General features: G+C 36.0%; 1 protein-coding gene and 1 long non-coding RNA gene across 2 annotated transcripts; one reads left to right on the top strand and one right to left on the bottom strand.

The window, feature by feature from the left end:
- The first annotated feature begins 27,776 nt into the window (after positions 1-27,776).
- On the top strand, positions 27,777-28,917 carry LOC126728280 (ervatamin-B-like). The gene is made up of 2 exons (XM_050434132.1): positions 27,777-28,215; positions 28,319-28,917. The coding sequence occupies exons 1-2, from the start codon at positions 27,777-27,779 to the stop codon at positions 28,915-28,917; spliced, it is 1,038 nt and encodes a 345-aa protein (XP_050290089.1).
- Positions 28,918-53,753: 24,836 nt separating this feature from the next.
- LOC126726165 (uncharacterized) lies at positions 53,754-58,430 on the bottom strand. The gene is made up of 4 exons (XR_007655740.1): positions 58,245-58,430; positions 57,117-57,224; positions 56,438-56,591; positions 53,754-55,492 (listed from the first exon to the last, which is right to left on the bottom strand). It is a non-coding gene; the product is annotated as an uncharacterized LOC126726165 (long non-coding RNA).
- Between the last annotated feature and the right edge of the window lie 13,659 nt (positions 58,431-72,089).

Below are 72,089 nucleotides of genomic sequence, written 5' to 3'. Positions count from 1 at the left end.
ATTGACATATACCCTAAAAGTTAGAGACTATATATATAATTTACCCGTTTTATTAATTTAACTAGAACTTAAAAAAGGGAAAACCATACTTGTTGTTTTTTTTTTTTTTTTTTTTTTTTTTTTTTTTTTTAAATTTAAATAAAGTAAAAGGAAATAGAAAAAAATTCTTCAAACTTCTTATTCATTTTTTAATTTTATTTTATAAACCTATACATTTTTTAATTGGATGTGAATTTTGAAAATTAGATTGCATTTTCTTATTGTATCTTTTATGATTGCAAAATTTCAAGAAAATTAAAAATTAATAGCTATGTCATCAATTAAATGTTTAAATTTTAATTTTTTGTAGTATTAAATTATGTATAAAAAATACATTTATGGATCGAATAGTAATTAACATCTGATTTGAGCGAATTTGACATGCATGTTTAATATATAAAGAACATACAAATCAATGATCAGATTTTCAAAACATATGGCCATGTTAATGTTTTAGTGGGAGTTTGAAGGGTTTCAAACTTTATTCTAAAATAAACCAGGTGTGTGCATGCCTAAACATGTGTATGCATGTTCATAAGGATATGTACACATGCACGAAACATGCACGCTCATCCTTGCCCAAAAACGCACAATTAAAGAGCAAACAAAACAACAACCAAAATTGAAATTAACCTAACCTAACATGCTCCTAACTATAAAAAAAGCAATAAACCCTAACTATAAAACATGATTGAAACGTAAAGGAAAACAAGAAAAGGTGAAGGCCACATACCTCACACAAATAGCTCTTTGAGCTTGATTTTGACTGCACTCCTTTGTCAATCTAAAAGACAAAAATCCTTTTTCTTATATGTTTTATTTGCTTTAAATATATATATATATATATATTTATTTATTTATTTATTTTGTTATAATTGTTTCCTTTTTCATCATATGCCATAAATCCAAAATACTCAAAAGGTTTTATTTTCTTACTTTCTTTGTATCAAGCCCTAATGCACTCTCTCTCTTCTCTCTCACCCACTCTCTAATTCTGATTTGAATCTCATAATTAGAGAACTAAAAGATTTAGAGATAAGCAAAGAAAACCTCTCAACTCATAACGGCTAAATACTTTTCTAAAAACTCAAAGTCAATACTCAATTGTCTATTACTATTCAATTCCATTTGGAAATTAGTTGACTATTCAAATATAAGGAAATCATCTTGACAAGTTTTAAACCAATTAATTTTATCATCTTAGACTTAAAAGTTAAAACAAGTGAAAATACAATCTACAATCCCTGCATGAACTCTGTAAAAGTGTCAACCATACTGGGCTATGGATTCAAACCATGAAACTCAATACATAATATTCAAAATAAGGGGCTGTCATTCTATCTTTAAAAAAAAAAAATAAAATCCTCCTCACTCTCAACTATCTACCTATCCAAAAAAAAAGAAAAAAAAGAAGAAGAAAGAATAAGGGCTGGTGGATCAATAGCAGTGCATGCTCAGGAATGCTTAACCTTCAATTGAACAGCAGCCCTTTCAAGCCAAAAATCCAAAGTGCACCATGCCCTAAGCAGACCTTTCCATGCAGCGAAGTATGTACGTGCACCACACACAAGAGTAACGTACTCAATTTTATACATTCACCTTTTAACTTTCTTGCTCAACATTTTCAATATTATTTCATCATGTTGATTGACCATATTGCTTTGGATTCATCATACGCACATTACTAATGTCCCTTTGAGACGAGTCAAATTATAGTGCTGATTGCGCAGCTCACTTTATATATTATTAAATGAATGGTAGCTGCAATAAATTGAGTCTATCAATGAAAGCTGAAAAAAATTACATTTTTCATTAACATAATAGCTCCAAGGAAATTTCTAAACCTTCAGCAATGGCTTCATTGATTCCTTTAAAAATTAAATAAAAAAGATTACATGGTTAAAAGTTAAAACATCATTATTTTAGCTTTGTATGCAGAACAGTCAACATGAGATTTGCAATCACCTGATTTGGTTTCATCTAGATCTTGAACAAGATTCTCTACAATTTCTACCTCACAATCACCTACTTCAATGTAATTTTCACCAACTTTATTAAGAACATCCATCTTTTGCTGCACTGACTTCAAAATAATTTTTATGCAAGTTATCTTCACAAAAAATTTCAACTTGTGATAGAAAAACCTGATTTTCCTCAATCTCTTCAACATTTTCTTTAGAAATCGACATCATCTTGTCAAGCCTCAAACCTTTTTCTTTTCTTGACACATGAATTTGGATGTGATAATTTTTTATTATGTGGTTGGCTTTTCATGTTTTGAACATATTCCTCTTCATATGAATATACAAATCTATAATTAACACTTGTATAATCTAGTATATTACAAACAAGGATGGAGCCAGGATTCTGATTAAGGGGGAGTGAAGTATGAATAATAATAATTTTAAAATCCATACTAACATCCATTTAGTATTGACAAACTATTAGCAAATGAAAAGATACAAAATAATTATTTTTTGATGCATTACAATGTATGATGCACTAAAAATATTCATTACCTCATCATATGTCTAATTATTTACCAAGTAAATAAGAATTTAAGAATGTGGCCAATATGCATTATGCACTAATTATAAATTTAGTACTCTTCAATTTATAAAATTATTAATTTTCCATTTATAAATTTATTATTTCTAAATAATTATTTATTTTTGTACACTTTTATCTTATCATGCAATTAATTATTCAACTAAAGTAAAAGACAAAATTCACACCCCTCTTGCCCACATGACACCTACCGTTCATTTATTGCTCTCATTGTTACCACTAATTTAACCAATTATATGCTCCAAAAATCCAAATATTTACCTTTTTTATTATTTTTTTATTTTAATTTTATTCTTTGGATCAAGAGTTCTAAGGGCCCATTTGATACGTGTGTTTAAATAACAGTTTTTAGTTTTTTTTGAAAATACGTGTGAGTGAAAAAGTGTGTGAAAATACGTGTAATATTGTTTAAAAACTGAAAATATTTGTTTAAACAAGTCTACCATATAGCCCCTAAAGTTTTGTAGTTCTTCTACATAGTTCTACACTCTTCTAAGTTCTACCATTAAGTTGAGCTAATGCTTTACTGTCTATTAATATAAGTTATAAACTGTTAGGCTTTGAGTTTGTAATGTTGGCAAACCATGACAAAACATAACAAAAACTAAGTCTCATTAGTTTAGAATGGTCTACATTGAATCCCAAGACAAAAAACACAAGTTCGGGATAAAAACAAATGAGTTACAAGCTGTTTGGTTAGATTGATACTCGATTGATGCTAGTGATTTTCTATTAATCGAAAATCGCATATCAGCAAAATCAGCAAACGTCTAAGGCCATAACTTATCCGTTTGAAGCCCAAATTGCGAGCCGTTTTTTCCAATATTTAAAGGACATTATAAGCTAACCCTAGGTGGGGTTTTGAGAGTTTTTTAGAGAAATTAGAGTGCATCTTGTACCTCTTTTGTAGATATAGGGTTTTGTACCCAAAAGCTCTCTTATTTCTTCTACCGATGTTATTACTTGAAAAATCTCAAGATCCGGTATTGTAGAAGTTGCTGCCTTCTCTAGTCATCAAAGGTGCTGATGATCTAAACCTTCAAGGGTGGTCTTGGAGTCACAAACAGGAGAGTTTGTGTTGCTAAACCTTTGAGTGGGATCTTAAAGTCACAAACGTGGGTGCTTGTGTTTTGCAAAGGTCAAAGAAAGAAGGAGTCTGTGATCTTGGAACTTGCACGTGGTCATGTCAGTAAGTTTCTACTGGTGTGTAGCAATAGGATGTTAGTGGTCTAATTCGCTATTGTAAAACTTCGATTCTTTCTAGTGGATTTGCTTTTTACCTTGAGGATAGCTAGGTTAAATCCTCCCCAGGTTTTTTACCGGTTTGGTTTTCCTGGTTTATCATATCGTTGTGTTTTTTATTTTCTTCTGCTATACATTAATATGATTACATGATTGTGTTAACCTAGATCTGAAATTTGAACTAAATAATCACTTGGCTAATTTACTAGGTTAATTCAGTTGTGTTTTAAGGGGTCTAAAAACGTTCATAAACAACTAATAAAAGAATTCAAAAAGAAATTGAGCTCATAGAGACAGTAGTACAGCACCACTGGGTAGCCATGTATCAAAGAGTTAAAAATGGTCTTATAGAGAGAATCATAGTTAGAGAGGTACCTCTGCCCAGATTTGACAGAGAGAAATACCATGTCAATGCCGTGTTGCTTTGCTCAAATCTGGTGGATAGTGTCATCTTGCCTTTGCATAGTTTCACTACTCTGCCTCACACAGTCACGCTTCAGTCCTTTGGAGTCAAAACTCATAAGCCGCTAGCGTCTCTGATATCCCTCTTTCTCAATTAGATTTTTTTTTTTTTTTTTTGACGCGTGAAATTAGGCTGGTTTTGTTTAAATTTTATGGGCTGGGTCTAAAATTAGTTGATTGGACAAAAATTTCTTGAGCTTTTATTGGTGATTTTGTGGTTGGACTAATTTTTTTTGAGCTTGCTAATTTGTTTTCTTCGATTTTAGATTAGTTAAATTTTTATGGGCATTTTCTTTTTGCTTAAGTGGGACAGTGATGGGCAGAGCCAAAGCATGGCTCTGCCCCTAATCACAACAATTATTAGGAAACCATAATCAATCAAAACTTTTTCATTCTTTGCTGAGAGCAAATTGGATGCTTACCTCAATGATTTCTATCAATTTGAATGGCTTCCTTCCATTCCTTTGCTTTCCCCCTTCAATTTATTAAATGCTATCTGTACTTTTTCTTCATCATAAATCTTCCAAAAATTAAAGGTGTAAATGGACTTTTAGTCCCTACATTTTGGTTTTTTTTTTTTTTTTTTTTTTTGTTTTTGTGTCCATTTTGGTCCCTACATTTTAATTTTACCACTTTTAGTCCCTAAATCAATTAACGTGTGTTATTTTCATCATTTCCGTCAGTCAACCAACGGAAATATCTGATGTGGCTGATGGAGGAATTAAAATATTATAAAAAATGCCACATCAACATCTAATTTTTTTAAAAAATAATTTATCAATTTTAACTAAAAAAAAAAAGAATTAAAAACAATAAAATACATAAATTTAGATATAATTCATTTTGAACAAGAACACACAAGAACATGATCATAGATTTAAACATCAACCCAGGAACATTAGAGCTCAAACCCAGAACCAAACACAAACTCAAATTTAAAAACACAAAGAATACAATAACAAACTAAATTAACCCCACGAACCCCAACCCAGATCAAATCCACAAAAATTCTAAGCTAAAAACTTCCAAATCAACCTTAGAGAAAGGAAAAGAGTGAGGGTGAGGTAGAGAGAGGTTTGAGAACCAACGACTCTAAACCCAAAAGCTCGGTTGCTCTAGCAAATCCAGAAACTCAAAAACTCCAAGAAGCCCAAAAACTCGATTTCTCTAGATTCGGATTCTCCAGGTGAGTTTGTGGGTTTCTCCAACCATTTTCACATCTCACCCTCCCTCTCTCTCTCTCTGCTTTCAACTCTCACACTCTCTCACACACAGAGAAAGCCTAGCCTTTGACTTTGGAGGTTGGCTTGCTCTTCTTCGATCTTCGATTTCCTTTCTCTCCATCTTTGTTTTACGTTATCTAAGGTGAGTTTGCTCTGATCCGAAGTGTTATTTTTGTTTTCACTCTTGTTAGATTTGGTTTTGTTTATGGATTACGACTGTTCAATCTAATTTTGACCTTGATTGGTTTATGTACGATTTGATTTTTGCATGTTGAAGTTTGGTGTTTCTTAGATTGTGTGAATAGATCGGTTTGTTTGCTGAAATTGAGTTAGATTGCTGTGGATTTGTTACTGATCTAGGGTTTTAGTGTAGTTTTTTGAAGCTTTTTGTGCTTGTTGACTTGAGATCTAAGAGTATGGAAAGCTTGCGATTCCATTTATGGTTGAAAGTGAAATGTAGCCTCTTGTATGGATCGACTATTTCTCCGATCGATGCATTTTGTTGAGTCTGTAGTCGATTTTGGTAGTGTTGCTTGGTTTGATTGTCTAATCTGGTTTTTACTGGTCTAGAATTTTTGTGGATTTGATCTGGGTTGGGGTTCATGGGGTTGATTTAGTTTGTTATTGTGTTCTTTGTGTTTTTAAATTTGAGTTTGTGTTTGGTTTTGGGTTTGTGCTCTAATGTTCTTGGGTTGATGTTTAAATCTGTGATCATGTTCTTGTGTGTTCTTGTTCAAAATGAATTAGATCTAAATTTATGTATTTTATTGTTTTTAATTCTTTTTTTATTTAGTTAAAATTGATAAATTATTAAAAAAAAATTAAATGCTGATGTGGCATTTTTTATAATATTTTAATTCCTCTATCAACCGCGTCAGATATTTCCATCGGTTGATTGACGGAAAGGACGAAAATAACATGCGTTAATTAGTTTAGGAACTAAAAGTGGTAAAATTAAAATGTAATGACCAAAATGGAAAAAATCCAAAATGTAGGGACTAAAAGTGCATTTACGCCAAAATTAAAATATTCTTCCCATTCAAAAACCAAATTAATAAATTTCAACTTACTCATCATTCCATCTGTTAGGGTCATATTTTCTATGTAATTGGCTAATCTTTTGACAAAATACATTTTACTTGTAATTGGGTAGATCTAAGTTGGGTTTAATGTATCAAGAAGTATGTTGTTCAAACATATCAAGTGGTATTATTAAAGACATGAAGGTTGATCTAAGAAACAAGTGAAGAAAAATTGTTTCATTAAGGGTCCGTTTGGATTGAACTTATTGTTGCTGAAACTAAAAACTGAAAACACTATAGCAAAATAATTTTTAAATGTGTGAAAAGTACCGTAGGACCCATTTTTAATATTTTTAATGCGTGAACAGTGCTACTACAGTACGTGAACAATACTGCTACAGTGTATGAACAGTGATTTTTGTCTCTGCACAGTAAATTTACTGTTCATGCGCTGGAAAAAAAAAAAGAAAAGGGACGGAAACGTGAAATGAAAACGTGAACGTTGGTTTCAGCTGAAACCAAACGCTCACTAAGTCTCAACACAAGCTCGATAGATGCTGTAATTGAAGATTAATGGAGAAGCTCGACATAAGCTTGATTTATCGAGAACTATGATTTCAGAACTTTCAGATTTGAAATTCAACCCATGATGACTTGGATGATTAGGGCTTCTCTTCTTACAACCCTAGCCATATATAAGGCTTATTTTAAAAGTCTATATACATGGATATAGAGACCTAGAACTCATATACTCTATGTGAAGCAACTGTGTTTGTGCTTTGTAGGGTTTTGTAATTAAGTGCTTCATAGGGTTTTGTAATTAAGTGCTTCCTGATCTTCATAGTTTATGAAGTGAAAAACTTTGTAGCTAACAACAATTATTCAAGTTGCTAGAGTTAATCATGTTAGAAAAATACATGTTTGTATCGCATACAAGACATACGCAGTGGAAAATTAACAGATCTACTTCATTCGCAATTGATAATATGCACTATGTAAATTTCAAAATATAAGAACAAGAGAGTGTACCTTAGTGCGGTGAAATTCAAAACCAAAGATTAGAAGTACTTGAGAACACTTTTAATCTTCACTCCAATTCCACTTGATGCCCAAGATGTGTGGTCTCTCAATCAGTTTATATGTATGTGTTCGAAGGAGAATAAGAAAATGTCCAACACTCATATACAAACCATTTCATTCTCCTATAAAATTCTGTATGTTTCTTTCCTTATAACTGATTATTTAATTGGGTTAGCTTTTTGGGTCATTCCAATTGGCATTGAGTATGTGGCTTGGATTGGGACAAAAAAGGAACAAATAAGACTCTAGCTTCAATGGGTCTTGGGCTTTTCTGTCAACTCTTGACAAGTTTAAAGTTATCATTAATTATATTTAATACTACTATATAAATATGATTGCACTTTAGGCTTTATTAATAAATTATATCCCAAGACTTTATTGTACGTGCAACCCCTTCATGAAATATTCGTAGTAATACAAAGTTATGAATGTAGATTGCCACTTTGAAGATTACTATATCTTAATCCTCGAGTATCCGATTTAATCCTTTAAGTTATTCATCATATATTTATGAAATCCAATTTCATAAATATATACTTTAGTAACTCCTTACTAAAGTAATTAGGCCTAACATTCTGAATAACCAAACACATTAAACTTATCTTAAGGGAATATTTTATATCTCCATTAAGAGATTATGAATTCCATCTTGAGAATATGTTCCATCTTAAAATATATCAACATATTAACTAGAAGGCTCCACTTCCATAATCAAGATAAAACATCTTAATTGATATGTTATAGTCTTCGTAGATGAAATGCCCAATTTCATCACCGATTGCGAACTAAAATTTTGAGTTTACAAAGAACTTGTGATTTATATCTTCTGTGACTAAATCACATACTATGCATCTTATGGGCTATATGATAATGTCTAAATATTCATGTTACCATTATTTTAGATAATAATAAAACAACTTTATTAATTACAACATTAAGTCATACATAATATCATACAACATGATTTAAGGGCATTAATTCTAACAATCTTCCACTTGCCCTAAAGACTATTATGCACTAATCTAACTTCCATTCCCTCTAAATGTGACTCAAAAGTCCTTTGGGACAAAGCTTTAGTAAAGGGATCTGCTAGATTATTTGTACTTTCAATCTTTGCTACTACTACATCTCCTCGAGCAACGATGTCTTGAATGATGTGGTACTTTCTTTCAATGTGCTATTCTTTCTTATGATTTCTTGGATCTTTGGATTGTGCAACTACTCCACTATTATTGTAAAACAATGTGATAGGAACTTGCTCCATTCTCACAATACCAAGATCAAAAAGGAATTTCTTAAGCCAAACAGCTTCCTTTGCCGCTTCACAAGTAGCACCATATTCAGCCTCCATGGTGGAGTTGGTAATACAAGATTGCTTAACACTCTTCCAACTTATAGCTCCACCTCCCAAGGTGAATACACAACTTGAAGTGGACTTTCTGAAATCAAGATCTGATTGAAAATCTGAATCTGCATAACCAATAGGTATCAAATCCCCACACTAGTAATCAAGAATATAATTTCTCGTTCTCCGTAGATACTTGAGAATATGCTTTACAGCTTGCCAATGTTTTGGTTCTGGATTTGATTGATATCGGTTGACCATACCAACTGAATAATAGATATCTGGTCTAGTACAAAGCATGACATACATGAGACTTCTCATTGCAGAAGCATAAGGAACTTGTCTCATCATATTTTCTTCCTCAAGAGTCTTAGGCCTTTGGTCATCAGACAGAGGAACTCCATGTTTGAAAGGTAGCAATCCTTTCTTGGAGTTTTGCATGCTAAACCGTTCTAGAATCTTATCTATATATCCAGATTGTGACAAACTTAACATTCTATTCTTGCGATCTCGCTAAAGCTTGATCCCTAGAATGAAGTTAGCTTCGCCCAAGTCCTTCATATCAAATTGGCTTGACAACCAAACTTTTACTGGTGACATTACCCTTACATCATTTTCAATGAGTAGAATATCATCAACATAAAGCACTAGGAACATTACTACTTTATCTCGATGTCTTTTGTATACACATGGTTCATCAAGATTTTGTTCAAAACCAAATGACTTGATTGCTTGATCAAATTTGATGTTCCATGACCTAGATGTTTGCTTAAGTCCATAAATGGATCTTTTCAACTTGCATACCATATGCTCATGGTTCTTTGCTATGAAACCTTTTGGTTGCATCATGTAGATTTCTTTTTCAAGGTTGCCATTAAGAAATGTCTTGACATCCATTTTCCAAATCTCATAATCATAATGAGCAGCAATGGATAAAATAATTCTAATAGATTTAAGCATTGTTATAGGCGAAAATGTTTCTTCATAATCAATACCTTCTTTTTATGTATACCCTTTCACCACTAGCCTTGCTTTAAAGGTTTTAACCTTTCCATCTATCACTCTCTTCCTCTTGTGAACCCGTTTGCAACCAACAGGTTTAATGCCGATAGGCGCCTTTACAAGATCCCAAACTTGATTGGAAAACATTGAATCTAATTCAGATTTCATAGCTTTCACCTAATGATGTGCATCTATATCATTCATTGCCTCTTCATAAGTGTAAGGATCAGATTTAGCCTTTTCTGGGATAGCTTCATAAGTTTCTCCTAGACCTATAAATCTTATAGGTGGCCTTACATTCCTCCCACTACGTCGAGGCACCTATGTACTAGTCATCTCATAAGTAATATCTTATGGTGTATCTGATACAACCACATTATCCCTAGTTTCATCCATTGGTTGTTCAATTACAAGTTCATTCATTTTAGCCAAAACAACTTTACTTCTAGGAGTATAGTCATTTTCCAAAAATTTGACATTTGTACTAACAAACACTTTATTATCTTTATGACTATAGAATAAACCTCTAACAGTTCCTTTTGGATACCCTTCAAAGAAAACCACTTCTATTTTAGATTGTAACTTGTCAAACTTTCCTTTTAACACATGTGCTAGACAACCCCAAATACAGAGATGTCTTATATTAGGCTTACACCCAATCCATAACTCTATAGTTGTTTTAATAACTGACTTCGAAGGTACTAAATTCAGAAGATACATTGCAGTATTTAAGGCATATCTCCAAAAAGAAATTGGTAGAGTCGAATAACTCATCATGGATCTAACCATATCCAAAAGAGTCATATTCCTTCTTTCTACTACACCATTTTGTTATGGAGTTCTGCAGTCAATTAGGATATAATCCTAATTTCAGTTAAGTAATCCTGGAAATCCCCAAGAAGGTATTCGCCACCTCGATCAGATCGAATGACCTTTATGCGTTTACCTAATTGATTCTCAACTTCAGCCTTAAACTCTTTGAACTTTTCGAAGGTTTTGGACTTTTGTTTCATTAGGTACACATAACCAAATCTAGAGTAATCATCAGTGAAAATAATGAAATACTCATAGCCACCTCTTGCTTGAGTTGACATAGGACCACATACATCTGAATGTACTAGTTCTAGCAAATCTTGGGCTCTTCTACCTTTTGCACAAAAAGGTCTTTTGGTCGTTTTGCCCTTCAAACAAGATTCACAAATTGGAAATCCATCAAAGTCCAATGACTCTAGGAGTCCATCTTGGACCAGTCTTTGAATCCTGTTTGAATTAATATGACCTAAACATAAATGCCAAAGATATACATCACAAGTAGAAGGAAACTTTCTCTTTATTGATTTCACATGTGAATTGTTATCTAATTCAAAATTATATAATTCATGCTTATCGGGAGTTAAAATATATAGACCATCAACAATATTGCTAGAACAGGTAAACACTTTATCTTTCTTTATTACAACATTGTCTTTCAAGATAACACAATATCCATGTTTACCTAACTAAGTTGTAGAAATTAAATTCCTACGTATATTAGGTATATATAGACAGTCTTCCAATATTAAAACCCTATAATCAAAGCATAAATTAAACACTCCCACAGTTACAACTAGAATTCTGCTTCCATCAGCCAAAGTAAGAAACAGTTTCCCTTCATTCAACTTTTTGGTCTCTTGGAACCCCTGCAAAGAATTGCAGATATGATTAGTACAACCTAAATCCACACACCAGGAATCCGTGGGATTTTGTACTAAACATATTTCAAGAAGGAATGAACTTTTCATACCCTTATTCTTGGTAGCTCTAAATATTGGACAATTCCTCTTCCAATGACCTTTCTCGTCATAATGGAAACACTTTCCTTTGGCGTACTCCTTTTTCTTTCCCTTGTTGGCAACTCCTAAGACAATTTGTTTACCATCTTGCTTGGTGAAGTCCTTCTTCTTCTTCTTCTTTTTATCCTTGCCTTTCGACTTAGGTTGAGAAGTAGAAGCTTCAGCCGTATTAGCATCAACACTGGATGTACCAAGAATGCCTTCTGTTACGACCAATTCATTCGTTAATTTAGACAATTAATAAATCTTTTTGTTCATATTAATCCTTTGACAAAACACACTTTACTTGTAATTGGGTAGAACTAGGATGTGTTTAATACTTCTAGAAACAAGGTTTCAAAATCAAGTGTTAAAACCATGCAAGTCTGTCTAAGAAACAAGTGAAGAAGTGTTGGATTTTAAAGCTTGAAAATTAGTATCTATCGAGGTTTAAAAGGCTGCTAAAGCTTGATACTCGACAACTTCTCGACAAATAAGCTATCTATCGAAGTTTATGAAAATCAGTTTTTTAGAACTGATTTCATTTCAATCCGTGAATACATGTTTGGACTTTTTTTTCTCACAACCATAAACATATATAAGGATTGTTTTAAGGGCCGTCAAAGGTTGTGCAAGTGTGAAGCAAAGTTCATTTTTCTCTTGAAGAAGCTGCTGTGTTTGTATACCGTAGAGTTTTGTAACCAAGGAGCTTTGTGATCTTTATCGTGTGATGCATTGAAGAACTTTGCAGCTAACATCTTTCTCAAGTTGGTTCGTAAGCCGCGTAATGGGATCTGCGCATCGAATTGGTTAGTCACGTACTAGGAGCCGTGCATTACAAGAGAACAAGTCCAATTGGGTATTAGGGTAAGGGTTCAACTGTAGGTTGGTATAAGGTACTGGGATTCCTTTCTTTACTTGTAACCGCTTGTTGTGATAATAGTGAATTTTCGGAAGTGGTGACCTTAAAATCACTCGGTGGAGTTTTTGCTATGTAGGTTTTCCCCATTTGTAAACAAATTATCGTGTCAATTTAATTTCTGCTGCATTTAGTTATTTGGTGATTTCTTTGTACTACCACGCTTATTGCATGCAAATTGAATTAATTAATTAACTTGACTAATGAATTGGTTAATTTATCATAAAGGGTCAATACATTCTTGGCCTATCAACAATGATTTGAGTGTTATGATGAATTCTCAAAGTTTCAAGTTCATTTGATTCTTAATATGTGATGTTGCGTGTTTGCCCATTTGAACAATGGAAATTGGGATGAAGAGGCGCCATTATTTTGCTATCCTAAACACATTTCCCTTTTCTCATCCCTTTGAGCCTTCAAAGTTATTTTCTTTCAAAGTAACCCTTGTCAAGGATTACCCCCTACACTAGGGGCAAGAAGTGGAATAATATGGCAAAAGTAGAAAAAAAAAAAAGTTAAGTGAAGTGAATCAAAATTGAACCCAAAAAAAAAAAAAAAAAAAAAAAAAGTGAAAAAGTAAAGGGAAGAGAATGCAAAAAAAAAAAAGAAAAAAAGAAAAAAAAAAAGAAGTGAAAGTGATGGAAGAGTAATCCTTGACCAAGTTGCAACCCTCAAGGAAGTAAGTTTAAGCCTTTGTTATCCATTTTTTTGTAAGCCAAGAACCTAAATCTTCATTATAAGCCAAGTAAAAGTCCTCTATGATCAATTGAAGTTGTTCATGTGAACTACATTAGGATTGATCCCTTTTGGGTACGTAGGCGACCTTGTGAGGTGCAGTCATATCACATCATATAAATTGTGCTACTTATGTATTGAAAATTTGAATCAACAAGATTTTTTGAGGATAAGTCATAGCACTTGTTCATTACATCCCATTTGTTTGTTTCTTGTAAAAGTGAAAGAGCCCGCTAGGTTGAAAACCCGCAAAGGTGGTCTAGGCAAAACTTAGGGCCTTAAAAACAAGAGAGAGAAAAAAAAAAGGAAAGGAAAAGAAAAGAAAGTGAATCAGTCAAACTAGTGGCAAGGTGGACCCCACAAGGTGGATGCATCCTAATGTTTGAACATTTCAAAAGTTATCCATAATAAATCAAGGGTTCGGTTCCCATTTTTTATCATGCCTTTTAGGATGGTCCTGTTTCGTGTCTTCTTTTCTTAGAGTCTGTTTAACCTTATGATCTGTGTCCTTGTTATCTTTGTTATCCTTTGTTTGGTGCATTTATCGCTTCCTTAGAAGTTGTCGTGTTTGTCCTTGTCTTTGGTGTCTTCATATTTGTTTGCAATCCTTGCAATTGGTTTTTGATCTTTGCTTCTTTTTTTATTTTTTTAATTTTTTTTATGTCATGTGTGTTTGTTTGCTTGTTTGTATCCTTGTTCCATCTTGGGCCTTAGGCCCATCTCATACTCTGTTTGGGCCTTAGGCCTTTCCTTGCTTTGTCTTGGGCCTTAGGCTCATCCTCATTTTGTCTTGGGTCTTAGGCCCATCTTGTTTAACTTTTTTTGTGTTTGCATGCTTTGTTATGTTTGTGTGCCTACCACGTTATCTTTTGTGATCACATGTTTGTTTGATTTTTTATGTGAGTCTTGTGTGTTTGTTTTTTCTTTTCTTATGTGAGTCGTGTGTGTTTATGTTTTGCATTCTTGCATGTTTGCATGAATCTTGTGTGTTTTTTTCTTCTTAACTTTTGTATGATTGTATGTTTGTGTGAGCCATGTACTACTATTTGTGTCTTTGGTATAAATGCTCATTTTTGAGTGGTCTATTTGTGTTTGTGCATAAATTGCTCGGTTGAGTGGTCCCTTTGGCATAAATTTTTGATTCTTGAGTGGCTTGTTTGTGTTTGGACGTAAATTTCTTGGTCAAGTGGTCCCCTTGGCATAAATTTCTCATTCTTGAGTGGCCTGGTTTGTACTTAAATTGCTTAGTTGAGTTGACCCCTTTGGCGTAAATTTCTCATTCTTGAGTGGTCTATTTGTGTTTGGACGTAAATTTCTCGCTTATAGTGGTCCTCCCAACTTTAGGTAGAGTCCTTAAAACTCGAAGTTAGAGTCTTTAAAACTCGAAAACATCCCAAATTTTCTTATGGTACATTTCTTGTTTGCATGATTGCTTGCATGTATGTGTGTCATGAAGGTAGAGTGAAAACATCTCAGTTTTTTATTTTTATTTTTTATGTTTTTTTTTCACCCTTCTTGTTGGAAGTACACTAATCACATTTTTTGAGCACGCCCCCATGTTTGCATGTTTATGTGTATATGTGTGGACTCAAAGTTTATTAACTTGCAAAATATTGTTTCTTCAGGCTTTAACTATACTTGCAGTGCAAGCAAAGTTAAAATAAGGGCATCTATAGACACTGCATTTTGTACGCATTAATAAATTTTGGTCCTCGACCCCAATGATGTGCTTGACATATGTCAACCAAGGGTAATTAAAGAGTTCACAATAATTTGGAAGTAATCACAACTCAAAAGTGCTTAAATTGCTATCGATACTAAAAAATGACCTTTGATTACTGTTTTAATCATAACTTTTTATACACACAAAATTTTTGAGTGATGTTTATTTCATTGGAAATTAAAGATCCTGGGATCAATTTGAACACAAATTTTGCTTAATTTGGATTTATATCGAGTAAGTTATGACCATTTGAAGTTGAGCTAATTGAGTAGTCTGATATTTTGGGTTTTAAAACTTCATTTTAAGGGCCCAAATTATGCTATGAAGTGAGCCGGCCCTTTGACCCTGGGAATGTCCAAAGACCATTAAAAAACCCAGAAAACCCTAATTTTAACTTATAAATACTCATCTTATGTCTCCAATCAAAACCCTAGTCAATGAGAGTGATTTTTTTGCCTCCATCTTCTCTAAAACCCTATTTTCTCTTTTCAAAACCTAATTGCAGGACCTTAGCACATTTTTTACAAATTAAAAACCTATCTTTAGTTAGTTTTAAGGCAGAAATTATTTTACTAAATTGATTTCTCAAAACCTTTTTCAAAATCTTTTGTTTTTAAATTGTGATTACTAATTATTGTTGTGTTCTTTTAATTATTCTTGTCCTCAATCTAATCTTTGCGTTGTTGGCACTGAGGGGTCGGTTATACAATCTCAAATTTGTGATTCTAAAGCAAGGTGAGCCTTTTTCCCATGATTGCTCACTTTGCTACATAGGATTCACATGGTTCTTAATTTGTTTTATTTGTTATACATGCTTAGAAATGTGTTTTGCTTTGTTTGATTTTTTTTTTTTTTTTTTTTTTTTTTTTTGTTGTGTCTTACCATGCTTTGAATGAATGGTTGAATTGGATATTAGAAGCATGTTAGGTTTTGTTTGATTGTTGTTTTGTTGCTGCTTTAAAATAATGTTTCTAGGTGTGTATGTGTGCACATGCTTTATGTATGCGTACGCATACTCTAGGCATGTGCACGCACACTTGACATATGCGCAGGCATACTTGTACCTAGAAACGCAGATTTAGGGTTCTTGTTATTTTGTGTGTTTTGATTAGTTTTAATCCTCTGTTTAGGTCTTGTTGAATCTAGCTTTCACATGTTTAGATCTAGGGTTAGTAGAATAACATGTTTCACGTGCTTGAATTGATAGATTGGTGATTAGGGTTTATGCTTTGATGAATCACATGAACATTCATAAGAATTTGAACATGCATTGATGCATAAGTGCTGAGGTGTTATGGTGAAACGAGGTAACCGAAATAAGTCATGCATAATTACATGAGCATGCATTTAACTTGGTTGATGAATATGATGCACTTTCTTGATTGATGAACATGATGAATATGCTTGATTAATGCCTTGTTGATGTTATTGTTTTGTGATGTGCTTGCTGCCCTTAGATATATATTGTGATGTGATCTTTAATATGTTGTGTCTTATTTCCTTAAGTGAATAATGCATGTTTAGGTTAAGGATTAGTGCTTTCTTAATAAAATCTTTAATTAAATATGGCTTAGCAACACATAATGAAGGCCAGCCCACAAGCCGGACGATCTTGGGTGCTTAACACCTTCTCAAGCCATACCCAAACTTCGGACCCATAATCTAGTATGCCAACCCATGCATGTAAGTGATTAGCCCAAAAGACCCAATATGGTTCCTGAACCTAATCTAGGTGGCGACTCTACTTTTCTCCGCCATGGTTCATTCGGCCGAGGCATACTCTCCTTTGCGCCCACAAGAAGCTTGATAGATGCTCGATACCTCTTGATACAAGCTTTTTCTATTGAAGTTTTTTGGGTTTTTCTCGATAACTCTCGATACATATCCCGATCCATTGAGTCATTTTTTCTGAATTCTCTATTTGCTCGATAGAAACTCAAAACCTCTCTCGATACATCGAAGTTGTTAGCCGTCGATACCTTCTTGATCTATCAAGATTTTGTTCTTGACACCTTTCAACACCTTCTTGATCGATCGAGATGTCTGGATCCATATATATTTGAAGGCTAACCTGGTTTCATTTTCACTTAAACATCTAGATATCTCTTCATGTTCTCTCGATCCAGACCCTCTCTTTTTAACAAAATCCTTCTTCCATTCAAGATTTTGGCCTCTTCCAACCTTAAATCCTTTGGTAAGTGGTCCCAATCTCTTCTTTTCCTCATCTCTCATGCATTTCATGCACTTAGACCTAGGTTTTCATTATTTTGGGAAATTTGGGGTTTTTGAGTTTTTGTGAAAATTTTTTAAGTTGGGTTTTTTTGAGATGATATCACATAATCATGCATTGCATTTTCTAGCATTATAATCATGTGTTCAAGCATTCTAGGATTGTGTGACTGATTATATATTGTGAGTATTGTTGTTTGGATTGGGTTTTTGCCCATGATGTTTTTTATTTTTTGCATGTCACATGCTCATGCATTACCATGCCTTGTTCCTTTCTTCTTTATCTTTCATGAGTATTGTTTCCTGTTGTGCCATCTATTTGCTCTCTTCTTTAGCTTCTGGCCATGGCACCCAAGAAATTCGCTCCTTCGAAGAACCCGATATCTTGTCATGGTTCGTCATCTTCATCTTCTCTTCTTGCTAGAGATGGGTTCTATGATTTAAAATTCCAAAAGGATTTTGATGAGAACTTTTGGGATTGGGTGATTCATTTGGAATGCCAAGTTACCTTGTTTGATTTTTCAGACGCTCCTCTTCCTAGTGTGTTTAGCTCTTGGGGTTGGGAATCTCTGCAAGAAACCTTTAAGGTGTCCCAGCATGTTTATACAAGAGTTCTACTTCAACATACACGCTATTGATACCTTTATTCCTTAGTTTACTATGGTATTCAGAGGAACACGTATCATAGTTACTCCGGAGCTCATTTCTGAGGTACTACGTGTCCCTAGGGTAGCTCATTCGAATTATCCTAGTCATCCTCATCTCCATTCCATCTCTCGAGATGAGTTGGCCTCACGATTCTACGAGAAAGTCATGGTGTGGGTGATCTTCTTAACTTCATCGCACAACTTTGCTAAGGATCCAAGGATCCTTAACATGGTGATGACCTTTGTTCCTCACTCCATAGTCTCATTATAACACCATTACTGAGCCTCGTGCTCATTTTCTTTTCTGTCTCTTGGAAGGTCTCTCTATAGACTTTCCTTCACACATGATACTATCTATGATAGATATCTATCAAGACAATGCTACACGTGATAAGCTAATCTGCCTTTCAACTATCACAGGCAGTCTCACACACATGCATGTTCCTATTCCTTATGCTCATCTCTTTTCTATCATGGGTGCTATCAGTCAGGGATCTATACGGAGAAGCGATGCACAACTGGCCTCCAAGGCTAAGTGGCCTCGTGAGGAGTCTACTCCCGTCCAATAGGAGGAGGCTGACATTCGAGCTTCTGAGGATGCTACTTATGCCTCTTGACCCTTTTCTTCATCTGCTTTATCTTCTTCTTCTAGAGTAGAGGCATCTCTCATTGCCATCTTGGATCAGCTCCAGCTCATGCGTGCAGATTTTGATAGTCATCTTGACCATCTCTCTGATGAGATGTGTCAGATGAACACTAGGATTGGTCGTATCGCTTGCCAATAGTCCCGTCTTGGTGGCTTTGCTCCTTCTCCCTCGCCTGATCCTTTTGAGGAGTCTTCTAATAGTGGAAATGATGAGAGTGATGATGCTTCTGGCTTTACTCATGATGATGAGATTACTGTTTTTCCATGATTCACCCTTTGTCACTCGTGACAAAAAGGGGGAGTAGTTTTGGTTATAAGAGAGTAGTCATGTTGTTAGGGGGAGAGCTAGACTAGTGATTGGGGGAGAGTGCTTTTGAGATATTTAGTGAGGTTTTTGTTGTATAGTTTTTTCATTACATGTACCTTGGTCTTGTAACCATTTTACATACATTGTACTTCTTTTAATATATATGATGATGATGTATGTGTTTCACCTTTATCTCACACGTGTTGTTTCTTTTCTCTCTTTATACACATATTTCTTAGTTTATATAACTTGTCTATATTTCACACTTTATACTTTGATGGATCTTGTTTAAGTGTTTTAGCTAAAGACAAGTTGCAAGTCTTTCATAACATGATCTTTCTTCTTGCAAAATTTTTCAAGAGTTCAAAGTAGTAGTTAGACTTATGTACTTTTCGTGTAATAGCTATGGAGATTGTTGTTTCATACGTCTCTCTCATAATTATGCTTGTCGTTTTGTCACAGATTGCTAAAGGGAGAGATTGTTAGGGTCATATTTTCTATGTAATTGGCTAATTTTTTGACAAAACACACTTTACTTGTAATTAGGTAGATCTAAGTTAGGTTTAATGTATCAAGAAGTATGCTATTCAAACATATCAAGTGATATCATTAAAGATATGAAGGTTGATCAAAGAAACAAGTAAAGAAAAACTGTTTCATTAAGTCTCAACACAAGCTCGACGGATGCTGCTATCAAAGATTAATGGAAAAGCTCGATCTATCAAGAACTATAATTTCAGAACTTTCAAATCTAAAATTTGGCCCATGATGACTTGGATGATTAGGGTTTCTCTTCTTACAATCCTAGTTATATATTAAGCTTATTTTAAAAGTTTATATACATGGAAACAGAAACCTAGAACTCATTTACTTTGTGTGAAGCAACTACGTTTATGCATCGTAGGGTTTTGTAACCAAGTGTTTCTTGATCTTCATTGTTTATGAAGTGAAGAACTTTGCAGTCAATAACAATCATTCAAGTTGCTAGAGTTAGTCATGTACTAGAATCTGTGCAATTGTGCAACAAAGGAAAGAAGGCTATTACAATATCAAGTTCAATTGGGTATTAAAGTGAAGGTTCAACTTTAGGTTGGTATTTTGGGATAGGCCAGGGTAGTGGTAAGATTCCTTATACTTATAACTGTTTGATTATTGATTAGTGGATTCTTGGCAGTGGTGACCTTAAATTCACCCAGTGGGGCTTTTGCCTTGCAAGAGGTTTTGCCCATTTGTCAATAAATCAACATATTAATTTAATTTCTGTTGCATTTAGTTTATTTGTTGATTTGTTGGTGTCTTTATGATTTGCATATAATTTGACCTAATTAATCAACTTGAATAATTGAATTAATTAACCAGGTTCAATCTATTTTAACCCAATAACATCAAAGAATAGAATGTTTTTGTACTTAAGAATGTGTCTTTGAGTATATATAGAATGACCTTTTATATATATATATATATATAAAGTCATAAATGTATATACCATCAACGTATTAATTTTTACTATTAGCTTTTTATTAATACTATTTTAATACATAATTTTTCTGCTAATATCAACTTTAATATTTAGAAATTATGGAGAATTTATATTAATTGCTTTTAATTATTGAAGTGAGATTTACGCTTAACTTTGTTTTCAAATATTTTTATGGATTCTTTCTAAATATTGAATTAATATTTTTTTTATCATATATATACACACACAAACATATATAGCATGATTTCTACTTTCAATTATATAATTATCATTCATTTAGATATTATTTTTTAATAATTTTTTTTCTATTTCTTTATTCATTTCATCAGTTTGCTTTCCTTATTTTTTTTATACTAGCCCATGTATATATATGGATACACTTAAAGATATACAATAAAATGCATAATATAGTTTCTATATATATAATTTAATACTATTGATAGTCATTTTTATATTTTGTTAACTCTTTAAAAAATTTTGTAAGGATATTATTAGGTATAAAATGTAAATTGTCCATTTTTTATTTTTTAATTATTGTGAAGTACTTTTTTTTTTTATGATTCATTTATTCTAAACTCTTTAATTTTTATACTTAATAACTCACTTGAATGAACATTTGATTTTAAAATTAAGAAATAAAACTCTTTAAGAATAAATAATTTAGGACACATGGCGCAAAATTAGAACTCTAATTTGGAATTCTAATTTGAGTTTTTCTCAGGTTCATTTATTATTATCACTAGTATGTAACCCATGCAAACGCATGGATGCATTTAAAATTAAACACAATTTTTATTATAAAAATATAAATAATTAGTCCAATTATTTTTTTTAAAAAAAAGCATGTAACACATGCATTAATGTATACATATATTTAAATTTAAGATTAAACATAATTTTTATCATAAAAATATAGATAATTAGTAAAATTATTTTTTTTAAAAGTAAACGTACTTAGTCTCATATTAAAATTCTTACCTAAATTTAATAATACTTATGATCACTTTTTTTCTAATTTTTAATAAGATAGAACATGTTGTAATTTTTGTTGTGTGATGATTTTTATTGAGTATATGTGATTTTTTTTTTATATTTTATTTTATTTCATAGTTCATTAATATTAGATTCTTAATATTTTGCATTCATTAACTTACTTGACACAAAGATTAAAAAACTTAAGTAGACACATGACACAAACTTAAGTGAATAATTATAGTGTGGTACCCACATAAATTTAGACACAATTTTTATTATAAAAATATAAATAATTAGTCAAATTATTTTTAAAAAATAGCATGTAACATGCATATGTATGGATACATTTAAATTAAACACAATTTTTATCATAAAAAATATAGTTAATTAGTGAAATTATATATATTTTTAAAAAGTAAATGTAATTAGTCACATATTATAATTCTTACCAAAATTTAATACTACTTGTAAGGACTCAAAATTTGTAACGACCCCAAAATGATGTTGGGTTCGCACGTTAAGGGCCCAAACAATATAATTTGTAGAGCGTGGGCTTAAAAGGCTAGGCCTTGGTCACCGGACGGTGGTTAATCATAGTACTCATACAGAGATGAACCATGTTTGCTCGAGAAGTCTTTCTCCTCGGCATGGCCTGGGAGGCTCTAGTTCTTGGCCTTTTTTCCCAACCCCTTTTCCTGGATTCCTTCTTCTCTTTTTATATTAGCTTTTACTCTTCCTCCAACGTTCACGTGTAGGTTCAACTTTCCAAGGCTGATACTTGTCCCATCAACCCATACCCAAAGTGGTTGGAGGTGGTTGTAAAAGCTAAAAAGCATTGCTTTGTCTGGTGCAGAGTATTTAATTGCAGTAATGGCAGCCTTTCCTTTGTCCTTTGTTGCCATATTGTCCAGGGGTCCTTTCTCCATCAACGTGGATGTGTTCGGTTTTTCCCAAAACTGTTCCTATACCGTTCTTGCCCTTTCTTTTAGGAGTGCCTTGGGGATGCCGAGGACAGAATCATCATCAGTTATGTCTCAAGGCTATTTGGACTTTCATTGTATGTCCTCGGCTATATCCCTCCTCGGCTCGGGTCTTGGGCCTTAATGTAAAGTGGGCCAGGGTCACAAATTCTCTGGCCCCACAATAGCCCCTCAAAATCCTGCTGTTCGACCTCTTGGTCGGGGAGGAGGGTTTTGGTGATGTCGAGCCTATATCATGGCTTGCCCAGCTTTGTCCTTCATTAATATCGGTGTCTTTTCGTTTACCTGGGAAACGCTCCTGGTCATGAGACATTCCCTTAGTTTTACTCACGTCGCGCCTATGCCGTTTCAGTGTACGAGGCGTGTTTTTAATAAGTTCCTTTTACGAGGCAACGCCCATCCAGTGGTTGTAGACGGTGTTGGGAGTTGAGTGGGAATTATCTCGTTTGTAGCTTTTCTTAGAAATCTGTACAGATTAAATGCCACCAGACTTGCCTTCTGTATAAGAAGCAAGGTAGGAGGTCACTTCCTTTACGTACAGACCCATCAGTGTTTTCAAATTCCCAAACCCCCCAACTGCACTCAAAGTTTTCATTATCAGTGCAATTTAAGCCTTAGAGAGTGATATGTTTGAAGCAAAAGTGGGGGTGAAAGGACCACACCCTCTCCAGAAGCACTGGTTCTCTCCGAGACTCAAGATGGCGCGGTCAGGGCAAGGGAGACGGAGACTTAAGACAGCTCTCCCCTTTCACAAGGCGGGGGAGAAGCCTCCTCCTCCTTCAGCCAAAATTTGAAGCAGGTGTTGGTCGCGTCAGATTTTTGGTGCGACAGCAATGGGGTTTCTCATTGTCGGTACCATCCGCTCTCTCTCGAGCGCTGCTAATATGACACCCGCGTGTTAGGAGTCAGAGTTGATGCGAGGATTGGGCATTCTCGCTTCCTCCTTTCCTCCTTCTCTGGTGCCTCCTTTTGCCTCCGCTTCTTCTTCTCTTCCATCACTAGGGACATCCTGGTGTTTCTGCTTCTTCTTCTGTCTCTTCTCCCCTTTTGTCAAAAGGGCCATCCTGACACGCCTAGTCGCCACAAGAGCAGAATTTTGAAGGATTTATCGTTCCCTTGTATCTTTTTCCTTTTTTGCTTTTTCTTTTGCCTTTGTAGTTAGCTTCTGGTATAGGCTTGCTAAAGCCCCTCATTGTACGCTGTACTATTTCTTGGTATTAATAAAAGATGACTTTATCTTATTCTATGTATTCTTTCTTTTCTGCAATAGTTATACTGTGAATGAATGTGCTATATTTTTTTTTTCTAAACGATATTTAAGGCCGAACCCCCTGTTAACAAAAAGCTATTATTTTGAACTTACTGAGACTAACAGGCACAATAATGCCGACCTAAAAAAGGTTATACATATAAGACTAACCGAGATAACAGCTGAACGTTCTGTATTGTGTATGAGGTGATCATCCGAGGATGGGTAACCCAAAATGAACTATCCGAGATGGTCGCTATGTACTAGGATGCTTTACCACGTTCCTGACAACATTCATGGCCTTAACCATTTTTGGCATCTAGTCCGAGGACCGAGGTATGACTGTACCGGGCCTAAATACTCGTTTATATTAGTTTCCTTAGGGCTGGGGATCCAAGAACAGGATAGGATTTCCATTCTGTCTAAGACTTAATCCATTTCCTAATGACTAATCTCCCCATAGGTTTGAGTCCGAGGACCATGCAATATCTTGGTTCTGTCCAAAACTTAGAATTTTCTTTAAGTAGTTGGTTTTCCCATAGGTTTGAGTTCGAGGACCATGCAATACCTTGATTCTGTCCAAAACCTAGAATTTTCTTTAAGTAGTTGGTTTCCCCATAGGTTTGAGTCTGAGGACCATGCAATACCTTGGTTTTGTCCAAAACCTAGAATTTTCTTTAAGTAGTTGGTTTTCCCATAGGTTTGAGTCCGAGGACCATGCAATACCTTGGTTCTGTCCAAAACCTAGAATTTTCTTTAAGTAGTTGATTTCCCCATAGGTTTGAGTCCGAGGACCATGCAATACCTTGGTTCTGTCCAAAACTTAGAATTTTCTTTAAGTAGTTGGTTTCCCCATAGGTTTGAGTCCGAGGACCATGCAATACCTTGGTTCTGTCCAAAACTTAGAATTTTCCTTAAGTAGTTGGTTTCCCCATTGGTTTGAGTCCAAGGACCATGCAATACCTTGGTTCTATCCAAAACTTAGAATTTTCCTTAAGTTTAGGGGGATTAGCCCCTCGGCCAAGGTGTGGGACGTCGATCTGACGTTGGAAGCCCCTAGAACCGTCCGCGCTACTAACGCTTCGAAGCGTAGCCCCTTCTGGAAATTTATGTTAGGGCACAACAATGGGCTGCTGGAAGCGATGGAGGGACTTTCTCGATCCACCGCCTGTGCCAATGCACAAGTCTTTCTCACAGACGGCGCCAATTGTAAGGACTCAAAATTTGTAACGACCCCAAAATGATGTTGGATTTGCACGTTAAGGACCCAAACAATATAATTTGTAGAGCGTGGGCTTGAAAGGCTAGGCCTTGGTCACCGGACGGTGGATAATCATGGTACTCATACAGAGATGAACCATGTTTGCTCGAGAAGTCTTTCTCCTCGGCATGGCCTAGGAGACTCTGGTTTTTGGCCTTTTTTCCCAGCCCCTTTTCCTGGATTGCTTATTTCTCTTTTTATATTAACCTTTACTCTTCCTCTAACGTCCACGTGTAGGTTCAGCTTTCCAGGGCTGAGACTTATCCCATCAGCCCATACCCAAAGTGGTTGGGGGTGGTTGTAAAAGCTGAAAAGTATTGCTCTGTCTGGCGTAGAGTATTTAATTGCAGTAATGACAGCCTTTCCTTTGTCATTTGTCGCCATATTGTCCAGGGGTCCTTTCTCCATCAACGTGGATGTGTTTGGTTTTTCCCAAAACTGTTCCCATATCGTTCTTGCCCTTTCTTTTAGGAGTGCCTTGGGGATGCCGAGGACAGAATCATCCTCGGCTATGTCTCAAGGCTATTTGGACTTTCATTGTATGTCCTCGGCTATATCCCTTCTCGGCTTGGGCCTTGGGCCCTAATGTAAAGTGGGCCAGGGTCACAAATTCTTTGGCCCCACACTACTTATGATAATTTTTTTTTTCTAATTTTTAATAAGATAGATTGTGTAATAATTTTTATTGAGTATATGTGATTAGTTTTTTTATTTTAAATTTTATAGTTTATTAATATTAGATTCTTAGTATTTTGTACTCATTAACTCATTTCGCACAAAGATTAAAAAACTTAAGTGGACATATGACACAAACTTGAGTGAAAAATTAATTATAGTGTGGTTCCCACATAAATTTAGATATATGACACAAAATTAAGAACTATAATTTGAAATTTTAATTTGAATTACTTTCCATTTCGCCTATTATATATATATATATATATATATATATATATATATAGATTACTTCTCTCATCACAATTTACAAACGCAATTTTTTTAATAATGATGTCCTAAAGGGGAAAGAGATTTTAATTATGGTTTACTTTTTGGACTACTAAGGATTGATATTATTTTGTCTGATTATTGTTGTTTGTTTCTATCGGGACATGAAATTGAAACTATGTTAATACCGTTCAAACCAAAACAACATAGTTTTAATGATATACTTTATAATATATAATTATTCCAAACAAAAATATAAAAATAGGAAATAAAAAGTGGGTGGGGACACTAGCGATACGGATCCAAGCGCTAATAAGGCTTCGAACTAAAATCAGGTACAAACGATTATGTAACTCTAGTAATTTTATATCTGGCTTCTCATAAAAATTGTGTAACATTCAATTATTGTTTCTCAATAAAATCTATTATCCTATAATATTTTGACCAAAACAATCTTTTGAATAAATATAAATACATAAATTTTTTTATGAACTTTTCTTCTCTTTTCTTTTTTATTCACATTTATTTTTTCTATCCTAAAATCGGTATTATTGGAGAAGAGTCACAATTTTTCCGCTTACACATTTGTTTTTTTTGTTTGTTTTTTTGCTTTTTTTTTTTTGTTTTTTTTGTTTTTTTTTGTTTTTCTTCTTTTTACTTCATCTGTCCCAATTGTTTGACTTATCTTCTATTTTGGGATGTCCCAAAATTAAGTCTAGTTTGAAAAGTCGAACCCCATTATTTAGTAACATTCTCATTATACCCCTTTACCAATAATCATATTAATATTTGATTTGAAGATAAAGATTAGGTTTGGTTGAGTTTGGCAGCTACATAATTTAGATTGAAGATGAATTTGTAATCTACACCCAATAGAGTTTGTAATGTAGGATAGTACACCAATAGAGTTTGTAATCTACAATAACTTTGAAAATTGCATGGTAGAAAGGTTTTTTATTTTATTTTTTTATTTTTTTTATGCATAGGTGTTTAAATATTTTATGAGGGTAATTTAGAAAATTTCTAACTTATTTTTAAAGAGATAAGACATTTACGCTTCTCTGTTTTGTTTCAATATAAAATATTTTCCGTAAAATATTTTCCCATTTTCAAGTGTTTGATTGCATATAAAATATAGTCAATGTTGTAAATTCTTTTCGTTTGACTAAAACCCCGTGCGTAAAAACTTGTAAAATATTTTACCAAAAAAACAAGTGTAAAACATTTTACAAAAATCTCATAGCCTCACACCCGACTCTCTCCCCCTTTCTCATACTTTACTTGTCCTCTCTCACACTTGCCCAAACCAGCGACAACACCCACCGGCATTCTAGTCTTCGCCTCCACTTTGCCAGCATCCATTCGTTGCTCTTTACCTCCATTCTGGTGGCACCACCATCAGATCTCAGCCTGTTTCGTTGTTGGAGAAGTCGCTGTAAGAGGCCCGAGGTGAGCCTTATTACCGCCACTTCATTGCTCATTGCTCAAATCTGGCTTCAAATCTAGAAATGCTGCCGCTAAGATCTCTGATTTGGAATCAATGAGAGTGGACATTTTGCTAACATTGCTTGCACCAAAGATCTTGTGAACAATGGCAAACTTGTGGGGGTCATCAGATGGAAAGTAGGAGCAAAAATGCAGTCTTTGGCCCATTGGCACCTCAGTAACCATTAAAAAATTGATGGAAAATGCAAGAAAAATTGGGGAAACTTTTTTTGGAACGGTCTGCATTGTTCAATGTTTGAAAAGTTTGAATTTAGCTCTAGTGTTTTTAATGCATACATTTTTTAAACTTCAATTAGTTTTTGTCTAATCAGCTCTATGAGTGCACGAATGTTTGTCTGTTTGGATGCACAGATACTAGAACCCTTTCTGGTTTGTAAAAAATGGAATTGATACAGCGAAAAAAACTTATCATAGTCATGTTTTTCATTCTAGAGACTTTCATATCTCGAGCCATGTCCCGAAATTTCCCTAAAGCCCCCCTTTATGAGAGATATGAGCAATGGATGGCTCAGCATGGACGCAACTATATAGACAGTATAGAGCAAGAAAAGCATTTCAATATATTTAAGGACAACATAGAATATATAGATAAATCTAATAATGAAGGGAATCGCACTTTTAAGCTAGGTGTCAATAAATTTGCGGACTTAACAACTGAAGAATTTCTTGCCTCTTATACTGGATACAAGATTTCCAACCAACCAAGTTCTCTCAATGCAACAAGGTTTAGGTACGAAGCCCTTACCGAAGAAGTTCCAGCGACTATGGATTGGAGAGAGAGAGGAGCTGTTACCAACGTAAATGACCAAGGATCGTGTGGTAAGAGGATTACAGTACCCAACACTCATAAGTTTAGCTTCAGTTCCCGTACTAACTGTTATCATAAAAATATTTTACTTATGGTTGATTCTTATGCACGCAGGAGCTTGTTGGGCCTTTTCAGCAGTGGCAGCAATAGAAGGGGCCATCCAAATCAAAACTGGCAACTTGATCTCTTTATCTGAGCAACAACTAGTGGACTGTTCCAATGAGTTAGATGGTAATGGTGGCTGCCAGGGTGGTTATATGGATAATGCCTTTAGATATGTAGAACGAAATGGAGGAATAGCCACTGAAGAAAATTACCCATATCGGGAATCGGATGGAACTTGTGACCAGCAAAAGGCATCTATTATTGGAGCTAAGATTATTAGCTTAGTAATGGTAACTCGCAATAATGAGGAGGCAATACTTCAAGCAGTGGCCTCCCAGCCAGTTTCAATTGGCATTTTGGCTAGTCTTGACTTTCAATTTTATGAAAGCGGAGTTTTAACGGGAGAGTGCGAGTCGACCAGTTTAAGCCATGCTGTTACTGCAATTGGTTATGGAACGAGTGATGATGGTATCAAGTACTGGTTAATGAAGAATTCATGGGGCGCCGATTGGGGTCATGAGGATGGCTATATAAGGATTCAAAGAGACTCCGGTGCTCCAGAAGTTCTTTGTGGCCTTGCCAAGTTGCCTTCCTATGTAGCTGTTTAGGTTTGGTACTCCAATGGTGACAAATCAAGTCACCTATAAATTAATAGTACTTGGTCTCTCTTTCACTATATATATATATATATATATATATATATATATATGTTATATTTGTTATTGTTGTGAAAATGTATGCGTGTGTTGCTACTTGTAAAATCAAAATATGAACGTTGTATATATTAAATAAACCTAACAGTTACTGCTAGTATATATGCCTGTTAAATTTGTTATAGTTGTGAAAATGCCTTTACTACTACTTGTAACGTCAAAATATGAACGTTGCAACATATAAACCTGACAGGTACTTTTTATTTTTTATTTTTTTTGATAGTGAAAGTTCAAATAGTGTAAAGACACCCTTGATTGTTTAGACCCTCAATTTATAAATTAACCAATTCAAGCTTTATGTCAAACAACCAGTGTGCGGAAAATGAACAAAAGCTATAAAACAGAATTGGAAAACTATCTAAGCCAAATTAAATTCACAACCCACAGCAGATAATAAAAGACAAAGATAAAAGGGAAGGAAGACGCAAACACAAGGACAACACGCGATGTGTTATCGAAGAGGAAACCGAAGCCCTCAATGTAAAACCTCTCCGCCGCCTTCCAAGCGGTAAACAATTCACTAGAAAATGTAGTTGGGATACATGGACAGCAATAGACCCTCTAAGCCTAATCTACTCAGTGCACCTAAGCCCTCCAAGCTTCTTGCTCCAACGAGGTTGCGCCGAACATTTTTCTTTTCTAACTTCCCAGATTCTGCTACTTGACCATAGCATCAACCAATGTAAATTGGTTCCTTCCTAATTGCTTTCCAGAACACCAAATATCCCTCTCACAGTAATGAATATGGTGAGAACAAGGTTTTGGTAAAATGCCTCTCAAGGGTTTGACAATGGAGAGGAAGAGAGTTGAGGAATTTGAAGAGACTCTAATGTATAGATTGTAGATGAATCAATCTTGTTTTACTCTAGGGTTTCTCTCTCAAAATTCTCTCTGGAAGCTCTCTTTCATTTGTGGGTATAAGGGGTATTTATACTGGGGTGAGAAGAGAATGTGAAACGTCAGATTTTTCAAAACAGGGGTGGCTCGCGGCTTAGCCTCACGACTTGATTGAGTCGCGAGATCCAGTCGCGAGATAACCGTATGGCCAGTTGTCCTATTTTGTCCTGTAGTGATCCAGCTAGCATGACTGTTCACCTTCTAGCATGCTTGGCACATGTGCTGCATCTGGTGGCTTGCAGCCGCGAGTCACCCACAAGATCAAGCCGCGAGTCTTTGTTTTCTTGCACACTCTTGAGCATTCAACACTCTATCTCACTCACTACCCTTACAACAAACCCACCTAAATACAGGGTTATTAAATGTTGAAATACAAGCAAATTTGGCATGAAATAAAGCCAATAAGATGGTTGATTAAATTCAACCTTACAATCTCCCCCTTTGGCTATTCCGTGACAAAACCCTGAAACAGACTCTAGACTTAACATGTGAGTTTGGAACAGTTGAGCAAAACTCACTCACACCTAACTCTAGAAGCTGTGAAGCACTTGAATCATAAGAACATGAAACTCCTGAAACACAACGATACACCATGATCATTGTATGCAGAAAAGCATGAAATGCACATGAAACATGCTTAAAGTGATCAAGCAAAGATGAAGTGAAGAACCAAATCATGGCTTGATCAAACAAGTAATCACTACAAGGTAGTGATCACAGTGCTCATTCACACTTGGAATGAACACTTGTACATACAAGTTAACAAGAACAAAGCAAGTTACTTGTATGCCCAACACTCAACCAATGCATAATACACTAAGTATATGCATCTAGGAACAATCCTACAAAGGCACAAGAGTGACAGTACTTAAAAGAAAATGCATGACATTTAGATAGAAGTATTGATTTAAACAAAGCATAAAAAGGCTGCATAAAGCATGGTACAGACCATAAAGCCTACAGAAATGCATAAAAACATAACCCTAAAAGTTTACATAAGTAACATGGGTACAAAACACAATATATACTGAACAACATCAACAATATATATATATATATATATATATATATATATATATATATATATATATATAAAGAGTAAACCAAGTTTATAAGTTATGAGTTAGAAACAAAAATACACCAAAACCACAGTGAATCAAACCCATATCCAAAAACATAAACCTATAAATTTAAAGGATAAGTCTTAAAAACAAAAGTATGTGTGTACTCCCCCTATTACTATGCTTACTTCCCTTTGAGCTTTCTCCCCCTTACTGAATGCTCTCCCCCTTTTTGGCACAAATAGCTAAAGGCTGTCGTCTAACTTTTGTTGAATAGCTTCTAGCTGATTCTCCATGGTCTCGAGTCGCATTTGAACATGGTTGTTGGTGGAGTAGAGAAGTGTCACCCTCTCATCAATGCGTTTCTGGATATTTGCAAGCAAACTACCCACTCTATCAGTTTGTGCTTACGGAATGCTAGTTTGTGGAACTTCAGGGATGACACGCGAAGTAGGTGTGGAATGTACAGGTGTCTCTGACTCAAGAGCAGATGGAGTAAATGGAGAGATGTGTGCACTCTTTGGTGTTTTAGAGAAATGACTTATGCTGGCTTGTAGAGTGTACATGGAAATTGGACGCTGACGGGTCAACATTTTTCCATTTGAGGGAGGAACAATGCCTTCACGAAGAATGAACTTCATGATGAGACTGCAAAATGGAATACATCCTCGAGCTGCAGTTCGAGCCGCGGTCTTCCTTATGGTTTGAAAGATGTGAGCACAGATCACTTGTATTAGAGTAGCATTCCTTAACCAGTTCATCCATTGGATCGGCAAAATTCCTAAATAAGTTTGCCCAATCTTGTGGCTCAAAGATTCGAGGGATAAATGTGGTCCCTAAGGTGTCAAACTCAACCACCCGTTCCACTATAGGAGATGCCTTGTCAAAGATGTTTGAGTAGATGTGTGAGGTAAGCGGGGTTCTGAACCTCTCCAAATTGGAGTCTTGAGATGACTGAGATGAGAGTCGAGTCCTTTTAGTAATTGGGGTTGCTGGATCGTTAGTAACAATGTCTTTTCCCTTAGAGGATCGACGAGACATTTGCAAGAGAATAGGCACACAACAAAGAACAAAAAACAGCACCACATAAGATAAATATCAACATGATTGGATGCAAATAAGCGTGTAAACCAGAGATTTTATACACAAATACAAACTTAAGACAGGTCCGACCCAAACAAAACCACAATCAATACTAAAGTGCAAAATGAGGCAAGTACATCAAAATGGTGAAAGTGCAATAGAGCATAGAGAAACACAAATTTAGAAATAACTGTCAATGAGACAGTCTACCATGACCATGATATGCACAGATTGAGAACATTCGAACATTAAGGATGGATAGCATAAATAAGACCACATAAGACAGGAACAGGCATAAAACATCAAAATGAAAGATCAGTGGAAACCACAAACACCCAAAATAGAGCACATGGCAGTGAGACATAACATTCAGAAAATGAAGTGTTTTAAAGAGATACTTTCAAGACGCAAGCACACACATGTTATGTTAACATAAAAACACAGTAATATGAGATAAGTAATCCAATGCCTCAGGCATACTTCAACACACACACAAATGAATGGAGTAAGTCACAAAAAGTACCAAACCCATTTATCAAAAGAGTTTGAAAAATGTTGAGGTCTAAAAAGGATCATAGTGAAGGAAGCCCAAAAGAATAAGTCAAGCCCAAAAGGAAAAAATCAAGCTAAGCCCAAAGTAGCAGATGCAAGAAGCCCATGAAGGAATAAAAAGCCCAGGGGATCCTAAAGCCCAGACAAAGAAGCATCCAGGAAAAAAAAGAGGAGCACGGCAAGGGATAAGAAGCAAGGATCCTCAGGAACCATCAAGAGGTGCAGATCCCTTCAGGCACAAAGACAAAGGAAGACTAGGACAGCTCGATAGAAAAAGACAGAAGAAGAAAACAAGAAACAAAAGCAAAAAGAACGCGAGCGACCTTTCATGGCACAGACAGAAGAAGCCTCAGGAAACCAAAACAGGGAAGAAGAATGATAACAAATGACTTTCAAAAATGGCAGAACAGGATTCCGCCCAGATGGGAAAGAAAAGGGAAAAAGTGGAAGGCGCCAGAAATGGGGATGCCGAGAAGGGCATACCTCAGCACATCCTAAAGAAGATGGCTAACCAGGAACTTTTAAAAGAATTAGAGCCGAAAGAAGGAAAGAATGAGAAAAAACGGAAATGGGACTTACCGAGATGATGGGAACAGGACGTGCTCTGTTTACAAAAGGGTAAAACAGGGGAACCAACGGTTCTCCGGGAAGACCAAAAACTCCATTATAAAAGGAGGGGATGGGTCGTGAAGAAGAGGCAGCAAAAAAGAGAGAAACATAAGAAAGAAGAAATTCTCTAGAAAAATTATCAGAAAAATCTAGAGTGGAGAGAAAATACTAAGGGAAAAACAAATATTGCTTCCCGGTATCCTGTAAAAGCCACTATTACACATACTCGGATTCAACGAGAATCAGACTTTGCAAGTTTTGAAGGCTGAAATAGTCATTCAAGACTGAAATTTTTGAGCTTGATTGAACCTTGTATCACGTCTTAGTGAGTTTTCTGTAATCAAACAGATAATGTATTAATGAAACATTGCCTCATATTTCTTAGGATCCCCACAGCATTAATTTTTTTTTATCGCTTTGCTAATCCTGTTTCTTTCCTTCTGAATTTACCTTGTTAATTTTTGGCACTCTTCGATATCCTTGCTTGTCATTTTTTTTTATATTGTCAGGAGCATCCCCTGTATCCCACTTGACTCTTAAACAGCTCGTTAGCTGCGGTGAGTTAAGGCCTGGTCCACCAAATCCTCCTTTTTCATTTAGGCCCGGGATCCTTGGGCCTGAGTGTCACGAAAAAGGCACTCTCACATTTTGGCGACCCCACTGGGGACTAGGCAAAGAAGAAGGAAGAAGCAATCCCTTCACAGAGTATGCCTCCAAGACAAAGAAACAGCAAAGGAACTAATGTGCCACCTACGGCCTCTGAGCCCGTAGGAGAAAACGAGGTAGCTTCCAGGTAAGGAGGCGGGATACCCCTGGTAGAACAGGAGGTTGTGTCAGAGCAAAGACACGCAAGGCGGGAACCAGACCTAATGGCCAGGATGACAGCAATGTTGAAGGATCTGGAGCAAGAAGTTCGTCTTCTCAAAGAGGGCAGGACACAAGAAATCAGAGACAATGTTCCCCCTACTGGTCACCAAGATGGGACACAGCCAGAAGGAGGGTCAGCAGTGGGAGGAAGAGCCAACCCTCAGTACTTAACACTGGCAGATGTCAATGACCTCCTGGAGCAAGAAAGGGAAAAACTCTCAGAGATCCCCATGCAATTCTCTCGGGATCCCCCATTCCCTCCAGAACTTCTTGGCAAACCATACCCTAAAGGGTACGAACCCCCAAAGTTTCATCCTTTCGATGGAAGAAATGGAAGTGCCGTGGAACATGTGAGTAGGTTTGTCCACACTATGGGCCCCTATGCAGGAGACAGAGAATTATGTCTAAGGGAATTCGAAAAGTCATTAGTGGATAGGGCATACACTTGGTACACCACGCTGAGACCCGGGTCCATCAAAACCTGGGATGAGATGATGGAAAAATTCTGCGCCAAATATTACCCTGGTGAAGACAAGATCACTTTCTAGAATCTGCAATGGTGAGACAGAGACCTGGAGAAGATCCTGTTCAATTCATTAAAAGATTTGAAGATGTGTCCCTTGACTGCTATGGGGACCATGAAGAAAAGGAGCTCGTGGAAACCTGTATAGCCAAGATGCTTTTTGATTACAGGCTCAACCTTGAAAATCTATGTATCACGCAGTTTGCAGACCTGCTACAGAGAACTAGAAGGACGGCACAAACCATAAGGACAAAAAGGCTGCCCGCGTCCCAAGCTATGATGGCATCAGTAGGAGAGAAAAGGAAGAGACCAGATGGGAAGGTGTTCGAGGAACCACCAGTGATCCCATGTACAGCTGAGGAGTTAAGCCATGCCTTAGACAAATGGATCGGAGATGGGGTTGTTAGGCCATTCACTGTGTCCAGGCCACCAACTGAAGAAGAAAGGAAGAATCCTTTATTTTGCAGAATCCATAATTATGTCAAGCACGCCACCAAGGATTGCTGGACTCTTCGCAGACTCTTCCACAAAAAGTTGAGAGAAGGAACCCTGGAACTCACTCAGAAGGAGCCAGAAGTACAGAGGAACCACTTGCCTAACCACAAAGGAAAAGGGGTGGTAGCAGTAGTAATACATGGGAACCCGGCAGAAGCAGGAGAATCTGAAGGATCCTTCCACCCGAGTACAGTCAGGACCTTCCAGAAGAATCCTAAGTTTAGGTCACTATTCAATCAATTAGGATTCGGACCAGAAGCAAGAAGAGTCGCCACAGAGTCTCTCATGAGCATAGCAGCAGATTCAGGGATAGAATGCTTTACAGCAGAGTCACATGTTAGTCGAGCTTTCCTGGAGACAACCAATGCAATAACCTTCACTGATGAAGACATGGAGGTTGAGCACCCAGACCACCGTAGACCCCTTTATCTAATGGCCACCGTAAACGGCGTTCAAGTCAGGAGAGCACTGGTGGACACGGGGGCATCACTCAATCTCATAGCCTTGAGTACCCTGGAAGCTGTGGGTTTAGTTGACAGAAGGATCCTGGGGGCTCCCATGGAAATAACAGGATTTGGAGGATTTGTGGAATCAACAGAAGGATACGTGCCGCTAGCCTTAAGGGTAAGGCCAATAGTAGCCCTGACAAGGTTTCATGTGATTAATGCAGAAGTTTCTTATCATGTGTTGCTAGGACGCCCGTGGCTTCATAAACATCGCCTAGTTCCATCCACGTTCCATCAATGCATTAAAGGGAGACTGAATGGGAGGCCCATAAGGATCTCTGCCAACCATAATTCTTTCAGTCAGGGAGAAGTGAACTTTGCAGAAACGATGTTTTATGATGAATTGGAGCCAAATGTTGAGGACCCCGCCCCGGGGACCCCAGGGGCACTTATCCTAGAAGAAGAAGAAGGAGGGAGGGGCACCCGTGACCTGAGGAACCTTCTGGAAAGAAAAAGACAAAAAAGGGAGCCTAGCTCTTCAGGATCCCGAGAATGTGTGGTGGTGCGGGAACCTGGGGGGAGACTAATTTATCGTTTGTGAAGGTGTGCGGGACCCGAATGCATTGTGCAGGAAGGTCCCAGACCACCAAGCTGCATGATGGCCCAAGAAGAAATTCCAGAAGAACCAGTTAAGGAGGCCCAGATTCAGCTTGAGGAAGAATTGAAGGAAATAGATTTGGGAACAGAACCGGGATCCCGAAAGCCTGTCTTCATTAGCAGTCAATTGGTGGCACAAGAAAGTGAACAACTGGTAACCTTGCTTCAAAAATATAGAGATGTGTTCGCATGAACCTATGATGAGATGCCTGGTTTAGACCCAGGATTGGTAGTCCATTCTCTTAATGTGGACCTAGGGATGAGGCTGGTAGTTCAACCAGCTAGGGTCTTCCACACTGAGGTAGAAGCTCAAATAGTTCAAGAGGTCAAAAAATTGCTAACAGCTGGTTTTATCAAACCCATCCAACACCCAAAATGGCTTTCCAACATTGTAACTGTGAAGAAGAAAAACGGTCAGATCCGTTGCTGTGTAGACTTTCGCAACTTGAACAAGGCATGTCCTAAAGATGAATTCCCCTTGCCCAATATCGACCTCCTTGTAGATTCAGTTGCAGGAAGTTCAATGTTCTCATTTATGGACGGGTATAGTGGGTATAACCAAATTCGCATGGCAGCTAAAGATGCAGAGAAGACAGCATTCAAAACTCCGATTGGGAACTTTTACTACACTGTAATGCCCTTTGGCCTAAAAAATGCGGGGCCTACGTATCAGCGGACCATGACAGACATTTTCCATGACATGATGCACGAGGAGATGGAAGATTATGTAGATGACATTGTGGTCAAGTCAAAAACCAGAACAGGATATTTCCAAGTACTTGAGCAAGTTTTTGAAAGATGCAGGAAGTACAAGTTACGTATGAACCCCATGAAGTGTGCCTTTGGAGTGTCTGCTGGAAAATTCCTCGAGTTCCTGGTACATCACAAAGGCATAAGTGTGGATCCAGCCAAGGCCACAGCTATCGCCACAATGAGAAGACCAACTACTGTTAGGGAACTCAAAAGCTTCCTGGGAAGGGTCTCCTATATTAGGAGATTTGTGCCTGGTTTAGCCTCAGCTACAGCAGGCCTATCCAAACTGTTGAAAAAGGGGAATGAATTTACCTGGGGGACAGAGCAGCAGGAAGCTTTTCAAAGAATTCAGGGCATCATGAATCATCTACCCACCCTCCAGGCACCAGTACGTGGGTGACCTCTGTTGCTATACTTAGCATCAAACTCCCAGGCAATAGGAGCTTTGCTGGCACAAGAAGATGACCAAGGAAATGAACAGCCTGTATATTATGTAAGCAGAACACTCAAGGATACCGAGACCAGGTATCCCAGAATAGAGAAAGCCTGCCTAGTGATCATTTATGCATCCCAAAGGCTGAAGAGGTACTTCTCAGCTCACCAAATCCTCTTGGTAACCAAGTCCCACCCCATAAAAGCACTCCTGCACTAGCCCCTTCTTACGGGAAGGGTAGCACAATGGCTAGTGTTGCTCTCTCAATATGATATAGGCATAAGAACTCCTAAGGCTGTCAAGAGCCAGGCCATAGCAGATTTGCTAGCTCAATTCCCAGGGAAGGAGGAAAGCCCGCTGAGCGAAGAAATCCCTGGTGAGGTAACAGTGATGGAGATCCTAAGGAAGAAATGGACCATGAGGTTCAACGGGTCGGCTACAGCAACTTCGAATGGGGTAGGAATTGTACTAAGCTGTGAAAATGGGGATATCATGCCCTTGTCTTTCAAGCTTGGTTTCTCATGCTCTAATAATGCAGCTGAATATGAGGCATACTTAACTGGGTTGACTATAGCACTCAGCATAGGAGTGAAACATATGAGAGTGTTGGGAGATTCCAATCTTGTAGTCTCCCAAGTGAAAGGTGACTTCGCATTACGGGAACAAAGCTTAGCAGCCTACAGGACTTGGGCACAAAGGCTGGAGATGGAATTTCAGACCTTCAGCATAGAGTACACTCAAAGAAATGAAAACAGGTTTGCTGATGCGCTCACCACCCTGGGATCCCAAATACCATTTAATGGGAGAGATACGCTGGTAAAAATAGGAAGGCAGGAGCATTCTATTGTAAGGATCCTCCAAAGGATGTACCCCGGAGAGTCCAAACAGTGGGATTGGAGGGACGAAATCAAAGAAAAAATGAAAGAGACATGGCCTAGGGGAAACATCAAAGAACTAATGGATTACACTCAGATAGAAGGAGAATTGTATAGAAGACTGCCAGGAGGAATATTGTCCAGATGTATCACCGAGAAGGAAGGAAAGTTGAAACTAGAAGAATTACCCGCCCAAGCATGTGGGGTTGCAGAAAAGGTCAGCCTATATAGAAGGATGCAACGCATGGGGTATTACTGGCCAGATATGGACAAGGAAGCAGCAATTATACAGGAGAAATGTCAAGAGTGTCGGTTGGCAATTGATAAAGAAGAAAGCTACGTGGTGTTTATTGCAGAAGATTGGCGGGTTCTTTTCATAGGATACCTGGCTCAGGGGATCCTGCCAACCGACAGGAAACTGGCCCACAAGCTCAAAAAGCTGGCAGGCAGGTATTTCCTGCAGAACGACATTTTATTCAAAAAGGGATACCATGGGGATCCCCTCAGGTGCCTGGGACCAAAGGAAGCTAGAGAAGTAGTCAGAGAAGTACATTCTGGGGATTGTGGAAGTCACCCGGGGAAGAGAAGGTTGTACAAGTAGTTACTGTTGTTAGGATATTACTGGCCGACGATGAAAAGAGACTCTGAGGAGCTGGTCAAAACATGTCATGCTTGCCAAGTCCTGGGAGATGCAATTCACACTCACCCAAATGTCCTACAGGATATGACGACGCCATGGCCTTTTCATACTTGGGGGCATGATCTCATAGGGCCTATAAACCCTCCATCCAACGGTTATATATGGATCCTAGCAGCCACAAAATACTTTACAAAATGGGTAGAGGCCATCCCTTTGAAAAAAGCTACTGAAGCAGCTGTAGCAAATTTCATTCGAAACCACATCATTACAAGGTTCGGGATCCCCAGAAGATTGATCAGTGACAACGGAACCCCATCATAAATAAAGATATGAAGGGGTTAACTGAAGCATACCACATCTAGCATGGAAGATTTACCCCATACTACCCACAAGGAAACGGCCAAGCTGAAGCTACTAATAGGGTAATGTTGAAGATCTTTAAGAAAATGAAGCATGAGTATGGAGGGAAATGGAGTGACCATCTGGCAGATGTGCTTTGGGCATGTAGAAGCTCTGTAAAGACAGCCACAAGATTCTCCTCATTCTCCCTGGTCTATGGAACAGAAGCCATCAGCCCCATGGAGTTAGTCATTCCTACACCAAGGGTAGTTCTGGAGGAAAATCAAGGAGAAAGTGAGGACACAAACAATGAAAGGAGGCTAGCAGACCTGGAAGGGGTAGAAGAAGAAAGAGAGCTGGCCAAGAAAAGGAGCCAGAGATACCAGCAAAGAATGACTAGAGCATATGCACAGGCAGTATGCCCAAGAGTGTTCACTGAAGGGCAATTAGTACTAAGGATGGCGGAGCACGTGAGGAGGAACCTGCCAGGGCCTTCCAAGTTCACCCCAAAATGGGAAGGACCCTACATCATCAATGCAGCTCATGAGAGTGGGTATTATTACCTTACCAAAGAAGATGGGACAGTCCTGACAGAACCTATAAACGGGAAGTGGCTGAAGCAATACTATGCATAAGGACGAGGGGATCCCGGTACCTCAGGGTCCTTTTACCAGCTTCGCTATCTGCTAAGTTTTTATTTATTTATTTTATTTTATTTTATTTTATCTCTTTATTTTAGCCTTTATCATGAATTCTAGTCTAAAATGATTTTGTTCAGGAACATATGATAGGTTGACACTTTGTGGTCAATACTGCACTAAATGATTTTTCTTTGTTCCTTAAAAATGACCATGTTTTAATGAAGTTCTTGTTTCTTCAACATTTAAGTCTTTCTTTAAATACTGCAAAGACCAAGTTTGGATAGATTTAAGGAAGGATACCTGAGTCAAAAAAAGGGGGGGTATGTAATACCCTTTTACATATGGCCCAGGATCCACCTCACAGATAATTTCAGATATCCCACAGATAGTTCCAAGTGCATAGGTCTAGGATCACAGATAAAAGTAAAGTATCCAGGATACCTAGCCTAGCACTTGGCAAAAAGGTGAACCTGTCAAAGTTCATGAACTGGGACCGTATCTCAAAAAAAAATATATAGGAAAGGATACCAGTGTACCCAGTTCAGTACTTGCATAATAGATTACCGGGTACCTGGACTAGAACTTACAGTGAAGCCTGTGGAAACCATGGTCCAGGACTTAGGAAAGAAAAGAAAAAAGTCATAGAAAAGAAAAGGCAATATATATCAAAGAGAAAGGCAGATTCACATACTAAGAAATGAGAAGCAGTTTTGAAATACAAAAAAAGAAACAAAGAGTAGAGCAATGTTAAAAAAAAAAAAAACTTATACAACCCCAAATTGTTTATGTAAATCTAAAATAAACTAAGGAATGAGGCCGGCCAACAGGGAGACATCCGGAGAAATAACAGTCACAGTTAAAGTAGAAAGGATCCTCTGCCGCTTGACCTTCAAGTCTTGTAAAACCTTGTGAGCATGAGCCAAAGCTTCCTCAGTAGTAGCTATTTCGGTGTCTATACTCTTGAATGATTGCCTCTGAAACAGTATATGGGCCAACAAACGCAGGTGATCCAACAAAAAAGACAAATTGAACTTGGCCTCCAGAAGGTCTTGGACCACCCCTCTCCACTCCAAAAGTTTTTCTTCAGACAAAGAATCTATTGAAGAATTCCTCAGGGAAACCAGCACAGCACATAACAACTCCATCAAAATATTACCCAGAAAAACGCCTCCCTTGAAGCCACTGGTGAAATCCCCGTGGCTCTTGAGCAGACTCTCTAACAGCGGCAGGCCTTCAACAGGAACAGAGAAGCGCAGGAAGCTGCCATAAGAAGACCCAAAAACATGGAAATGGCTGGCAGGAAAACTGTTAAATTCCAAGAGATCAAAGCGAGCCAAGAAGGAGGAAAGCCTTGAATCAAGATCTGAGGCAGCCACTTTCGAGGCGTCCCCCATCACTGTGTCACCACTTGTAGAGACAGGAGGACTTGCAACCTTTCGCTCTGGATGAAGGTCAGCAACTTGAACGGGTCTCACAATTCCTTCAGGGATAGCAGGCTCTGAATCTGCAAAGCCTGTATCAATATTCAAAAAAAGAAAAGAAAAGGAAGAACATATTTATTCTTAAAAAAAAAAGAGAAAAGGGGAGAAAGAAGGACAAACCAATACCGGCTTCTTGGGGCAGAGCCTCTTCTTCCTGATCCCCTGACTTCCCCGAGGATTCTGGGAAAGAACATAAGGCAAGTTGAAGAAAAGGTGAAGGACCAATGGCAAAGTGGCTAAAGGAAGGAATAGATGCAGGGGGCTTCGCCATATATAAAAAAGAAAAGAAAGAGAAGGGCGAGGGGAAGGAAAGAAAAGAAAAAGGAAACACAGTGGGAGCAACTCGCACTCACCTTCTGAACTCTCTGATTCTAAGGAAGAGGCAACACTGGGAGCAGACTTCTCACTGGTTTGACCTAAAAGGAGAAAGAAAAGAAGGAACTCAAAAAAAAAAAAAAAACTGGAAAAGAAAATAGAGATGTAACGCTATTTCAAAGAAACGTGGCTCACCTGTTTGTTTGGGTAAAGGGGTGTCTCCCAAAGCGCCTTTATCTGACAACGTTTGAGGAAACACAGTCCTGATGGGACTAGGAGTGCGCTCAAGATGGAGACTTTGAGATTCAGAGATCTAGTGGCTAGCAGTGGCAGCACTTATCATCTCCACTGCACCTTTCTTGATGGACACTTCCGAGGAAGCGCCAATGATGAGACTATAACCCAGCCAAGTCTTAGGAAAATCCTGTCCATAAGTCACCCAACCTCCCCTGGAGGCATGCCACTCTGCGAACCCAGTCTTGCTGCTTGCAGCAGCAGAAACAATCCCAGCAGTAGGAAGGGATAAACGCCTATTGGATGTCGGAGCAGAAACAATGCTAAGATCCGGGGTTTCCCGAACTGTACCAGAGCCAACATAATCAACAAAAGACTTCTGTACTCTTCTCCAATAACTGGTATAGCCACTAGAAGCAAAGGCTCCTCTCTGGGAGCTAGGCACTGCAAATTGGGGGCTCCTCCGTGACCAATAAGAAAAGGCCTGCAGCCTCAGGAAAGGATCCAAGGAAGAAAGAGACGGCATCACATCCTTAAAAACTGGAGGAATGTCCTAATCAAAACCAAACTGTCGGAGCACCCGGTGTGCTAAATAATGAGTATATTTTGGGCCACTTGAAGAAGGCACAGGAAGCCAAGAAGGGCTAATGCAGGCAAGATAAGCCAGACTACCCTCATCACCACGGCGCAAGTCAAAGGTATTACCTGTAGAAGATAAAAAATAAGACAATACAGAATCACACGCAAAGCCAGGGCCAAACTCACGAGGGGATCTCCAATGTAAGCTCCCTGCTTGATCAAATAACTCCACAAGATTGAGGCCACCACCTTTCAAGCTAATCCAATGAAAGATGATGGGAAAGACATCAGTAGAATTGCCACAAAGACCCTTCACTATGTCAGGGGATCCTTGGAAGTTGTCCTTCACAAATTTCAAATTCCTACACTTGGCCAAAGTAGCTACAGAACGGTCCCACATGAAAATCTGAAGGATAGCACAGTGAAGAGATAAGGTAATCACATAACAAGAATCACCCTCAGTCTCATTTCCATGAAGCTGGTCCAATTGAGAGTAAACATGACCCAAAAACAGAGGGGCCAAAGGATACTGGGTACCTCGAGCCAACTTGATTGCCAACGGGAAAAAGGAAGACTTAACTCCGTACCCAGGAAACTCACTAAACAAGAATTTGCTAAGCCAAAAAGCCAAAAAACCAGCCCACCTCACTTCCTTATCTTTCTCATGAGAGAGGGTCATCACCCATCTCCCCATCCTAGCCGGCTTACCACCAGAAGAGGCAGCGCGACCACCAAAATGACCAAACAATTTATCTTCTATCACGAGATCCTCACCAGAAAGATTAATATCAAAGGGGCTCTCGTCACCAAACATCGGAAGGAGGAAGTTATTAACCACATCTTCCAAGGTGATTGTTAATTCACCAGCAGAAAAGAAAAAAGTATGAAGGGAAGGGCACCAACGACGTACCCAGATGCCTGAGCCCTTTGGCGTCCTTGAAGCCCTCAAGGTTTCTGGAAATAGCCACTGCCTTTAGGATACCGGCGCGCTCCAAGTGACCCACAAACTCAGCATCAGACAGTTCCTTGTCTACCCAGATAGGCCAGCCCTGAATTTTTCCCGGAACAAAATCAAAGAAGATAGGAACCGCCTCTCGAATTCCTTGTCTAATCTGAAGATCAAAAATCTCTCTAGGGTCAGGAACTTGGGCGGAACCAGCGAAACCCGCTTGGCCAGAAAACATCCAAGCATGAGGAGATGGAGGAGCCTCACCATGAGATACATGAGGGAAAAATAAACTGAGAGAATACCAAGGATCCCGTAAAGGGAAGGCCAGACGTTCGGTAACCTCGCGAGAATCACTCGGAGCAGAACCAGAAGAACCTTCACCCTCAGAAGGACTGAGGGTACGCTCTCTCCTCTTTCGGGAAGAAGAAGAAGCCATTGAAACAACACGTACAATGAGAAGAAAGAGATTGAAAGTGCGAAAAGCGGAAAGACCAGAGTAACAGAGAAGAAGAGAAAAAGGAAAAGAAACTCAAAAAATGAAAGACTCAGAGAAGCAAAGTGATAAGATAAAACGGCTACAATAAAGGCGCAAATAGCAGTTGGGGAAGACAGTTTATGGAAAGACGCGCCAGTTGCCAAGAAATTTAATTTGAAGAAGGGATTAATCAGCAATTATTAAATGAGAAGTAACGGGAAACGAGGAAAGTGGGTAAAGGAGTTTTACCTCAAATACTCAACTGCCACGTCCCGTGCAAAGAGGAAACTGCAAAAAATAATGATTATAAGGGAACGCGACACGCAAAAAGGAGGTAACCAAAAGCAGCAGAAAAGGGTCGAGATCCCAAGCAAAAAGGAAGGGAACCCGGTAGAAGTTGGAGAAGGGGATCCTACGAAAATCTTAGAAAAAACTAAATCACTCACGCGTGGGCTTCAGGCAACTCACGAGTTCGGGGGGCTAAATGTTGAGGTCTAAAAAGGATCATAGTGAAGGAAGCCCAAAAGAATAAGTCAAGCCCAAAAGGAAAAAATCAAGCTAAGCCCAAAGTAGCAGTTGTAAGAAGCCTATGAAGGAATAAAAAGCCCAGGGGATCCTGAAGCCTAGACAAAGAAGCATCCAGGAAAAAAAAGAGGAGCACTGCAAGGGATAAGAAGCAAGGATCCTCAGGAACCATCAAGATGTGCAGATCCCTTCAGGCACAAAGACAAAGGAAGACTAGGAGAGCTCAATAGAAAAAGACAGAAGAAGAAAACAAGAAACAAAAGCAAAAAGAACGTGAGCGACCTCTCATGGCACAGACAGAAGAAGCCTCGGGAAACCAGAACAGGGAAGAAGAATGATAACAAACGACTTTCAAAAATGGCAGAACAGGATTCCGCCCAGATGGGAAAGAAAAGGGAAAAAGTGGAAGGCGCCAAAAATGGGGATGCCGAGAAGGGCATACCTCAGCACATCCCAAAGAAGATGGCCAACCAGGAACTTTCAAAAGAATCAGAGCCAAAAGAAGGAAAGAATGAGAAAAAACGGAAATGGGACTTACCGAGATGATGGGAACACGACGTGCTCTGTTTACAAAAGGGTAAAACAGGGGAACCAACGGTTCCCCGAGAAGACCAAAAACTCCATTATAAACGGAGGGGATGGGTCGTGAAGAAGAGGCAGCAAAAAAGAGAGAAACATAAGAAAGAAGAAATTCTCTAGAAAAATTATCAGAAAAATCTAGAGTAGAGAGAAAATACTAAGGGAAAAACAAATATTGCTTCCCAGTATCCTGTAAAAGCCACTATTGCACATACTCGGATTCAACGAGAATCAGACTTTGCAAGTTTTGAAGGCTGAAATAGTCATTCAAGACTGCAATTTTTGAGCTTGATTGAACCTTGTATCACGTCTTAGTGAGCTTTCTGTAATCAAACAGATAATGTATTAATGAAACATTGCCTCATATTTCTCAGGATCCCTACAGCATTAATTTTTTTTTATCGCTTTGCTAATCCTGTTTCTTTCCTTCTGAATTTACCTTGTTAATTTTTGGCACTCTTCGATATCCTTGCTTGTCATTTTTTTTATATTGTTAGGAGCATCCCCTGTATCCCACTTGACTCTTAAACAGCTCGTTAGCTGCGGTGAGTCAAGGCCCGGTCCACCAAATCCTCCTTTTTCATTTAGGCCCGGGATCCTTGGGCCTGAGTGTCACGAAAAAGGCACTCTTACAAAAAACAACAACAGCCAAAGCACAGAACAAAGAATAGCACAATGTGACCAACAATATGAAAACGGATGAAAGCAACAACAAACTCAACCAGCCATACCCAACAAACAAAGAGAAGAATGTTTCGAATACAGTATCTACTCAAATGGCAAGAAAAACATTCACTAAATAGAGAATATGAAATGAGGAAAATAAGACCCATACCTTTTCTTGATGATTTTGAGAAGAAATGAAGCAACTATGGAGTTCAAAATGGGTCACACGGAGCGTTTGGGAAGGAGACAGTTGAGAGAGAAGATGAATAGTCATAAAAAGTTTGAGGGAAAACTAAAAAAGATTTAAAAACTGCCTCTGTTTTTGCCAAACACGCGTTTTTCGCGACTGAAGTGAGTCGCCAACAAGACGCCAGGTCAAGCCGCCAAAACATTCAAAGACAAAATATTGAAAAAATTTTCTAAGTGTTTTTCGCGACTGGAAGGTCTACCCGCGACGAAATCGCGAGCTGAGTCGCGAAAATCTCTATGTAACCCTCGCGATTGGACCTTCCACTCGCGAACAAGTCGCCAAAATTGACCCGCGAACTCGTGACTGAGGCCTGTGACTTGACTTACCCGCGACTGAGTCGCCAAAACAGGGCAAAAAAAATTTTGAAAATTTCAGATTTGAAGAACAAAATACTTTCCAAAACCACCTAAAATACTCAAAAATCTTTTTGTGCTTGAATCAACAAAGATTGAGCATGTGAAAACATATTTCATCAAGTACAATCACACAAACGAATATGGTATTTATTGAACATAAAATTGTGTGTTGTGTGTGGATATCAACAATGAGATAGTCTTTATTCTAATGTGAAGTTTCAATGATCAATTCAACCAAGGCATACACAATTAGCACTAGATCATGTGACCCATCTCAATTATAGAAGTATGCATATATGACCTCCCACAAGACTTGATAACATAATTTGGAGCTTTACATTTGACTCCACTTTCAATCATACCATTTGATCTTTTTGAGACAATCACCTCTCATTGTGAGAGTGATGTTTGATATTTCACTTTGATGAGATAGCCTTTGGCTTTTTGAATAAACATTCACTTTAATCTTTGGTCGCTTTCCCTTTTTCCTAGTCGAATACTAATATGTGCGACAGGCTTTTGCAGCTCAATATCTCTTTTCATTTGGAGATTTACATTTGGTGAGCTCTTTTTAGCAAAAACAAAAATAAAGAGTGGGAAGATATATAGTCACAATTTTATACATGTCTTAAGATCAACATAACCATTCACTAATCATTCATGACAAGTTTGAAGATCTATTTACAACAATCACATAGATTTCAAGATTTCTCCCACAGTGATAAGAGTGCAATGAGACAAGCTACGCTCTAAAATGCACAAAGCCATTAGCACAAAGGTACAAGGCAAAACAAGTTTTGAAACAAAACTCAACAATGTCAATCAAACTTTTTTATTTTCTATTTTTATGTGATTTTTGGATTTTTGACACATAAGAAGAAAAAGATTGATAAAAAAAAAAAAAAAAAAACCAAAAGAATGCATAAATAGACAAACAAACAACCATCAACATAAACAATAAGCAAACAATCAAACACCGTCACAAAGCATAGGAAGAATTAATGCATGGACATGTTGTAATGCTTATGCATGAGTACCCTTTTTTACCCACACGTCACTTGCGTTTGGGGTGATTTCCTTATAGGATTGGGGACGGGAGTTAGGGCTTTCAAACCTTCGTGTAAAGCTTTCCAAGCAGTTGGTCAATGCACCAATCATCTTCATCACGTTCATCATTCCAGGATCACTGTTTTGATCTCTTGATGGTTCACCAGCCCAATTTCTCCTATCATTTTTAGGTCCTCGTGACCTTTGAGGAGTTGCACTATTCATTGCTCTCAGCTTTTGACAATTTGATCGAGTATGCCCTTGAAGTCCTCAATGATGACACACATAATTTGATCTAGGATCTCTTTGTGGTCATGGATGAGACTTGGCTCGGGATTCAGACCTGCCCACAGATTGATTACGTGAATTCAACAACCATTCATTCCCCACATTTCTCTTCTCCTCTATCTTGGGCTTCTCAGCAGTAGGACCGACATTAGCTGATTCTTTGACCTTTATAAACTTCACTTCTTTAGTGACATTTCCAGATGAGCTACTTCCTCCGGTATATCCCAATCTGGATTTGTCTGAAAAACTCTTTTGAGATGAAATAACATCATCTAGTTTCTTGGTGGTGACCCTCTCTATTTTAGCATTTGCTTGCACAACCTCTTGCTCAAGAAATCTCACTTTTGCGTGAGCTTCTGATAGCTCACCGTTTAGTGTTTCTGTCTCACATTTGGCCTCCCTATATCGGATTAGGAGACTCTTATAGTCCTCTTCTACCTTTTTCATTTTTCTCACAGCTGCCTTGGCCACCCTTGTGTATTCACCTGACTTCTCCAGGAGTGAGTTATAATTCTCTTGAAGATTGGCTGTGCTTTCATCTTCTTCAACATCTGATTCTTCAACAACTCCCAATGATTCTTCATCACTATGTTCTCCAAGGTCTCGTACAAGCAGATTCAACTCGTCTAAAGACTCAACATGGGCAATAGTCATAAAAGCTGAATAGTTCCCCTCTCCATCACAGCTTTCTTCAGAATCTGAGTCGGATGAATCCGAGTCACTCAATGTTGTGGCATACACTTTGCCTTTCGATTTCAAATAATTCGGACATTCTTTCTTAAAGTGTCCATGCCCGTTGCATTCGAAACAAGTGACACCTTGTGTAGATTGGGATTCTTTTCCATCTTTCTTTTTGAATTCCCTTTTCTCCATTCCTGAACTTTGGAATTTTCCTTTATCACCAAATTTGCCATTATTCTTGAATTTCAAGAATTTTCGGAAATTTTTTACAAGGTATGCAACATCTTTGTCAACCATATCTTCTCCCGATGAGTCATGGTCTTCCACCTTCTCATTAATGGTCTTAAGAGCAAGAGATTTACTCTTCCGTTGATTGGGCAGCGACATTTCATAAGTCTGAAGAGAACCAACTAGCTCCTGGACTTTGATGTCATCAAGGTCTTTGCTCTCTTCAATCGCTGTCACTTTGACACGAAAACTTTCCGACAATGATTGAAGGATCTTCCTTACAATTTTAGAATCCTCCGTTTTCTCTCCCAAATTGAACTTGCTTACAATCACCTCATTCAGCTTGCTATAGAAAGAGTTAAAGGACTTATCCTCACTCATTTTTAACTCTTTAAATCGAGTGGTTAACATCTGCAACTTGGTGTCTTTTACTTTCTTCGTGCCTTCGTAAGTGGTCTCCAATATCTCCCATGCTTCTTTGGCAACGGTAATGTGAGAGATCCTGTGAAATTCATCTGGAGACACACCACAGAAAATAGCATTGAGTGCTTTACTGTTAGCATTAGATGCAGCGAGTGCTGCCTTATCCCATGTGGATTTGGCTGCCTCAGGTCTAGTCCAACCAATCTCAACAGCATCCCAAATAGATTCATCAATGGAACACAGAAATGCTCTCATGCGAACCTTCCAAAAAGCATAATTGCTACCATCAAAATATGGGGGTGCATTTAGGGATTGAGACCGATCCATCTCAATAGGGAGTCAAGGATCACACAATGGTAATGAAACCACTAGAAGTGTACCTGCTCTAATACCAATTGAAAGTTCAAATAGTGTAAAGACACCCTTGAACGTTTAGACCCCCAATTTACAAATTAACAAATTCAAGCTTTATGTCAAACAACCAGTGTGCGGAAAATGAACAAAAGCTATAAAACAGAATTGGAAAACTATCTAAGCCAAATTAAAATTACAACCCACAGCAGATAATAAAAGGCAAAGATAAAAGGGAAGGAAAATGCAAACACAAGGACAACACGCGATGTGTTATCGAAGAGGAAACCGAAGCCCTCGATGTAAAACCTCTCTGCCGCCCTCCAAGCGGTAAACAATCCACTAGAAAATGTAGTTGTGATACATGGACAGCAATAGACCCTCCAAGCCTAATCTACCCAGTGCACCTAAGCCCTCCAAGCTTCTTGCTCCAATGAGGTTGCGCTAAACCTTTTTCTTTTCTAGCTTCCCGGATTCCGCTACTTGACCATAGCATCAACCAATGTAGATTGGTTCCTTCCTAACTGCTTCCCAGAACACTAAACAGCCCTCTCAGAGTAATGAATATGGTGAGAACAAGGTTTTGGTAAAATGCCTCTTAAGGGTTTGACAATGGAGAGGAAGAGAGTTGAAGAATTTGAAGAGACTCTAATGTATAGATTATAGATGAATCAATCTTGTTTTACTCTAGAGTTTCTCTCTCAAAATTCTCTCTGGAAGTTCTCTTTCATTTGTGGGTATAAGAGGTATTTATTCTGGGGTGAGAAGAGAATGTGAAACGTCAGGTTTTTCAAAACAGGGGTCGCTCGCGGCTTGGCCTCGCGACTTGACTGAGTCCTGAGATCCAGTCGCGAGATAACCGTATGACCAGTTGTCTTATTTTGTCCTGTAGTTCTCCAGCTAGCATGACTGTTCACTTTCTGGCATGCTTGGCACGTGTGCTGCATCTGGCGGCTTGCAGCCGCGAGTCACCCGTGAGATCAAGCCGCGAGTCTCTGTTTTCTTGCATACTCTTGAGTATTCAACACTCTATCTCACTCACTACCCTACAACAAACCCACCTAAATACAAGGTTACTAAATGCTGAAATACAAGCAAATTTGGCACGAAATAAAGCCAATAAGATGGTTGATTAAATTCAACCTTACAGATAGGCAACTGTAAACTTTATTAAATAAAATCACGTGATGCATGATACATCATGGAGAAGAGCTTGCTTTAAAAAGCAAGGATTCTCTTCCATCCAGGTCATATAGTCATCAATACCTAACACATATTTTGCTAACATATGAGCTGGATTATTGCCTTGTCTTCTAATATTAACATAATGATAGTTGATAAAAATCTTCAAATTTAGCATATTAAAGTGTTCGTGAGACCTAAGTTAGGTTTTGACAAGATAGAAATCTATTCGATAATTTGATAGTTGGGGGTAGACAAATCTGAACATTGTAATAAATAAACTTGATAGTTTGACAAAATGATACTCTATAATTTGATAGTTCGATAGCTAATAAAAATCTTCAGAATTTGGCATATTAAAATGGTTATGAGACCTATGTTAGGTCTCTCAACAAGATGAAAATCTATTTGATAATTTGATATTTGGGGTTAGAGGGATTTGAACTCTGGATGTTTTTGTATAGAACACTAAGAGACACTAATTAGTTTAGTTATAAGGCTCTTCGTACAATATGACTCAGTGTGCGTTTGGATACAGCTTATTTTGTTAAAAACTGAAAACTGAAAACAATAAAAAAATAATTTTTTTTACTGTTTATTACTGTTCAACACTATTCATTGGCCTAAAATTACTGTTCATGGCCAATATATAGTGCATAACACGCTGCACTTAAAAAAAAAAAAAAAGGCCAAAAACTTCAAAACGCGAACGCAGTCGCACTACCCAAACGCACCTTCAATTTGAAATGAATGACCCAAAAATAAAGCTTAGGTACAATTTCATATTACCTTAATTGTTATGTTATAGTTATACCTTAATTTCCCAAATTAAATTCAATCACATGGCTGTAATGACCAATGAAATACAAATAATGTCACATTTTTCCAAAAACAATAAACTTAATCATTTGGTTCATTGATCAATGCAATCATTTAGTTGAATTTTTTTAGGAAATCTAAGATATAGTACCTAATAATGATCTAAACGGATGTAATTAAGTTTTGCTGAAAATAAAAACATAATGCTTTATGAAATGATAGTAGTTAATAGATAATTAAGAGAAGACAAAGCCCTGAAACCAAATCCGAATAACTAAAAGAATTCTTTCAAAGATTTGAAGTTAATAATTTAAGAGATATATCTGTTTAAGATCTACGCAAATAAATAAATTCAATCATACAAGAAATAAATGAATCAAAACAACAAACATTTTAAATATTAATTTTCCTACATTAATAGGCTTGATCCAAAAGTATCTTTCAAAGTGATTTCTAAACTTGTTTTCAAAAAGTAAAAAGGTTTTTCTAAGTATAGACACATAAATTTTAAAAACATGTTTTATTAAAATATTTTTCAGACAAGGTTTCTTTTAAAAATCTCATTCCAATATTTTTCCTACAAAATTCTTTCCAAAACCAATGTGATTTTTCTTGGAAAAATATTTTTTTCCTAGAAAATTATTTTTCTAAAAAACTCATGGGATTCAAGAAATATTTTTCCTAGGAAACTCTTTTGTCCAAAAACCATGATATTTCTTTTGAAAATATTATTTTCTTAGGAAATTCTTTTCCAAAAATTCTCAAGATTTCCTTAGTAAAAGATTTATCGTCAAAAAATAATTTTCTGTACCATAACATGTTTTGCTTTGGTCGTTTGATTCATTTCCTTCATTTTTCTGCAAATTTGTAAAAATCCTAAAATCTGCCTCTTGATGCATATGCATGAAACCAACCGTACTCACTATCATTTTTTTGTACATGTTTTGGTTGTTTTCTTTTTTGGGAATCTGTTTGAAGGCTTGATGTGTACGTTGGTAGAAGGATGCATGCGCACCTTTCTTATAGCATACGCCACTTTGGACAGATGTCGAATTTCTTTCATTTTCAATTTTATTTTCTTTTTAATGTCATGTTTTACTGTTTTTCTTATATGTTTTATTTGCTTTAAATGTATATATATTGTTATGATTGTTTCCTTTTTTATCATATGCAATAAATTCAAAATACTCAAAAGATTTTATTTTCTTACTTTCTTTGTATTAAGCCCTGATGCACTCTCTCTTCTTTCTCACCCACTCTCTAAAAGATTTAGAGATAAGCAAAGAAAACCTCTCAACTCATTACAGTCAAATACTTTCTAAAAACTCTAAGTCAATAGTCGATTTATATATATTTGTATGGCACCTAAACGCCCAAGGTCATATTGGGCCTTGGACCATGAATCAATGATATGGGCCAAGGATTTAATCTTCGCATCGATAGTAGCCCGGCCCAAATCCACGAATAGCCACCAACGTGAACTGAGTATTGTCAAGGCACTTAGAAAGCGGATCGCATACGCCTTGCTCACAGGATGCTTGGGAAACCATTCCCGATATTTATGCACATGCTCGGTCACATCGCCCGGACACATCACCGTTTACGTGTCCGACAGAACCCTAGGAAACTCCCCTGCCGAACACATTAACTGAAGTGGGAACCATTTCCAAGCCCACTCGTACCCAAAAACCCACTTAAGCCCATTGACATTGGACCCTTCTTTGCACTAGGGGAGAAGATTACGTGCCCGGTAGAACCTTAGGAAACTCCGCTGCCGAACACATTAACTGAAGTGGGAACCATTTCCAAGGCCACTCGTACCTACAAACCCACTTAAGCCCATTGACATTGGACCCTTCTTTGCACTAAGGGAGAGGATAATGATGATCATCCCATTAACGAAGGCTATAAATAGGGGAAATGAATGGATAGTTAGGGGGGATGCAATTCTGAGGGTAAGAAAAGAGTAAGAAAGAGAGAGAAAGAGAGAGAGGAGTTAACGTTGAGAAAAAAGAGAGAAGAGTGTTTGCATTGGGTCCCTTAGTCTAGGACAACCCAAGGTAGGATATTTAGACCCACCATATAAATAGATTGTGAGCCCAAATAGAGGTTTGGCCCATCAAGCCCGTCTTTGGAGCTTACGATATTATATTCCATTTGGAAATTAGTTGACTATGCAAATATAAGGAAATCATCTTGACAAGTTTTCTTTCTTTCTTTCTAAAAAATAAAAATCTTGACAAGTTTTAAACGCAATTAATGTAATCAAATAAATGAAAATACAATCTACAATCCTTGCATGAGCTCTATAAAAGTGTCAACCATACAGGGCTATGGATTCAAACCATGAAACTCAATACATAATAGTCAAAACAAGGGGCTGTCATTCTATTATTATTAAAAAGAAAAAGAAAAAAAAGAATAAGGGACTGTCATTAGACCGTGGATCAATAGCCAGTGCATGCTTAAGAACACTTAGGCCTTGTTTGATAAAGTTGTTAAACAATTCATTTTCAGTTTTTAAACAACATTGCACACATTTTCACCCACATGTATTTCAAAAAACTACAAACAACATTACTCAAACTTCTCTACCAAACAGGCCCTTAACCTTCCATTGAACAGCAGCCCTTTCGAGCCAAAAATCCAAAGTGCACCATGCCCTAAGCAGACCTTTCCAGCAAAGTATCCATGTGCACTGCACACAAGAGTAATGCACTCAATTTTAGGGGAACTCGACATTAGAAATGTCAGATTCCACATGGGCATTTTGTTAAATAGTTTCAAAACATGAACATTGTGCTACATAATTTGTAAATTAGGAGCAAATGCCCATTTTCCCCCTCAATTTTATACATTCACCTTTTAACTTTCTTGCTAAACATTTTCAATATCATGCCATCATGTTGATCGACCATCTTGCTTTGGATCCATCATACGCACATTACTAATGTCCCTTTGAGATAAGTCAAATTATAGTGCTGATAGCGCATCTCACTTTATATATTATTAAATGAATTAAATGAATGTTAGCTGCAATAAATTGAGTGTGTCAATGAAAGCTGAAAAAAACCATATTTTCCATTAACATAATAGCTCCAAGTAAATATCTAAACCCTCAGCAATGGCTTCACTGATTCCTTTAAAAAAATAATAAAAAAGATTACATGGTTAAAACATCAATTTTTTAACTTTGAATGCAGAACAGTTCTGCCACTCATCTCTATTGGATCCAAAATTTGTTCTTGACCTCAAGTTTGAATGAAGAGTTTTGACGGTTAGGTAAGGCAATGCAGAGACACCAAAACAAGGGGTGATAACAAATTAAAAATTGTAAATCTGGTAAGGGAAATAAATGCATGTAAGAGTTTATAACTGGCAAATATTCAGCCTTGTCTTTCAGCAAGAAATTTCAATAAATCTTTGTAATCATAAAGTATAAGAACATACCACAGACAGAAATTGCCGTGTCTTTATATCCTAAAACTGTAGATTTGTCCAGTCCTAGAAATTAGTCAAGTTCTCAAATTTGATAGTCAAGAAAATTAGGTTCTAAGGCAACCAACTTAACTTCAAAATGCTGAGGGATGATTTGATAAATATTAATTGATCCCACGCACAATTAAGTGCTAACTGTACACAGGCTTTTTTTAATTAAAATATTCATACAAGAAATGACCAACAAAAAATATATACGATAATAAAAGGTTATTATTGCTTAGTAATTAATATAGCAAGTGATTGAGCATAAACTAAGATGAACATTTCCTCTTCTTTCTCACTTCTCCAGATTGCAAGACCATCCTAAGTAAACTTCCCTATTTTTAACTCGTAAGCACATAGTGACCGTCTTGTAAAGGAAGCCAATATTTTGAGTTTGACCACCTAAAAGAGGGTGAACATGCATTACTGTTACCTAAAAAGCAAAGGAAAGAGAGGGTATGCACACACATTAGGAAACACAGATGACAGGTCTCTCTCTCTGGGTGTGTGTGTGCAAATGGGTTGTGCAAGTATTTGTGTCCATATGAGTTCCAATGCAAATTAACACAAGAGAAAACAATACAACACGTCAACATACCACATGATGCTATCACTGGAAGCTCCTGGTGCCAGGCTATAGATCTGATGCTTCCAGAACATTTGCCCAAAAAGCACCCCAACAATTTCCCTGTAACAAGATGCTTTCATCATTTATGGAATTACAAGAGAGAAAAATCTCAAAAAATTCAAACAAACCAATGAAAAAATAACATTAGCAACATCTAGATATCAATTTTTAACATCTACTATAATGCAACATGATTAAGCTCAATCCAAAACCATGTAATAGTTACCAACAATCCTAAGTAGACCTTAAATTAAGTAAGGCGGATTAAATTTTCAGAGTTAAAAATGAGTGATTTCCTTGAATCAACGTGCAAAAGGACTTCTGTCTAGACATAAACAGACATATGCCAATCAATTGTGAATCCACAATTTAGATAAGAATTTATAAATCTCTACAAAAGGCTTGGGTTCTATTGCATTGAAAATTCAAAACTGAATTAGGTGTTTACCTGTGGTGATCAAGCTCTTCCCTGATATGATCCCTTGGCTGTTTAAAGCACACATAATGTTTGATATGTGTAACATAAAGTAAAGTGAACAATTGAGATGAAGCCAAAAGAAAACTATCATATTGTTCATAAGTATTAGATGCCTCATCTTTTGGATCTAAAACTAACATAAGGAAAACATTTTTTACAGATCAAACAAGCATCAAGGTATGCCTATCAATTCATATATCCCCACCAGAGCGTACATGGTGGAGCCAGCATTTAGCAATACATATAAATGAACCCCGCAGGAACATAGGGAAACAACACCCCCCCTGTGAATGTTAAACTTGATCACCTTAAAATATTAAATGCCAATCTACATGAGCCAGGCAATACAGAAAGCACTGCTCTTTTTTTTTTAATAAAAAACAATGACAGACTTTCTATTGAAGAAAACTAATTGTGTAAATAAGAACACATACACAACCAGAATACACTATAGGAGAATGTTAAATCTATCGTCCACACAAATAGAATATCAACTTTATGTGACTACATGATGGAACTACAGTCACCTGTGCGCATGTCAACAGAAGCAAGGTCACCACACCCATTCCCTACATAAACTGTGTAGCCATTAAAATCTTCAGCTACTGCTTTGATAGGGGTCTCCCAGAAATCAAATGAGCAAACAGGTCTTCACTGAGTAGAAATACCATAGAGGCAAACCTGATACCAAAAAGAATTAAATTTTTTTTTTTAGTGGCAGGGTAATTACAATTGCGATATAGCTACTAGAGATTAGGAACTATAAAAACCTCCAAGAGATCAGCAAGGGCAAATATGTTAAGAAAGCATTTCAACTTCTAAAAAAGAACAGTAACTGACAATAACATTTATATCATAGAACCAAGTACATAAATGTAATTGACATTTTCTAAGCCCCAAACAAGAGATAAAAAATTAACAAATTTCATCTATGGTTTATTGTTAGTCATTGTTAGTTTAATGGCTCATGATCAATAACTTGTAGAACACAGGTCTTCTCTCTTGTGAAATAAAATCTGATAATATCTCAACTGAAAAGAACTCAAGTATACGAAAACCCCCAATTCTGTCAGCCTCAAGCACCACATGCTCAAAAGACAGTAGAAAGTGGGAAAATTTTCTGAAAAAATGTTGAATTCCCAGAAGCTTCTAGTATCCAGTTATTCATTCCAAAACGAAAAAAGAATTTTCCATATGAAAGATTACCTGATGACTGTTGGTGCCAGCCACAATTTTGCGGTGATCATCCTTACTCAGGAATGTTGATGACGTAAACCAAGTTGGGGTAAAGAGATCAAGACTAGTCTTAGGAGGCTGCACGAGGTAGAAGCTATTAAAATTGTTAAATATTATCATTGATATACCATGTTGAATATGCTAGTATGGATGTGGAAGCGAAAGCATAAAATATAGAACACAGTAACACACGAGAGTTACGTGGTTCAGCCTAATGGCTTACATCCACGGAGGAAACCCTAAAGGGCTACATCAATAATATATTAGAGTGTAGTACAAATCCTGTGTTATAATGAATCATAACATGTGTATATATAGTAGATTAAACCCTAGACTAATAGACTTCTAGCACAAGTAGGAGACTTGACTTGCACACAAAGTAGAATTAGGCTTGGGTCTATGCTAATGGGCTAATATATCTCTAACACCCCCTCTCAAACTCAAGATGGAAGCTTGATGAAATCTTGAGATTTGATAAGGTTGAAAAGATCCCTTAAATGAAGTTTGGCTCTGTAACGGTAGTTTGACGAAAGCAATGGTCTTGCAGTGTTGATGCGACTTCTAACGGTGGCTTGACTATACCGGAGAGTTTTGACGGCAGTAGTAGGAAGCCAAAGAAGATGAACGCAGCGAAGAAAAACACCGAGGAAGACAAAGATTGCTCTTAAATATACCGTAAGGATAGAAAACCATGGCCACAGGAAGGTGGCTCTGATACCATGTTAAATATTAGCATTAATACACCATGTTGAATATGCTAGTATGGATGCGGAAGCGAAAGCATAAAATATAGAACACAGTAACACACGAGAATTACGTGGTTCAGCCTAACGGCTTACATCCACGGAGGAAACCCTAAAGGGCTACATCAATAATATATTAGAGTGTAGTACAAATCCTGTGTTATAATGAATCATAACATGTGTATATATAGTAGATTAAACCCTAGACTAATAGACTTCTAGTACAAGTAGGAGACTTGACTTGCACACAAAGTAGAATTAGGCTTGGGTCTATGCTAATGGGCTAATATATCTTTAACAAAAATAAATGCAAGGAAAAATGTTTCAAGATTTAGCAGATAACGGAAAGGCTCACAAGTTTGGAAGTCTAGATTTTAGTACAGTTTTCAAGATCCCACATGTCAACTTCAACGCACTTTCTGAGACGGAAAACAAGAAAATCATTATTTCACAGACAAATAAGCTAGTACACACCATAACATCCCAGTACTGAATGGAGATTTACTGAATTCTCAAGTTTCTAATCTAACTGTGCATTATGAGAGCACTCACACTCCAAATGTAGAATATATTTCACTTCCATCCACTTTAGAACATAAGATATTGCCAGAACCAGTGGCGGAGCCACATTATAGGTTGCCCCCCCCCCCCAAAATTTTGAAATATTATAATATCTTATATATATATATATATATATATATATATATATGTGAATAAATCGGTTAAGGTGGGGCCAAAGAAAAATGAGATTTGGCCCCCCCAAATTTGAGTTGCTCTCCAATAATATTAGAAAAAAAAAAATGGTTTCCCCCAAGAAAAAACGAAAATAAATAGCTTAATCTTTCCAAAACAAATTTATTAAAAAAAAAAAAAAAATTACACAAGGATCATCCATTATTGTCTTTTTTCTTTTTTGTCTTTTCATTTATACATCCAATCAATTGAGTTACAAGGTTCCTGACTCCATTATACTTAAAAATTTAATTATTTTCCTCTTTGATTATTTTCTGTACATGTTTAGAGTAAAGTAGACAATTTGTGTGTACTCATTAAAGTTAAGAAAGATTATGTTCATTAGAAAAAAAATTAGGAAAATAACGAGTTCTTACTAATCTAATTGTATATGAATATGTTTTGAATTTATTTAAACCAATTTATGAATACCGTAGTTTGGCCCCCTTAAGCCTAAATTCCTAGCTCTGCCACTGGCCAGAACCACATGCATTCCATGTGCTTGATGAACCAATAGAGGCAGAACCTGCAGGTGAATCAGTAACTTTAATGGACCTCATGCTTGCATTTCGTTTTGCTCTGCAAGTAAGCAAAGTACAAGACCTAACAATGGACAACAATTCAGGAAATATCGGTATTTGTATTCACATAGGAAGAAAGTAGCTGCTGGTAACCAAGGATGTAAGCACCTATCATGGAATCAGATGTCAAAACCCAGAAAGCAACAATTTTCCTGTACCTGGATGTCAGCTCCAATTTCTGTCTGGTAAATAAATGCAATCCAACAACTGCATCATCTTCAGGTCTAGGACCACCACCATTAGTATAAGAAATCGTGCATTGAAGATCCCCGTTTGTTGCGCTAGAACCTCAATATGTAGTATACATTAAGAACACAAATATTGAAGAGTCTCTTCAGTAAGAGCAAAATTGAAAACCAAAACATGTACCCATATATTCATAGTCCCAGAGAGTATCTCACCACTCCAAACCAGTTTTTCTTGCAACTGCTAATAATTGCAACAGAAAAAGAAATTAAATATAAAAAAAATACTTTAACAACATCAAATTTCAGAGCAATGATGGAAGTACTTCTGCAAAATAAAGGATTTAAGGGCCTTAATTATATTTAAAGAAATGGATTGATGGAATATCTGAATTTATACACATGTAAAACAAGAGGATATATTGTCCAAGTTCAAGTTAAAAACTTCGATTTAGGCAATAAGTGAAACTTGCAAGTTACTCTTTTGGCAATCGAAACATTACACATTATCACCAAATATACGCAAGGGAATAATTAGTGCAGCCAATCAACTGGTTGCAACAAATATTAGGACCTGTGTCTCTTAAAGGATGATACATATAAGTGTTGGGGATATTACACAAAGTAATAATAGAAGAACAAGATTAATACAAAAGACAAATAGAAAATGGATAACTTAGAGGTACAATATCTTTTTCTTTATACAATATTTGCCCTCACACTATTGTTGCTAAAACGTTATCGCAAATTTGTCCTCAGGATACAATCAAGATGTTGGGTTCTACAGATAACAATTCTGAAGAATGACAACATAATTTCTTGTGTTTCTTTCTAACTTATTATTTTGTGGAGTGAACATAAGCCTTTATTTATACCTATAGGGTTATATTTCATCAAAAGGAACGTATGGAGAGTAAAAATGTTTCATAAAACCATTCACAAAGCTTGATACCTTTTCAAAAATTTAGAAAAATTATAAGAAAATTTTGTAGAAAATCTTGTTTTACGACTTTTGATCGATTGAGTGCTCTTTTTGACCGATCGAATAGGAATTGAGTAGTGATTGATTCATCCAGAGGCTTCAAGATTATTTTCTTACCATTTCGATTAATCAAGCCAAAGTTTCAACCGATAGAAAATGCTAAATTTCAAATTTTCACTTAGAAAATTCCAAAACTTGAATTTTCACTTTATGAAACAATATTTTCCAAACTCAAACATCATTATTATAACCTATCCATGTATATATCTATATATACAACAATAAGTTGCCTATTATTTCTTCAGAAAACAACAGTAAATATAATGGCAGTTGAGTACAATGCTTTAAGTCCCAAACTTCATGAACAATTACAAATTTAATTTGTAATGTGCATTACCAAATTTAACTCAAAACGCAAAGGCTCATATTGGTAGCGTTTGGATTGGGCTGAAACGCAGTGCGTCTGCATTTCAGCCCTTTTTTTATTATTATTTTTTTAAAGTCGGTTTTGTTGACTTTCAGTGCGTGAACCGTGCATCCGTGTACTGTTCACGGACTCATAAATTTCACTTTTCAGCAACTTTTTCATTAAAAATGGGTCCCATGATACTATTTACATATTTAAAAATTATTTTGCTACAATGTTTTCAGTTTCAGTTCAGCAAAAATAAGCTCAATCCAAACGGACCCATTGTTTGTTTAACTTATTAACTTTAATTGAACTTTTATTTTTATTTTTAATGAGTGTTGGCCCCAAGAAGATGTTAATGAGAGATTCAAATTTAGTGACCTCCTCTTCATAAGGCATGGCCCCCAATCAATTCTACTACCCCTTGGGGCAACATTAATTAAACTCTATTAGCTGCATAACAAGCCATCCAAACCAAAACCTTCAAACAGCTAAAGAAACCCAATTGAAATCAAAACATACTATAGATATACAGATGCTTACAAATGCAATGTTCATTTTTGCGCACGAAATCCTTTACACATTCAAAAACTCTCCAAACTTCAACCAACCACAATAAACTAACAATTGGAACCAAAACAAAACATTTAAAAAAACAAAAACAAACACACAAAAATTTTTTTTTTTGAAATATATTGCCAACAAGAACACACATTCTTAAAATTCAAAAATTCAATAAACTCAAACAATTTGTTACACTAAACACATATTGGGTCATCTTTACGGTCATTGATAGAAGCAGCAAGCACACACTTTGATGAGTCTGACTCACCCCGCCATGCTTACCATTAGCTTCAATAAACTATTGCCCCAAAAATAAACACAGAGTAAAGCATAAAAAACCCAGATATATAAACACAAAGTAAAGCATAAATTAAAAGGGTATTGCAAAATTCGATAAACTAATCGTTAACATGTACTATGGTTTGATCAATAAAAATTAAATATTTATTTTGCATGAAGAGACATCAACTTGAAAATGAACGGGAAAAAAAAAAAAAAAGTTCAAAAGTACAAACTTCATCTCATAATGCCATTTAAAAATTAGACTTTGATCATATATAATTGTGTAAGAAATACAATTAGAGAAAGATTATTAATTAGCCTTGTGCAATTCATCTAAAGTAATAAAGTTAAAATAAAGTATCTATACTCTTGGAAAGGTAATATTCACTTTAGTGACGCATTTACCCTTTCGAATGGATGTAAAATTCTCAATATGTTGAATTTGCTCAATAGAGACTCACCAAAGTAAGAAGTGGCACACAATTCATGAATTTGAGTCATACAAAATGTGCAACATATGCACACAACAATAACTACAAAGGAAATTGATCATGCAAATACATATTTTAAATCAAGATTAATCTCAATTTCCACCACAAATCTGGTATTAAAATTTTTGAAATCTCATAAAAGTAAGATCAAACACATTAACCAAACAAACGGATAGTAGAGAAAAAAATTTTAGGTGCATAAGCTATCTTTCACTTATGTTATACAACTATTTAATAATCCTATTAGATCTTAATGATGCTCATAATCCTCTATTTTATTAAATATTGGTAAAACATATAGGTTTAATAAAAACTAACTTTTTGGGTCATATATTTGCGTTAGCTTCAATTCATTCTTCAATCTATATTTATTCACTTATAGACAGTTCTCTAAACAACCTTAATTTATATTATAAACAAAAGTGATATATAGAGAACATCATAATAACATATAAAGACAAAATAAATTATGAATAGCATCTTAATCACAAATAACACCATATTAGACAAACAACAGCTAAACCAAACATAAGTAACAACATGTGATGCAATACTCACTGTGATGAAACATCAAGGCAAAAATTAGTTTAAGTATGAAACATACACTGTGATGCAATACTCAACCCTATAACCATCTTTTATCCACAATTCTTGAATTTTTTTGGTCTGTAATCTTGTTTTTCCTAGAACTCTTCATTGGCTATATCAAAGCATTGTAATGGTTATGACTATATTAGATATTCTTTTCCCAATTCAATTATTTATTTATTTTTTATAAAAATTATTAATGGTTACGACTATACTCATTAATCATGCTACATCACATAACTTAATCCCTTACTCATTGAATTTGGTCCCAAGAGAATATGAAAACTAAAAAAGTTACTCCTAAAACTGTCCAGAGACAGCAAGCCGGGACAAAATGGGCTTCTGCCATTTTCCACAAAACTAATTAGCCTTTTGCCCTTCTTCCCAAACTAAATAGGGAAATGCCCTTCTTTTGAAACTCGACTTTTTCAAAATCGAGTTAAACCCTATAGTGACGTTTTTAAGTACCTATAGTGGCGTTTCGTAACTTGATATCCATAAAATCGAGTTATAGGCAATTTTATTGCCCATAACTCGATTTTGTGAATATCAAGTTATAAAACGTCACTATAGGTTCTTCAAACGTCACTATAGGTCCTTAAAAACGTCACTATAGGGCTTTAGAAATTTTTTTTTTTTTTTTTAACTCGATTTTGAGAAAGTTGAGTTTCAAAAGAAGGGCATTTCCCTATTTAGTTTGGGAAGAAGGGCAAAAGGCTAATTAGTTTTGTGGAAAAGGGCAAAAGCCCATTTTGTCCCAGCAAGCCAATTTTAAATAAATTCATCCTCTCTGATATCAAATAACGTAAATACTACATGTAGATATCCTATCAAGCAATTATTGGGTCAATAATTTTAAATCGCGCTCTAACATATTATGGTTTCAATTAAACTCCATGAAATTATAGTAGAGATTTATTTACACTCATGAAGTAAATATAAATACACATGATGGAAACAAAATAATGATCACATGAGATTGAGTAAAAACCTCTTATATTGGAGGAACGAAACCCCCATCACATAGAGATTGAAAAAATCCCCTTGACATAGGAACACATCTGAAGATTAACATTGCCCAAATCTCAAAGAGGTAGTAGCCACCAATTAACATAAATTCTTGTCATGAGAACCAATTAAGGATTCATATATATCACAATTATACAATTAGAATGAAATCAAATAACTTGGTTCAATTTGCAAAGGGATTCGACATGATAAATTGATTCAATATTCAAGGCTAAATAACCCCTAATTCAGGAAGTTGATAGATTCATACATATATCTTTTTGAGATGACCAAAGGAACATAGTAAGAGGAATTAAATAAGTATTGTAGCTCATACAGCCAATTTGTATTCTTTTCGCTCTTTGAATCAAAATTAGAACAAATGCAGTGGTACTTGGTGGCTTTGATGCAAATGATTATGACCAAAGCCTAAGGTTTTCAATTGAGCCTAATGTTAGGATCTTTAGGGTTTTTAATTTTGGGAGGGTCGGTGTTTCAAAGACAAAACTTGTAGTCGATATTTTCAAAAGATTTCATGTGGTATTTAGTTTAAAATTTTAAATAATTTTATAAAAATTAAAATAATATGAAAAATTATGGAGGATCCTAAGCTTACGTGGCATAATATGAGGAAGTCAACCACTAATTAAAAGATTCAATTACTATATAGTATTTATAGATGAATAAAAGGGTACAAGAAAAAAATAACCTTTGATGAGACTAAGCACGTCAAAAGCCCAATAGCCTATAGTTTTGACCAAACAAAAGCCCTCTAATTAATAATAATTTTATTTCCTTTCTTTTTACCCGGCCCAAAGTTACTCAGGATGTTTACAAAATTTTGGACTCAAATCTGGAATTATATCTATACTATAATTTAAGGGGCTTCTAAACCATTTAAGTCATGGACTTTAAGATGTGAACTTTAAGTAAAACCCCTAAATTTTAGGTATATTTAAAATTTAAAACAGTTTTTTTTTTTTTTTTTTTTTTTTTACCACTTTTCTCTATATCCCATAAAATTAGGCACCACCTTTCCTTATTCTTTCTAATTTGGTTTTATTTTTTGATAGAGTTAAATACGTACAAAAAAATAAAAAGGTAAAAGAGAAATAAAAAATGAGAGAGATACATTTTTTTTTCCTTAAATTAACATTTTTTTTTGGGTTAGAAAATTGATATGAACATTATTTCAATTAAAAAAAAAAGAAAAAAAAAGAAAATGCTACTCTATATTACTATTTAAGGTACTTCTAAGCTGTGGATTCCAAGCTATGGACTTTAAGCTGGCTTCCAAGCCATGGACTCTAAAATTGCTAAAAATTAGGACATTGTCAATACCTATAAGTTACTATTGCCAACTATTTGGTCCAAAATTTTATTTTTTTCAAAAAGAAAACTACCGGCCTCATTCCTTAACCACAAAGAAACGTGCAATCCTACTAAATTGGCAATTTGTTTTACAAGACTTACCTTTAAAAAAAAAAAAAAAAAAAAAAAAAAAAAAAAAAAAAAAAAAAACTAAAAAACTAAACTAAACTAAACTAAAGGGCTAAACCACTACATTACCTATAAAATAGAATCACTCTCTCACAAACTCATATCTTCAAAACAACCATATTTATCGAAAAAAAAAAAAAAAAAACCCTTATCCATCCCACGAAAACCTACCTCTTCTTCTTCTTATTTTTTTTTTTTTTTTTTTTATTTTTTTTAATTCACTTTTTTCAAGATAGAAACCTCTTATGAAATCTCCTCTTCTTTTTTTTCCTCACTTTCTTAGAGGAAAAAAAAAAAAAAAAAAAAAAACCCTTATCCTTATCCCATCATTTATGTTTTTATTTATTTATTTAAATCTCTATATATTAAGAGGTTTCTAATAATTAGTTACCTCATATCTCAAATCTCTAAATCACTCCTAATCTTTTCTTTAAGCAAGTAATTTAAATTACTTGAGGGTATACAAGCAATTTAAATTTAATAATTCGATGTAGAAAAAAAATTCTAGGACCACAAATTTTGTCATAACTTTTGCCACAACTTATCCACATGGAATGTTGTGAATAGAGGAGTAAAAGTGGTGGGTCTACAACTTACCATGTGGATAAATTATTGCAAAATTGTGATCTTAGTATTACTAAAAAATAAAAAAATAAAAACACCCTACTCCAGTTAATTTTTTCCCACTCATGTTCTCCTCCCACACCCTCAAAAATAGGCTCCACAATTAAAACACACAATTATCCGAATTACCAAAACAAAAATAGAATAAAATTAAAAAAGCCAATCTGCTACAAGATATCTATAAACCAAAATTGATGTTTTCAAAAAAAAAAAAAAAAAACCATTTGATGAAAATTCCTATTCCCACTAGAAAATGAAAACTTCCCACTAAACATGGCCAAAAACTACTTTTGGATCATCTTCAACTTCTAGCCAAATACAATAACTAGAATTTACATGACTCTCCCACAGATCTTCCTCCACCATTTCCTATTTCTAGCCAAATTCCATAATTACATTTTGCATCTCTCTCCTACCAGATTCAGTTCTACTATTTTGGCCACTTTTTGGCTCAAAAAACTCCAATTTGTTTCAATGAGAACATTCACATTAAGAATGCTAAAATGCAAAAAAATGCTAATTTAACAACCAACACACAAAAATACCTACTACAACAAACATGTCAAATGCTAAGATTTTTGACACTCAACTACAGTGAGCTACCATCTCTAGCAGCTCGCTGCAGCTGAGTGTCAAAATCAAATATTATTTGTTTCTCTCTTTCTCACAAGCTGCCTCCTCTCCTTTTCTTTTTTTGGTTCTACCTCAACCCACGCCTATTCCTCTCAACTCGTGCCTCTATCTCTCTTAATCTTCTCACAATTCTGGTCCACTCGAAGCACCTAAATTCAAATCTAGTAGAGATGCCATATTTTGATGCCTCCACTGGACCTCACCACCTGTTGTTGACCAATCAGTTCTCTCTTGCTCATGCCTCTCTCTCTCACTGTGGTGCTTCGTAGGTTTTGATGTTTTTATTTTTGTTTTTGTTTTTCTGTTCTTCATGGGTCTGAGTTTGTAAAATTTGTTCTTAATGGTTCGATAGTTGTGAGTTTGAGTTTGTGATTTGGTTGTGATTGAGTTCGTGAAATTTTTTCTTGGTGATTCAATGATTGTGGGTTTGAGTTTGTGATTTGGTTTCGGGTTTGTGATTTGGATTTGGGTTTGTGACTTGTTTGTGATTTTAGTGGTTGGGCTTTAAGGTTGTGGGTGGTGGTGGCTGTGGGCGATGGTCGCTGGTGGCAGTGGGTGTGGGTAGTGGTAGTAGGTTTCAGTTTTATAGTGGGTTGGGTTTTGGTGATTATAGCTTTGTAGTAGGTTTCGATTTTGCAGTGGCTTGGGTTTTCTAATGATGGTGGTGGTTGGTGGTGGCCGTGAGTGGTGGGTTGGTTGTTTTTGTTTGGGATAAGAGAGATACATAGAGAAAGAGAGAAGTGTATTGAGAATAAAATAAAAATAAAAATAAAAATAATAAAGAAATAATATTTTAATGAAGTAGAAAAAATATAAAACCTTTGATATTTGGTATCCTACAAAGTGTAGTGTTAAAATAGATAAAGTAGTGTTTTGAATTGCTAAAAACTATGTACTTTTTTGCATTCTTGATGTAAATGCTCTGACAGATAGGCATATATAATGTAAGCATGGACGTAATATAGAAGCATGGACTTGGCAATGAGGTCAAGAACTCTCTGTTTAAAACAAAGTAGGCATGAAAGTTGGAAAACAAGTTCATCATCATCAATATATATATATATATATATATATATATATATATTATACTAGCCTTATCTTCGCGTATGCATGAGGTTTGTTTGTTTGTTTTTTTTTTTTGGTTTAGTGTCATAATTTTCTATTCATCACAATTTGAGGCTTAAGTATATATTTAATCATATTATGCATTTGAGAACTATTGACGCAGCCAGGAGTGTCATGAGGCTAGCCACAAAAAAATTGAACATCGAAAAAACATTGAAATCATATGTTCATGTGTGAGTGTGTTCATCTTCTAGAGCTAGCCTAATGACACACATGGTTGTATCAGTAATTCTCAAAATGCATGATATTATTGAACATACACTTAAACCTCAAGTGGTAGTATCATATTAGTAAAGGATTTAACTAACCACCGGTAGCCCAGATGGTACCTTCCCCATGCATAGGGTATGGGGGGTTTCGGTTTGAGCTTGAGGGCTCGAGGGGATTGGGGTGGGGTATATTTAGTAAGTATATATTTCTAAACCAATTGAGAAAAAAATTATAAAGGATTTAAATACAAGAGTCCTAAGTTAAGAAAGTAAGATTCTTTTGATATGGAGTCATTTGGATGAGACAATTCTTTTAAAGGTTTCTCTAATTATTTTTTATCCTATCATTCTAGGAAAATTTAATATAGCATTGATTCAATTACAATGATTACTTGCATGAAGTATTTTAATTTTATGCCAAATTAATATCAAATTTATTATTGTCTTTTCTTGTAGATTCAACTACTTGCATCATTTTGCATTTTTAATGAAGATATTCAGGTTCAAATTTCACCACTCCTGACTATTGATAAATTATTAACAAAAAAAAAAAATTAAAAAAAAAAATTTGAATTTTCCGTTTCTTTACTGATGTGTGGAATTTGTTAGAACTAATTGGCAAAAAACCTTTCTTCACAGATGTGGATATTATCGTATTCATGTAATGGAGTGAGCATGAATTGGGGGCTGAGGATAACATATCGAATTTGGTGCTAAAAATTAACATGAGATTTGAATCATAAAATCATGCATACTTATTCTATAACGAATATGCTGGGTCAATCGGCTTTAGTGTTCGAAAGGATTTTATAAATAAACCTAATTAAGGAGGATGGGGACATGGGATTGTTATGTCTTGAAGATTTTTTTTTTTTTTTTTTTTTTTTTTTTTTTTTTTTTGCTACAAAAGGAGACGCAATATGAATGTGAGAAACCTCGGAAACATGTTAGATCGAACATGTTGTTTAGCACAAATGACTATATCTCTTCAACCTGATGAAGAATATTCAGTCATCCATGTTGAAGAAGGGAATATTCATGGACTTGTACCTCGTGAACAAAGCTCACATGTTGCCCTTATAAAGAAGAGTAACTATTGCACAAGCTGTTGAAGCAGATATTACAGATAAGTCTGGGGTCTCACATAAATCAGTCCGAGTTTATGATTAGAGTAGTACACAAGTAAGGAGCTGAAAAAATTTGGATTATCTTTTTCTAGATTATAATTATTATTAGTGTTCAAAAAAAAAAAAGCTATGAAAGACAGAGATGCAAGAAGCTTGATGAGTTTCAGAAACAAGAAGCTAGCTGAGAATCCTTCATTTTTTTATTCAATACAACTTGATGTTGATGACCTAATAACCAATGTCATACCAACTTTCTGGCCTGCATGCTACAGAAATTTTTGTTCGTAAATTGAGTTGGGTTCGGTTAGGGGTATTTTTCAACCCAAATTTGGGCATTGTTGGGTTGAAAAATCTCGTGTTAGTTCTAAAATCTAAACTGATCCAACCGTAGGGATTGAGTTGGGTTGTGATAATTTTGGATTGGTTTGGGGATGAAAAAAAGAATTTTTTAAAATTTAGAAATGAAAAACCAAACTTTTCCTAAAGTTTAGGAAACAAAATAACATTTTTCCTTTTTGTTTTTATAATCAAATTGATCTTATTACTTGGGCTGAAAATTTAGTCATCGAAACCCGACTCAACCTAAGCTTAAAGAAAACACCCGTCAGATTGGTTTAGTTGGTGGTTTGAATACATACATGAAGTGGATAAACTTAGAAGTAAAAGATGAATTATTTCTACGAGATCCTCAAACATCTTCATATTTTCCACATATGTTCTTTCCATAACTTCAAAGCCAGACTGCTTGTGTCTTGAGGTGGTTTAGATGAACCTGCAAGAAAAACTTAACAATCAATATTTGTCATCGAGAATAGGTAGTTCCGCTGTCTGCGTCTAGTCTGGAGTGAAGATGCAAACATAAATGGAACATGTTTGACCATGTCTTAAAAAATCTGACCATGGAAATCTTCCTTTCAGTACCTATGAACCATTGTTTTCACACTGACATCTCTTCATCCCTTGATCAGGAATGCAACTAACCCTTTGAATAATACACTGGCTTCTCTCGAGTTGAAAAGTATAATACAAAGGATACTCGCAATGTAATTCGTTATAGATATCTTAAGTTCACCTAAACACATTTACTATAATTTTTTAAATGTATGACATACTATTTCATTATTTAAAAGTACAGTGACCATTGAATTTATATTTAATAATCATTGTACTAATCCAATTGGGGCTTATATCATGCATGTCAGGAAATTCGTGATCCCAATCAATTCGACTATTCTGACTTATTCTTATTTAATGCATTGCTACTCATTTACATAAAAAAAATAATAATAAAAAAAAAATTAAAATTTTTTTTTTAATTGTACGCTAATGAAGAAATTAAATAATTTGATAGCCCCATGGTTTATTGTACCTTGATCGATCAACATAAAATATTTTCCTCGTGGGGAAGGACTTTCTGGGCTCCATAAAAAATTAGGTGAAAAAAGGTGGGAAGGCCTTCCAATAAGCGAATAATATGGGCAGTCATCGTCAACTAACTTGGATTAACAACTCTGCCGTGCTTACATGTTGCAAGATTTAATATTACCGTCAACCTTGGGAATTTCAGTGGCGCATGCTATGTTGAAGAAATATGAGCACGTTTTGGAGTTTGCGTGTTGTTATATGTTTGTATGTTATCAAATAAAAAACATGTGCGTGGGCTTTGTCCCACATCGCCTAATTTGCTTGGTGTGCATGAGTATATCAACAATTATGCGACTCTAATTGCCGCTAGCAGTTTTGGAGTTGGCATGTTGTTGTATGTTTGTTTTTTATAATTTAAAAAAAAAAAAAAAAACCAAACGTGTGTGGGCTTTGTCCCACATTGGCTAGTTTGCTTGGTGTGCGTGAGTATATCAACAACTCCGCCATTCTAACTGCCGCCAGCAGTTTTGGAGTTGGCGTGTTATTATATGTTTGTGTGTTATAAAAAAGAAAAAGAAAAAGAAAAGAAATATGAGCACGTTTCTTGAAGCATTAAATTAAGGAAAAAATTTAGTTACAAATTTAGTTGTAGCATAAGATTACAATTTTATTTAATAAAATAAACATTACTATATATTTTGAAAATCTAATTATTAAATTGCACGTTCTTTACACTCTTAATACGGCCGGAATGAGCATTTGCCCATTTCGTCCAAAATAATTAGCAAAATACCTCTGTTTTGAAACTATTTAGTCATATGCTCTTATTTTAAACTCGATTTTTTAAAAATCGAGTTTCAATGAAAAATTCAATTTTTAGAAAATTGAGTTATAGGCAAATAACTTGATTTCCATGTAGATCGAGTTCCATGTAACATTTTGCAAATAACTTGATTTTCATTAAATCAAGTTTTTTTTATTGAAACTTGATTTTTTTTTTTTTTTTAAATTGAGTTTCAAAACAGGGTTATTTTGTTAGATAGTTTCAAAATAGATGCATTTTGCTACTTGTTTTGGGCGAAAAGGGCAAATGCCCATTTTGGCCCTCTTAATACACATGTTAACTTTTGCGTCAATCATATGTTATTTATTATATGATTTATAAGTTTATATTTTATGCATAATTTTAAATTAAAAAAACTTACAATTTAAACAATTGATTGATGACGTAGCTATTTATCTTTAATTTTCCAAAAATTTTGCAAGTATGAGGGATATAAAAAGAAGATATAATCCAACGATTTATTTATCAAAATTTAAATTTAATAAAAAAATATTAAGTAAGGTTGTAGTTTAAGGCTACAACTAATTTTGTAACTAAATTTAGAAGGCATCAAGCAGTTGAGTTATAAAGCTTTTAACAATTATTTTTTGAATTTAATGATATTGTTATGTCCAATTATTGTCTTGGCCTGTGGGTTCCTGTCAGCTGAACTGGTAAAGTCTGTGATGGTTGAATAAAAAATTTAAGGTTCAATACTTGCCTACACCAAAAACCGATTGATATCTTGGCCCGATGATAAAGAGCTATCATTAAAAACGGTCGTCATAGATTGTGAAACTCTCTAAAGAAAAAAATTACTGTCTTGACCTGATGATGAATAGTGATCATCATAGAACTATAGGTTAAAATTATATTGTATCTATAAAAAAAATAGCATAAAGTATTATTAAGACAATAGTACACATGAGATCGATGTACCATATGAGCCATATGAGTATTTGACAAGTTCTT

The sequence above is a fragment of the Quercus robur genome, chromosome 5, assembly GCF_932294415.1.
Source record: "Quercus robur chromosome 5, dhQueRobu3.1, whole genome shotgun sequence".
Taxonomy (NCBI): Eukaryota; Viridiplantae; Streptophyta; class Magnoliopsida; order Fagales; family Fagaceae; genus Quercus; species Quercus robur.
This window is presented reverse-complemented; position numbering and strand designations above follow the sequence as displayed.

Coding starts and splice junctions, on each gene's coding strand:
- LOC126728280 (XM_050434132.1), top strand. CDS start 27,777: ATGGAATTGATACAGCGAAAAAAACTTATCATAGTCATGTTTTTCATT. Junction 28,216..28,318: donor AAATGACCAAGGATCGTGTG/GTAAGAGGATTA, acceptor TTATGCACGCAG/GAGCTTGTTGGGCCTTTTCA.